The 64,614-nt window shown below is 41.3% G+C and overlaps 1 protein-coding gene across 3 annotated transcripts; it reads right to left on the bottom strand.

Moving 5' to 3' along the window:
* Positions 1–12,866: 12,866 nt before the first annotated feature.
* On the bottom strand, positions 12,867–55,532 carry pax7a (paired box 7a). Of its 3 annotated transcripts, none has more exons than XM_054616091.1 (9): positions 55,445–55,532; positions 53,810–54,045; positions 52,949–53,093; positions 52,434–52,562; positions 34,030–34,229; positions 26,436–26,601; positions 25,824–26,017; positions 14,153–14,396; positions 12,867–12,982 (listed from the first exon to the last, which is right to left on the bottom strand). In XM_054616091.1, exons 1-9 carry the CDS (start codon positions 55,530–55,532, stop codon positions 12,867–12,869), a joined length of 1,518 nt encoding a protein of 505 aa, XP_054472066.1. The 3 variants fall into 3 exon arrangements, with proteins under 3 accessions (XP_054472066.1, XP_054472067.1, XP_054472068.1); XM_054616092.1 differs by having other exon boundaries at positions 52,964–53,093; positions 55,445–55,529; XM_054616093.1 differs by having other exon boundaries at positions 34,030–34,217; positions 52,964–53,093; positions 55,445–55,529.
* Between the last annotated feature and the right edge of the window lie 9,082 nt (positions 55,533–64,614).

Here is a 64,614-nt window from a genome sequence, read left to right as displayed (position 1 = left end):
ATGAGTTTATTTCATCAATTCCAGAAATGCTGCAGAGAGAGAGAGGGAAGGAGAGAGGGAGAGAGAGAGAGGAGGGAGAGAGAGAGAGAGATGGTCTATTTCTACATACAATAGCCGGTGTCCATCATCCTCTGAGTGTGTGTGTGTGTGTGTGTGTGTGTGTGGTGTGTGTGTGTGTGTGTGTGTGTGTGCGTGTGCACTTATATCCCCTCTGCATACATAGATGTGTGGAAGTAAGTTTGATGTGGATCCTCTCTGCCCTCTGAGTAGCACAGTGACGGCTGTCCATCTGCTCCAGGGTCTCAGGTGTGTGTTATCTCTCGCTGTGCCCCTGGGAACTTTCAACAGATATGCCAGTCAGCCCGGGCTGAACTGCTCTTGTAAATTACTCACTAAACAGCCCTGCCCTGGATTCTGCATTCGGGGGAAAATCAATTATTTGACCCCCCCTTACATTTCACAGTCCATTTTCAGCATGCTGGGGCCAATTACACCCAGCAGAAAGACTACTCTTTATGTCATTCCCACGATGACCTCCATCTTGCAGCTCCACACGGAGCACTGTTAATGCACCAACTACAAGCACTTGTGCCACGAAGGAGCGTGCTAATGCACTGGTTACCCACACTTTAGCCACACCAAGCACACAAATACAGCAGCTGAGAGGCAGTACCACAGTCGCACACAGCCAGCTGTAGTGTCTCTCGACTGGGAGGTGATCATCCCGTGTCCAGCGCACTGAGCGAACGCCACTGACGGTTTGACAGCCCTAATGAAAGCTGATTACCAGGAGGCATCTATTAATTTGTCCTTAATCATGACAAAGAGAGTCTGTGGCTAACAGCTGTGAAATGGCAGCCGCCGCGCGGAAATGAGGCTCAGGGAAAGGCCGGGGACAAGGGGTTAGGCCCTGCGCTGTCATTAACTGCCTGCCATTGTGTGTGCTCGCTCAGAGCTTAGCTACAGGTAACTCAATAAGATAACACGCACTGCGCTCTGCCCTGGTCTTTGTGAAAAGCTACTGCTGTGAATCCTGGGCGGCTGGGCGAAGAATAGGAGGATATTGGTTTGCATGCTCCGAGCAGGAGTTCTTATGATCCAGGTGAGAAGCTGACAGTAACAGGTTTAAGCTCTGTTCCTTCATCTGCTGGAGGGGCGCCGAGGGAAAAGTCAATCACTGAACAGGTTGCTGAATAAGGAACTGAGCTGGCTTTTCAAACGGACACACTGCTGCAAATGTATGCCCAATCAAGCCCTGAATTGAGATTTTTAGAAAACATGGAGGCGTGAATGACAAATCTATGTTTTGTTTGAAATGGACTGAAAACAAATATTGTCCAACAAACACATATTCCATGCAGGTAGGGCACATAATAATGAAATCATCATATTGGAATATTTCCAGCTGTGTCAAATCCTGGGTGTAGCTGCTTCAGCGGACTGCTGGAGTGATGTTCAGAAGAGGAGGCCCCCCATATAAGTCCAAATGATCTGCCTGCTAGAGTGGCTAATGTGCTTTATACGACCCTGAGGTCACTTATAGGTTCCACTTAGGAAGCACTGGGAGGGGGGGGATAATTATAGTAGCTGTCATAAGGTCTCTGATCTAACAACACTGGAATGTCAACGCATACAATGATTCAACATGAGACTAATGATTTCTAAATTTGTCTTTAGTTAGCACAATAACAAACACGTGTTTTTGAGTGTAAAACAGCTGATAAAAGGAGAGTATTTTACTGGCTGGTTTATCTCCAGAGGGCCATTGAAAGGCGTGAGCTACAAGTAAAAACTCCCCGTTCATGACACCTGTTAGTTGTGAAAGCTTCTGAAACTTTTTTGGCTGATATTACCTGACTGGGAATGATTCTGCACATTGACACTTTCTCATGAGAAAGTGTGTCCAGTCCAGAAAAGGTCCAACAGAAATACGTCTTTCATGTCGGATCCAAAGACCTATTGGGATTATACCCACCACCAGTAGGATGTAAATTAATCTTAGTTGTGGCAAAATCACAGTTTGATCCCGGTTAAAGGGCCTTATTTAAAATCATTTCCATCTATTGTATGTCTTTGACCCCTTTGGACACTCAGCTTGACCAAATGTCCATGCATCACTAATGTTAAATTATCTGAATAACTCATTTAATTAGCGTACTACAACACTGGCAGATTTGTGCAGTGATGCTAAATCTGTTCTGCTTCGGAAGATGTTGGGTATCAAATCGTTGCTGTTCTTGATTATTGTTGCCTTTCTAATAACGTGAGCTGTGCCTTATGAAATTCCCACAGGTGTGTTTCTACTTCTTTTCAACCTGAATGGTAGTGAGCGCCGTTTGGTAGAACCAGTGAGGATTGTGTGAAGTTAGGATTTTTTTTTTTATGTATATCTCGACAGATATTGCTGCTTCTGGAAACCTGCAAACCGTATTGAATCTCTTACGGGGTTTGACATTTAATTTTAGATAAAGAGAAATTATGTAGAGGTAATATAATAATGTAATAATTATTAGCTAATCATTAAAAAAATGAATTGATCAACCAGCAAATGCACTTGCATTCAGAATATTATTATTAAATTGTATTGTTTTTTATAAGGTTATGGCTCCAGTCTGATTAACATGTATTCAGATAGGGGAAAGACCGCAGGGCTCGGATGTAACATGACAAACAAGGCAGAACATTTCGTTTGGCTTCGTATGAATTAATCAGTGGAAATGGGCAGACATGTTGAGCAAACAGTCATTTAAGACTCTGCTGAGACACTGATGGGACCCGTGATTCAATTAGATACTGAGCTCTTAAAGATGCAACAAGTCTTTTAGCTCAGGAGGGAACAACCACAGACAACCTCATGAGGGATTGGCTACATTATGATAAGAATTGATAAGGGCTCCAAAATAATCTAATAATATTGGGAAAGATTATGTATTCAGATCATACTTTATTTTCTATGCAAATTCACATTGTTGTTAACAGTAGAATTGCACCAATGTGCTACTTTGTTTATCATTTAGAGGACACAGGATGAGGAAACCCTGTAAGACCACTTGGTCCACATTTTTTCACTTAATCGTTACATGAGTACATTTTACATTTCACATCTGTTCAGCAGATTTTGTAGCTCATTTGCATTACATCAGAAACTGGCACTGAACCTGTATAACCATGTAAAGGAAATGCTATCACTCTGTCACACCATATTGTTTAAATAACATGGTTGATAGCATAGTACATCCTTCCAGCTACAATATTGTAATTTGTGGTTAATGACAAAAAATGATGACGGAATTTTATTATTAACTTTTCAGTGTGCACAAATTATGTTCAGCATCAAATATTGATCTCAGATTAAAGCTTATATTCTATATGTTTAATGTGTGTGTAAGCACCTGACTTAGAGAGGCTCCTAAAATGATGGACTCAGCAGCATTTTCTGTGAATATGCAACTCTTGAAATTAATTTTGGATTAAAACAAAATTAAATAATTTACCTAGTTATTTTGCTTAAACATGATATATAGTACGGTAGTTTATTCCCCTTATTTGCTTGTATTTGCTATCTATGAACTTACAGGGTAATCAATTAATGTATCCCATTATATGTGCGGCAAACATATAAAAAAATATTCTTGTAAATAAAATACAATTGTGAATAAATAATAAAACATCCATTATGTTTTACTATCAAAGAAAAACTGCACATCTGATTTAAATACCATCTTAAAGACACATTGTTGGCATTTCTTTAAACAGCAGTACTATTGATTTGTTCAGACATTAAGTTCTGTTACTGTGGGTGCTTGAAGCTTCTTTATCCCAATTTCCTCTTATCAATCCTGTCATCTAACTTTATTAATCAGACAATTAAAAAAGCATTCTTGCTGCTATAGTGTTTGCATAAAGCATGTGTCTAAAAATACGTGATCAAGTGACACATTTTAGGGTAAGTTAGCAATTGTTTGTTATCACACACTTTGGATATTTTAATGTATTGAGGAGTCAAGATGATGGACTGTATCAGGGTGCATTTTTTCTGTATTTTTGTTTGCCGTTTGCTGCGTATTGGCGGTTTAGGTTCGGGGCAGCAGGGAGTTAAGAGGCACCGCAAGCCTCACGCTGAGTCCCCCGGTGCTGCCCCCTCTCATCTACGAGAGGAGCCTCTTCCCCCCTGCTAAGTTTGCAAAGTCCAATTTTCAGCTAATATGGAGGTCGCAACAGCAGGCGCAGAGGGCGTAGTAGGACATAATGGCTATGGGATTGTAAATATTGGTTTTAGAGAGACACAATTGGAGGGCAAGCGGAGAGAAATTTCCATAGAGTATGTGCTAGCGCCATTGGAGGCCTCGGCGCGGCAGAATAGATTTTCCATTCTAGTGTGTCACATTAGATTTTCGGAGGTGCTCAGTGGCAGGTACATGTCATTAGTAACACTTTAGCACAGTAATGAACCTTTTTATTTATCCGGTGCCTCTCTCATGAATGAATAAGGAGCTGCTCCCCAACTGTGCCCAGCCGTGAGGAGCAGACAGAGGAGGCAGAGAGAGAGAGAGAGAGAGAGAGAGAGAGAGAGAGGGAGGGAGAGCCGGGAGCACTACGAAGTAGAAAAAGGGGAACGTGGAGCCCTGGGGAATGCTGAGGAGGGTTAAATGATCATTATTGTGACACTCGCATGCACACACACATATGCATCAGTGAACAAAAGAGCATACACACACACACACACACACACACACACACACACACACACACACACACACACACACACACACACACACACACACACACACACACACACACACACTCATGCACACTCCCCACCTCTGCTCCCTGGGGTCCTGATCTGACACTCTATTTACACACACATTTACACAGTCTACTCCCTCCTTTATAAAGCTGACAGGTACTTAAGCGGTACATTACTCTGAGGAGCTCAAGCCTCACGGCGGTGTAACCAAACTGTCCATTCACTGCTAGCCTTGTCTCAGTGTTCATTCAATAATGGCCTCGGAGAAATGCACCAGTAACGAGCGGTTGCAACTGGGCAGGTCTGATGCTAAGCGTCAGGATTCATGGGTGGTAAAGAAAAAAACTGTCAGGGTTCAGTAGCTTGTAGATAAACTGAGAGCCACATTAGATCTCAGCTCTCCAGACCTGCATGTGCTAGTGGAGCTGCTTGACCTTCTTCTGTTTATTTTATTAGAAATCAATAGCACAAGTGTGTTTATCAGAGTTTTAACATCGCTGAAAGCCAATCAGTGCATATCTGTCTGAGGTCAGTGACTTTAACCATTGTTACACAGGTGACAAACCTCAATCTTAGCACCTCCTACGTGGCTCCTCTCAGATCCTGTCCTGGTGCAGTGAAGCGGTTAGAGTGGCAATGGCTGGTGTGGTCAGGCCCCCATGTCACCCCCAGCATCCTCAGTGTTCATTTCCCTTTCATCTTGAGTGTGAAATCGCTGCCGGTGCAGCACTGACCTCAGCATTAAGAGGTCAACTATTGAAATCTGATGTGCGCCTCTCTGGCTGAGGGACTTCAACAGATGGAGGGAAAGAGAGGGAAGGTAAGAAATGGAAGGGAAAATGAGGCGCTTAAAAAAAGATTTGCTTTAACATGTTGTCCATCTTGGCACTCTGTCTCAAAAAGTTTCTTTGCTCAAAATAAGTTTAAGAATCTGTCTTTTAGAAATCTGAACCTTACAATTAAAATCAACATTTGGACATACAATGTTTGTGTTCTTCTTAAAACACTCATGTTAATACGTGAGTAGTTTGTATAGTTAATATGTAACATCCCGATTTATTTGCTAGAAACATTTTCTTTTACTTTCATGTTTCTCGTCACCGTTTAGGGCACCAGTAAACCAGTAAACTCCAAAAACTCAAACTTTGCAGCTTTTGGCAGCTTTCTTCAAAATACATGCCAGAACTTCCTGTCTCCATGTGTTTCAAACATAAGGTTCTGCATTTAAAGTCAATTCGACACCTCATCTCAGTATGAATCCCCTGCGAAAGCATATGTGATATGAAGCGTCAGAGAAGGTTGAGGTCTTGTCTCATATTTCCCATCGGCTACACTTTCATCCCTCTCTCTGCAGCAGACCACCCCTAGCAGCCCTGCCCAAATAAGGTGTTCTGCCTTCAAACCCTCCTCTCTGAAGAATCTGAAGAGTTCAGAATCCGCCAAAACTTTGGATCTCAAACACAAACATCTTTTATTCAAAGGGTGTCTGTAATCACAAATAAATAGCATTTCTAGCGATGAGCACAAGGCACAAGAGAGAGAGAGAGAGAGAGCCCATCTCAGGAGCAGATAACTAGTAGATATGATTCCTTAGATAAGGAGCAGTAATTTGGCTTTTAGAGATAGCTCCGGGGACCGCTGTGCAGAGCTGCGCTGATTTACTGTGTGTATGGGAGGTTGTTTTTTTCCACATTTTTATCTCTCCTGTTGAAGAGCTTTTCATCTCTGATGATTTTCCCTCTTTTTTATGTATTTCCCCCAGAAGGTGAGATCACAAACCCACAGAAGGCAGAGTGGCATGTTTTAAAGCGATGGACAAAATACAAATATTTGAAAATGTATTTCATGGTAATTATGTCAGGTTTCATGGCCTTGGCACAGTACTGAGGCACAGCCTGGATGCCTTAATTTGTGTAGAAACTGTAATCATTTGTTCATTTCAAGGTGAAAATTGCATTTTTTAATTTAAATTGTATCCTGCGTGATAGGCTATTATCTAGAAAAATTGTCACTGTGTATGGCGGTCTATGCCCTGCCGTCACGCCTGTTTAGAGCCCACCTCTCCTGAGAAAGGGCTTATATATGAATCTCCTGTCTGAATGCACCCAGCTTGCTCTTCACTTAGGGCCGCCACTGCACTCATTTCCATTTTGTTATTAATATTAATTAGTTTGAGAGCACAGCTCAGATTTTAAATGTAAATCAAGCCTGGCTTCACAGTGATTTTTATCTCGCTCAGATTTCTTAGATTTACAACTTTACTTGGACTTTTTTCTTCGCCTTTTTTTTTTTTAAAGCTGCTTTAAAGGAGGTGTACATTGATGTGTGTGTGTGTATTTGTAAATGTATGTTAACACTTGTATTTGCAATAGTGGGCACATATGTGAAGTTATATCTCATAGATTAAATGTAAACTGATGAAATGCTATATAGGTGAAATATTTTATAATTGGGACACTGTTTCTCGTAAATCAGACGACTTCAAGCTTTGACAATACCTCATTTGAGCTCCTGCTTTTTACTTATACATGACAGATTGTCTATCTGTAATACCTGGGAGGGGTAACCATGAAATTCAAAATACCTCAAATGTTCTGAAAATAAGATTTTCTCCCTATGCAAAGCACACAGTTGGGTAGAAGATATATGCACACCACGCTGTGCATCTGTGTCTGTGTCAGTGGGATCCTTGAGGTGACGAGCACAAAGCTGAGGCTCAGGTACACGGCGTATGCTGGCATAATTACAGGATTTGGAGGATTATTATACTGTAAGTGCTTTCATGGCGACAGCTGGGAGCTTTTTACTCCCCGTGACACATAATCTCAAAGAATAAAACCAAGACCCCCAGAGCATCTCTTAATCATTTCTTAGCATACCTGCACACGGCTCTGAACTCTCTTTCTGAAGACAGATTTGTAAAATTATAATATAATTATCATATCTGGTATAAATCATTCTAAAGTCATGTATTCAAACATATTTTACTTTAAAATGGAGACATTTTTTGGGCTGTTTTTTCTTCCCTGGATGCCCTTGCTGGTGGTTTGTACCTTCTTCCTCTTCTTCAGGGCTTTTCCTGAGTCTTCAGCAGCAGGTTATTTATCACAGCATGTGCAGGTTCAGGGGCCTGGTCCTAAATTAGATCTGAATCAGAGCCTTTTCTCCATGGCTCAGTTTGAAAGTGAGTATGACCCGGCTGAGGCTGTGACTTCTCTATCGCTGCCTCCTGAGCGATAGGGCCTCCTGGTCGCTACGGCGAAGGCTCAGGAGTTTCATTTCCATCCCTGTGATCTAAACAAACCCATTACCGCCAGCCATTTATGCACAGGGGCAGTACGCAGGCCCGGGTCTGAGGACACAGCCCACGGCTAAGCTACCGTGGCACAGAACCACCTTCAATGGCCGTATGTCCATATAGAGAGGCGAGAGGAGGAACGGAGAGCTCGGGCCTCTGCACTTTATCTAAACCACTCCAGAGAGGCGAGTGGAATCGGCTCTTGTGGGCTCTGTTTATCCTCTGCTCCTGTAGTCAATCAATTAGGGGATCAAAGGAGGAGATGAGGGAAGTGTCACAAAGCTCTCCCACACACCACCGCCTGAGCTGCCACCTCGTCCAGTCTGAGTGACAGCAGACCGGATGGAGACAAAACTCCAGGGCCGGCACCTCAGGAGACAAGCTGGAGCAAAGGGGACAACCATAGCACATGCCAAGGTCTAATCTGGACAACCAGAACACAAACTTTTAGAGAAATATATCAAGGAGGACACACAGCAGGCAGAGAGACACCTAGCAATGCATATTAAATATGTTAGAGGAGTGGACTCATACAGAAAAATATAAATTTAGTTATTGACCATACTCCTGACATGCTGCTCAAGAGCCCAAAAACATTTTTGTTTTTTAAAAATGTGTATTTTGTATTAGACACTGGGGAGAATTTCAACTTGCATCAAATTTAACAGAGCCTCAAAGATATAGTGTGGTGATAACAGTGCAGTTCGAAGCTGATTTGAATCTGTAAATCTAAAGCGAATGCTAAATATCCTGCGTCTATTTATACTACTGAGACATTTAAATCAATTTTTTTTTTAACAAAGTATGAAATATGAATGATAGTTCATATCCCCTCATGATGACTGACTTTATTTAGCATCACATCTATCTCCTAATACAATTTGATGTTAATGATGTTAATACTTGTGATTAGTGATGCCTTTCATTAGTTTAATTTAATTGCAAATGAACAGTAAAGTATTGGTTCTTATTTTTGCATTATAGAAAATGTAAATACATCTTTCGCCACAAAACTTGCTGTATTTACTAATTTACACAAAATGATATACATGCTGCAGTGGCAGCGGATATATACATAATGATTGAAGTGTTTAAAATCAGTCTGGACTGGATGGCGTGTTTGACATACCTCCAGCAGTGCTGATGGTAAAAACTGAATGGGCACAACTGCTCTGACGTGTAATATGAATCACTGCTTATACTTTCACACCACACTCGTTAGTTCCTCTGCATTCACACCATACCGCAGAGATTTGCAGACAACATTCCTGGGTCAGCGGCGGGAGACGAGAGCGCTGCTGGTCAGTGGGCACAATGAAAGACTTCCTACAGCTGCAACCAGACACGCTTTGAGTCTGGGTCTCTGAGTCTGGGTCTCTGAGTCTGGGTCTCTGAGTCTGGAACGTCTGAGCTCTCATCACTCCCTAATCACATCAGCAGCACTGGAACAATCTACTGGTGGCCCGCTGGCTCCACTGATGTACTTGAACATGGAGGACACACACATATGCACATGCAATATGTATATGTATGTATACAAACAGTTTGTGCATAAGGCTCATAAACTTCACACAAAGGCTGCAACCAAATGTGATATATCATTACATTTTTAATGTGACAAATGTCAGAAAATACTAGAAAATAACCATCAGAGCTCGAGGTGATATCCTAACATCTAAAACCTTAAAGATATTAAATTCACCGTGATATAAAGCTGCAAATTCTCACATTTGAGAAACTGGAAGATGAGAATTTCATCCAAAAATTTTTAAATGACTATAATTATAGATATTGTTGTAAATTAATTTCATGGAATAGATCAATTGACAAATCACACTACTTTACTCCCAGTAAAAAAAGTCTGTTCAACCAATTGCTTGGCCTCCAGTGTTTCTTTCTTGAGAGCTGCTCGTATAAAACAGCCTCACAGTCGTCAACGTACTTCCTTGGGTCCTCAGAAATACACCTGCCATGTGTGAACTCGATCGGATGAATGGTTGTCAAGAAAATCAAAGGACATACATAGAAACAGACAGAGACTTGTTCCATTTTATTTTGAATGGAAAACAATCAACACGCTCAATAAAAAAAAGAGACAAATAGCAGAATCATTTTTGGATCTTTAATTGATAACAGTTACGCCAGTGTTACAGTAAACACACCAACAGGCTGAAGGTAGTAAATACCAGTACAAGTTTCCCACTACTCTAATACTTCATACAGCAGAATAAATTATACCATGATAATATACACACATGCGAAACAGAAGAAGGAGTAAAGCAAAGCACAGATGTCAGAAAGCAACTAAACAGGTTAAGGGTCAAACAGAGGGGAGGGGGGGATAAGGAGTTGTATGCTTTAAATATCCAAATGTTTATTGACGCAAGTGTTAGAAATGGGTTTGATACACTAAAGACGATTCTAAAATTCTTCCTTTTTAAAATATACACATGAGTGAGGCGTCTAAGCGTAGCAGTTGGAGCTGCTGCGATTCAGTGCGGAGTCAGCGTTACTTTGACTTCTTCTCCTGAAGTCTCATTGGTCCACAGATCCAACGTGACTTGATTCAGTTTCCCAGAGCAGAGAGGACGTGTTCACCAGCTCCATCACCATCCTGAACCGTTGGTTTAAGTCCCACACCAAAGTTTCAGGGTTCGGGTGTGTTTGGTCCCTGGTCCACTCAAGTCTGGTCTGCACTAATAATCAGTCTGTGAAAAACCCTCAAAATGCTCCGACACATGTTTCATCCAGCCATCTTTCAAATATACAGCGGTCCTGTGGTCCAGGTAGTCTATCTGTGTCACCAAGCTTTTCATTTTCCATTGAGCTCAGTTGGATCCTCTATTAAACACTTTTTAATTGGAACGTTGTTTTTTTTTAATGGAATTTATATTTTACTAATTTATACAAATTTATTCTTACCTGGGCCCAAAAACAAGAACAAAACTTTTGGTCAAAACAGGTAAAAACAATCAAATACAATCAAAACAAAACCAACAGAAAAACAAGCCAGTTAAGGAAACTCAAATCAAACATTTACTTCCACAGATCCCTTGCTTACCTACCACTCAACGTAGTTTTGTTTTAGTATAAAACATACTCTTTATAAACAAACAATACACAATCTGCTCCAGCTACTGTACAGTTTTTCAGTTTTTAAAAGGCGACTGGGGACCAAATCCTGTCTCGAGATAAAGAGTGAACTATTCATCATCGTCACACTGATGCCAAAGAAAACATCACGTACATCTCAAGGGAACGTCTGGTCCTGGATTGTGTCAAAAGTCAACTATGAGTGCTACACAAATGTCTCATATCCACTATTCTTAAATTTTTTTCTTTTTCTTTTTTTTACATTTCAGTGAGAACGTCAAAGCGCAGGATTAAGGGGGGGGGCCTCTGGTCCAAACAAAAGAGGGGGGCCAATCAGCGGTGTTACCTGTGGCCTTTCACAACTGACTGGATTATATGATTTTCCGGAGTGCATGTGAATGGCACAGCTTGTGTACTTTTTAATCTCATAACAGAGAGCGTTGGAATGCTTGTAGTATATTTGTGGATTGTTGAAGGAGGAATGTTTTTAAAGGAATGCTTGTTTAGTCTGAGAGCGGAAAACCAACTGAAAGTGCATTTACAAAATGAGCTAATTATTCTATAAAAACAGAAATACTGGCTAGTAATGAGAAGGGTCACTGAGAATTAGCGTTGACATTATTTTGTGTGATTTAATCTGCTGTTAAAGTCACAGAGGGTTCCCTGGCAGATTGGATTTGGGAGGAGCGGAGGGGGGGTGGGGGAATTGAGTTAGCCCTCCTTGGCAAGGTCCATATTTCTAAACAAAATACATTAATTTCCCCAATCCTGTTTTTGCAAACAATGCCCCCCTCCCCATGGACCGCGGCTAAGGATGGGATGGAGGTTAGAAGGGGAAAGCTGTTGGCCGCCAAAACGCTGCTTTAATTCCCTGCAGAATCCATCCAGCCAGACTTCCCACCGAGTGGCCAAGTTCTTTAGGAATGTCAAGATGAATATGAAAGTGGGAAGGTCAAATCGCTCACGAACATTAGAGCTCGGGGAACAGGCAGAGGAACAGCAGCTTGGAAAACAATCATCCCCTCTTTGTGTGACTGTGCCGACACGCGAAAAACATGCACACGCAACAGACACTCACTCCCAAATCGTCTCAGTCACCCACACTGTGTTTTACGCACCAACATCTAACAGAGAAAAGAGATACGAATGGAATCAAAGAACAACATAAATCACATTAACCATAATCATATAACAGCAACAATAATCTTAACAATATCAAAATGGAACAAGAATAAGAGTCGTTCAAATGATATTGGCTTTGTTAACTACTATGAACAGCAAGGTCAAAGTACATGTTGTTGATGGCTCTAAATGTGTGCTGGACTGCAGTCATGGCAAACAGGAACCCGTCGCCAAGGCGGCCGACCGTCCTCTGGTGTCCTCGGGTCCCGTCTGGCCTTCTGAGCAAAAAACTAAACAGGGTTTGGGGCTGGGGGAGGAGTACAAGGAGCAGGCAGAGACACCCAGAGATCGAGAAGAGAGGGTGCAGAGCCGCCTGGTGGTTGACAATGGCGTGAAAAGTTTAGTTCAATTCCCCAAAGTGTCTTGTCGCACCAGCAGGCGTCACTTTTCTCTGATGCACAGCGAGGCAAAGTGTCTGTGCGCTGATGTCATGACCGGGCTGCAGAGCGAGCAGCGGAGAAGTTGGAGTCCAGATTTGATGGAGAATGGAGGAGGCTGGTTGAGGAGGGAAGGAGAGTGGTGCAGGATGCGTCCCAGGGGTGGGCTTTAGTAGGCCTGTCCCGTCTCCACCTGCAGCAGTCCCAGCACGGCCGAGTGGTCTCCAAGTTTCATCCTCCTCTGGGTGGACAAGCTCACGTTCTTGGCCAGGTAGTCCACAGCAGCTGCACAGACAAAAAACAAACAGAAAAACCTTGTGTCAGACAGGTGGTGGATTCCTGAGACATACATCCTATTCACACTCATTTCAATCCTCTGATTAAGGCTGAAATAAGTTGTGGCAGAAGCGAGTGAGTCAAAGAAAAAACAATTCACAGAGTGAGAGTGAAAGATAAAAAGCCCCTCCCGTGTCCCTTGTCTGAGGTTGGCACGCTGCTGGCACGGAGCATGTGCATCCTGGTAGAGTCTCCGTGCTGTCACTCAGACGGGTCCCCGTGTGTGTTCTGTGTGTCAGTCTTCATTACACTTGGCATCTCTGATTTCATGCCCTCCACACTCCACATGGCCGATCATTTTCATCCTCAGACAGCAGCTCTCTCCTCTCTCCTCCATTCATTACCCATCTACTGTGCTCAATCACCGTCTTAATTAACCTCACATCAGCTCGCATCCGCGCTGCCATCAGTTTCGTGCTTGCTGACAAAACCCTGGTACGCACACACAACACGTGACGCATTGGTACGCGCACACGTGCACTCGCGAGCAACAACACGAACAATAAAAAAAAAAAAGATGCACAATGCAGCGGATCACCACTAGAAGCTGCATATAAATACAAACAAATGTCGGATAGCTGGCGCTGGCTGGCTTGTTTGGGAAGTGTGCTTCATTTTACCTCTTATGAATGGCTGTGACAGCATCAGTCAATTATGCTAATCTAATAAAGCAAACTCTTTCCTGCCCTGAGGGTGTGTGTGCATGTGTGTGTGTGTGATGGAGAAGAGAGAAGGAGGGAGAGAGGTGGGCAAGAGGACACTGTGGCCCCTGAGGGTGTGCTGTTCTTTGAAGTAGCCCTCTCCTCTTTCCCATCCAAGTGGAGTGGGGTGTGACTAAGGCAGCTCTCTAGGATGGTGGTGGTGGTGTTGGTGGTGGGTTGAGTGGGGGGGTCTTTATCAAGAGCACGTGTCTGCCTCCACCAACCGAGGTGCAAAGGTCAGGAGGCTCTCCTTCCTGGGAGTTGGGCATCACTTCACAGGCTTTGTTGAATTTAGCCAACTCAAGAGGAGGACATAAAGGAACGACTCTCGTTTGGACAGATAAAAAAGACAAAAGCGCAACAACTCAAGCTAAACACAAACATACAGTATATGAATGTTAATGCAGGGTTTACTCACTCTGGCCGTACTGGCTGTACTGGTAACCTGCAGTGACGGGGTCCACGCTGTAGCTGGTGGCGCTGTAGGTGGGGGGGCAGTATGACTGAGAGGAAGCCAGACTGTCCTTGATGGTGTCAGAGCGCTGGCTGCAGCTGGCAGAGATGGGGTTGGAGCTCTCCAGGCTGCCGTGCAGGGGGGAAATGGAAAAGTCGTGCTGGGGCTGGGAGGATACGGCGCTGGGGTTACTCAGGATACTCATCACCTGGAGGGGAAGGGGGAACGGAGGATGTTAGAAATTTGGAAAATTGAGGATCAAAGCATTGACAGAGTTGAGGGAAAGTACTTTTTTTCTGCAAATATAGTGCCATCCTAGCACTTCACGGTAAAGATGCCAATAGAAATACACCATTTCAACTTTGAAATGGGGAAAGGGAGAAACTTCCCCTTTTTTTTTTTTTTTTTTTTTTTTTTACAGAGCAGGGGGAAGGATACAAGGAGAGTGATGAGGTTAAAAAAAGGAGAAAGGGAACAAGAGAGACTGTTTCCATTAGCTGGCAGTGCCAGTAAGTGTTCTGCTGTGGGACAGAAGGGTCCCAGGGTGATAATAGACCCACCATCCGTGCCAGACAGCCTCTGTCCCGGAGCCTGAGGCCTGAGCCCGAGCCTACAGCACAACAAGCACCAAGGGAGTCCCTAATCCCTCGCCCCTAGCCTACCCATCTCATGAATAGTAATGGAGTTGGAACTGGTAAATGATCCCCTCAGATCCCCACACAAAGTAGCCTCCACAAACCGTACTGAGGGGCCCGCTGATACTGCAGGTTGAGGCTCGCCTGAATATCACAGTGTGTATATTATTCATAGTGCATAAAAGCTTCCAATTCAATATTCTAGATTAATGTAATAGCATGTGACAGTCGTCAGAAGAAGGTCTCAAAATATGTTAAAATGAAAGAGATTACCTCTAGTGCTCCCTCAGTCTGAAGCACAGCGGCCAAGAACACTGTGAAGAATTTAGTTTTCTTATGCTGTGAGTTTCTTTAAGTGAAAAAGGAAAGTAGAGTGTGTGTGTATGTGTGTGTGTGTGTGTGGAAGGGGGTGGTAAAAAATGGGAATTGTCCCACACATGCTTCCCTCCTATAGCGGGGAAGCCTTCCCCTTCAACATCAGGTTCATGTTGAGTTTTGCTATGCTGCACTGGCCTTTGGCCCCCTGGCTGCTAAACCAATTAGCCCATCATGGAGGTGGTTACACAGGGGTGATACACAGGCAGACATATGTTTGCATGCATGCACACATACGCTGCAAACATAAGAGGCAATGTAGGAGAAAGACAAATGTCCATAAAGTCCACAAATGATGAACTAAGCCAGGAATATCCCGCAGGGGGAAAATTAAAGATGTTCTGCAATTAATCATATCATTCGAAAAAAGGCCTCCCAGGAAATAAGAAGCACTTGACAGCACATCAGAAACATAAAGACTGGTTAGTCATTTCCACATCTAAATTCTATCAGTATGGAAACCCCCACCCTTCATCCCCTCCACATCTGTGGTCCGCGGACAAAGCATGTGACATGTATCCATAAGGGAGATTCATGGCTCTCTTCATGCTGGACACATGTGATGTTTCCTCCCATATGGAGCCGAGCTGCACACTCTGAGGAGGAGCAGAGGAGTATGTGTCCTGATGGGTTGTGATGGCTGAGAGCGAAGCGGGGAGAGCTTGTTAAGTGTCCTGAGAGAGACAGCTGGAGGGCATGAGTCCATTTTAGTCATTGGTTAATTGGAGCTTGATTACATCGCTTCCTCGTGAAATAGAATAGCCAACAATTTGGCCGACTATTATTCATGCTCATAAAAGTTCTTCAAAAGAAAATGACTTCTTATCACTGACATTGTAGCAGCTTTGCTATTTTAGTGACTAAGGATGAGGTCGACCACTTTAGAGTCTAACAAGTGTTGTCATCTGTGAGGACGTCCCTATCCTTCAGTCGTCCTTCCCCCAAAGAGGGTTCTGTCTTAATGATTTGAGTTTTGTTAGAGGGGAGAAGGTAAGCTAAGGTTCTCATTAGATGTGTGTCAGTTACATTTTGTGTTCACACCACTGTAACAAAAATAAATGATGTTCCAACATTGTCCTCTCAATCTGATGAAGGTACTGATAGAGTTGAACTAAGCATCATGCTTAAATGTGTTGTTGTGGCATTTTTTACCCACATCTACAGTATTTTATGTTTTTCGTAGTTTAATTTTAATGACTTGGCTTTGCTACTTTGATGTCCCCATAAAGTTCTCTTATTTCATATTTAGGGGTTAAATGTTACTTAGTCAAATAACTTGTAAAACCATTTGCAGCCAGATACTTGAACATTTTTCTGTTAATACATGTGATGTAAAACAAGACTTTATAGATATTAAATGCTGGCACAAAGTGTAGTATTCCTGCTGACAATCTCATAGCCAGTGAATTTTCTCACAGAGAGGAACAAAAAGCTTCTGTATGATTTTTTAAAATATATATAACATGCACACAGCTTGATAGATAGAAACGTGGTTACTGTCAATGCAATATTTGATGGCGTTTCACTGAATGGGGTCTGTTGCACCAGGATGTCACTCATGTGTTAAATTACACCTCTCAGGTGCATTAAACTAGACTTTTAGAGCTAAGAATTTTTTTTTTAACAACCACATTATTTTTCTTACATAGTCTTTACACTCTTGTAGAGAAGACTTTCTCACTGCGTCTCTCCCTCCCTCCCTCCCTCCCTCCCTCCCTCTCCTCTCCTCTCCCCCCCACCTCCCTCTCTTTTTCTAGCATACAGCGTCCTCAGCAGCCCAGAGTTCGTTTGTTGTTTGACGTTGTGTGAGTGCTGGTTTGGGAGATAATGTGAGCCAGGACCTAGTTTAAAGGACAATGCTCCAGGGCCTTCCCTGCCTCTCTCACCCCCCTCCCCTCACCCCTCTCCTTTTTCCGCTCCCTCTCTACAGATAGATTACTTTATAAATAATAATAAAAAAGTAATTAATTCTCACAACTTCTGAGCCCTCCAGCCTGTGGTGAAGTGAATGGGGGAGTGTAAATTGATACAATGTGCATCCTTTCAGATAAATAAATAGCGCACTTGAAACACAAAAAGAGGCCCTTTCATACCTCCCTAATTTCTTCAACAGTCAAATTACATTTTTTTTTGTCTGCGTGAATGTTTGACGAGATGTTCTTTGTTGGATTTCTTTCCAGAATAAAACAATATGACAGAGACAGAGCTGAGGGAAACAGTGAGTGTTACAAGAAAAAAAGTGTAAACAAACAGAAGGAGAAAAAGTCTGCAAAGAAATAGAGTGAAGATGTGCTGCAACACCCCTATTTTTTTAATTGAAAGTTGTTGCATTTTGACAATTCCGTTCTAATATCTTTAAGAATATTTAAATAGGCAGCATTTATGTTTTTTTTATACTTGGCAGTATAAACTCGTTTAAGCACCTGACGACAATGAGTGGGCACATGAACTCTTCTGTTGGACTAAAACAACAAAAATTCAAATGTGAGAAAGGAAACGGAGCAGTGAAAATATGATAGCCTATAGAAAGAGGGCGAGAGGGGCAGAAGAGGGGAGAGAAAGTGATATAGAGTGAGTGAGAGGAGAGTGGAGGCTTTGGGAAGTACAAAGACTCCTGTAGGACTGCGCTGGCCTGAGGGCTAGCCTGCCTGGAGAGCTGATAGGAGCCCCTTCTGTTCCATTCCCGGCGCCAGCGCCAACACACCCCACTCCACAAATACTCTTAATCTGCGCAAGACTGGATTAGTTCCTCTGTCACCGATAGCACCCTGTTCTGCCCGAATCGAAATGCCCCCAAGATGTACCTTTAAGTTAGGCAGAGGTCACCGGGGCAGACGGGGAGAAATGAGCACTCCAAATGTCTGTAAGTTATCTGGGTGCTGCAGAATAGCATCTTGCACCTTAGCAGATCTGCCTGGCTGATACTCGCTTCAGCGGAGAGTGATTAAAGACAGTGATGACACTGAATTTCAGATCAATATTTGAAGGCCAGTCCTGAGGGTGTGATTACAGGATGTTTAATTCAGACACCCAGGAGTCACAAAGATCCAGTGTCTGACTTTGAGAACTGCCAAAATATTGAACATAAACTCCTCAAAATATATATTTTTTATATTTTATACATATACATATACATATGAATACATATACATATATATGTATGTATACAATATTTTATTTATTTATTTATATATGACCTCTGCTTAACTTTTTCTATTTATATGTACATACACATACATATTGTAAAAAATTCTAGATTTTTTCTTTAATAACATTGCTAAATAAACTTACATTTTCATTGGATCAAATCCTTATTGAAAAAAAATCTGAATCAAACATCTAATAACCTGAAACAAAACAAAGCTGAAAGAATAAATGACAAATGAAAATATCAGGGACCCCAAAGTCAGTGGACTCCTGCTCCCCACAAAGTCCCACCCTTCCCCCATCCCTCACATGAGAGGGCCGGCCCAGCGGGCAGTAAGGCCCCTCATCTGAGCAGACAAAATGACTATTTAAAAATAACAGTGATTGCATAAATTGAATTAAAGCGTTTTGGTCACGGAGGAGGTGACGCGAGGGGTGGCGTGGGGCCGCAGCAGACAGCCGGGACGGTGGCAGGCAGCAGATGACGGGCTCTGGCCTGCATGCCACTGCGTTAATTGGCCGCGGCACATTAATAAAAACTGAAAAGTGTCTTCCACTAGCGCCACAGGATGAAGAGACAGAATGAGAGGTAGAATGGGAGGAAGGGTGCTGGAGGGAGAGAAATGAGCCTTTGAAGAATGTGGTCTGTATGGGGGAGGGGCGGGGTGCTAATTGTGTTCAATTAATTGGCTGATTGGCACTGACAGAATCTGGGCACTGACAAGTCAGGCACAGATGAGGACGATTAGTTGGGCACTGGAACAAGCTGTCACTCCTCACAACATGCTAGCCGTCCTGCGCTTGTGTCCCTTCTCCCTGTGAAGCTGTTCATGAATACAAAGGAAGCTAAAACAAGTGGAAAAAGAATCTTTATTTTAAGGGTTGTCCATGCCTTTTTTCTCTATCTCTTTGAAAATTTTCATTAAGCTACATACTCTCCAGCCCACTAGTGATAGTGTTCAAGAAAGCACAGCTGCTCGAGCTGAAGGAAGCCCCCCCTCCCTCTTAAACATCCCACAGTTTAAGCTATAAACTTGGCCTCCGCGCTAACCAGAGGTTAATATGCCGTCTATTGGACTGCAATTGGAGAACGTGTGGGGAGCAATCCTCTATTCTCTGCTAGTGATATGCTTGAGTAACTATGGGATGGATTCAGCCACTGGGAACAAGAGAGGCCCCTTCAAAGCGCGCACACACACACACACACACACACACACACACACACACACACACACACACACACACACACACACACACACACACACACACACACACACACACACACACACACACACACAGACTTCAACTCTCCGCACCTTGCACCAACGCCTCTTCTAAATTAAACGGCAGATTTTCTGATTCCAGGAGAGTGGTTTCAGTGAGGCAGGGCCTGTGTGTGCGCGTGTGTGTATGTGTGTGTGTGTGTGTGCGTGAGGGAGCAGCTCCAGAAGGAAAGCGAGGCGGATCGAGGGAGAGAAGGAGAAAAAGGGGGGAGGAAGCGGAGGAGGTGGAGGGTGGGGGTTGTTTGCTAAAAACAGCAGGGGCCAGGTCTGGTGAAAAATGTCAGGTCAAATTGTTCTTGACAGTGTTAATATCTGCACCTCATAGCCATAATTACATGTAAATAAATAGTGAAATAGCTCTCAGCTGGAGACTGAGAGGGGAGAGCTGCTGCGTGAGACAACCAGCTGAGGACCGATCCACCTCCCATATTCTCATCTTATTGTGAGGAGGAAGAGAGGAGGAGAGAGAAAGAGACACGGGCAACGAACCATGCTGGCAATAGATACTTGTATTTCAAGCCTTTTATTTTAAAAGGCTAAGCAAACTGTGAGTGTTAGATCAACTTTGCTAAGGGGTCACAAGCAACGCAAAGTCCACAGAGGACCAGGGACATGCAGGAGGAGACAGTGGGGGGAGGAAGGACAGAATGAGAAAACGTGAGAGAACGAAAAAGTCAGAGAGAGTATTAATCACAGCTATGCACCTGTCAGAGTGGCATCTGGAACTAAGAGGAACCACATGCAGATAGACAACAACCCCAGACCTCCGGCTAGCAGGACAGGTTCACAGCGAACCAGCCCTCCTTCTTCCCCGGCCGTCCCATAACCCCCCTGCACCCTGACTCTTGACCCCAGCGATATGGTCACTCCTGCGTTTGCCCCACAGACACTTCACCTGCCCAGCAGCCTGCTGTCACAGCTCTTTATTATAAATGATATTATTATTATTATTTCACTACACTTCAAAATTGTGTATGTATGAGACTAGGAATCGTCGCAGATGAGCATGTGACACAGTGCATGTCCGTGTGTAATAGGTATTTTAGATAGGATCGATGTCTGTGCCTATGCTTTAATAAAAGGCCGTATCACTCTCCACCTTATAGGCATTTCAACTGCGTAGGACACACAGCATGTGAATCAGTCGCAGTCATTTTCCTCCTTAAATCCCCATCTTCTAGGATTTACTGAAATTCATATTGGCTGCCTCTGCAAGATAAATGTAAATCACATTCCCTTATATTGACTATTTATCAGGATGCAGCAGCTCATTTTCAGCAGGAAATATCTCTCACCCGCACACAAACACCCTTGCATTTAAATAGCATTTTTATTGTCCGCCATAGCCTTTCATCTGGGCGTAGGGAGAAGAGCTGCCTCTCCAGGGGAGAGAGTTGGAGCAAAAGAGGAAGGTGGGGAGAGAGAGAGAGAAAGAGAGAGAGAGAGAAAGAGCAAAGCACTATTGGCAAGGCATCATGGGATGACAAAAAGCCAAATGGAGGGAAGGAAGGTTGGTAGGTGAAAAATAGATTATGAATACATAAAGCTCCAACCAAAAATATTTTGGAATGGAAAAGAAAATGGCTTCACTTGGTACTCGGGAGACGGTAGAGATGTGGTGAGCAACAAATGGCTCAGGTATACAGATGGCTGCTAGGCTGCAGTGATGTCAGCGGCTAGCAAATGGTATGACCACGATGTGCTGCATGAGCAGCGCTCTTTGGTTCTGTGTCATGAAGCTTTGAGTTTAGAACGAGAACCCCATTCTAATATTTCTGTCATACTTCACAAAAACTACAGTCCGTGCAGATATAAATCTCTTCAAGCTTCAGAAACAAACCGATATACAGAAGACGAAGCGGCAATGCGACATGACGACGACCACGGCGTGTGCAAATGTGCATTTCTGGTGTCACAGACACAGAATCTTTCCTCTGAGTTCAAAAGTGTTGCAAAACAACAGCAAACACTAATAATCTGTGCAGAAACAGTATAGCCAGTGGATATGATTTACAGTCCCTGGATTTTCTTGGCAGCTGCCAACAGCAGGTCTCTTTTTTCTGAAAGCCTCTTACATCTTTTTTTATACTTGCCAAATTGAAACAGTATTTGTTTTAATGGGAGTTCTAATTAACCAGTATGTATTCCCCCTCTTGCTCTGCGAGTGGCTGAGCTATGAATGCAGGCTATGTGCTCATCCCCTTTGATTTGTTGTCAGTGGAGCCTGCCAGCTGACACAGTGCCCGGTGAGAGGCTTAATGCCCAAGTTTTAATAATGTGGGGGACTACATGAATCTCCCCCTCTCATTGGTATTCAGGTGCAGAATGTCTTGTTAGAAGTCAGGGAGGAAGGCGGAATGAAGCCAGAGCTCCAGATTGTTCCGTATATTTTCCCCTCTCGATTTTTTTTTTTTTTTTTTTTTGGCAACGGCAGAGCTTGCTTCTTAAAAATAATTCATCCCGTTTTTTAAAAGAAGCGTCTGCGCTAGCTAATGGAAGAGCAGCAGCACAGTTTGGAGTCTCCCCTGGCTTATCTCTCTCAGACAGTTGTGGGGAGTCGCTGGTGAGCATGGTGTCAGCGTGCGTGGTACGGTGCAGCGCCGCGCGGGCAGGCAGGCCTGGGGACACAGATCAAAGGGAGGCAGGGGTGAGAGCCGCTCTGCCTCTGATCCCGTGTACGTGTGTGTGTGTGTGTGTATGTGTGTATGTGTGTGGAGGCCCGGCCCACTCACACAGCCCAAAGGCCCTCCTCAGATACACACATACATCCTTGTCATTCCAAAACACACAACACTTTCATAAAACTGCTAAACAGAAAAAAAAAACTTCCTCACAAAACTTTGCAAACTTCCTTCATTAAAACAGAAATAAAATCTCCATCCATCACACCTTTGACTTCACACTCTCCTGATCACTTCTCCCTATCATTTTAAAAGAATCATACAACATCACTGCAACACATGCAATAGTGCATTTCTCGATTTTTACCTTGTAATAGAAATTCTTTAAGCTCTTATTATTCCCTGATGTCCCTACTTTTAGAAATTTCTCTGAGGAGGGAAACCCAAGCTCTGCCACTGAGCTCCTCTTGCATCGCTTCAGCTCTCCAGCCAGTGCAGTTGTTTTCTTTCCTCTCCCAGCAGGTGTCCCTGTCATGCAATAATGAGGAATTCAGCACAAACGTCTCCACACATATAAAACGCCCATGAACACTGCTTCAAAGAAGCATTTGTGAAGTATCTAAAAGGCTCTTAAGAGTTTCATATTACCAGGGTTTGTCCAAAGTATACAATATTCTTAATAGATGACTGTGTGTTGGCTGTCAAAGCATGCCCTCTTCAATTATGGGAAGACTGCACGTCCTGTTGTTTTCTACTTAACATATGCAAAATTCTAATTTGAAGCATCATGCTGGCCATTTGAGGCCGAGACAAAGGCCTATTGAAATGGAATTTAAAAAATAAAAAATACTACACAGTAAAAAGCAGATGTGAGCTTAAATATTTAGGTAACAACAGATAAAAATACTGGAATGCCTGTCCTCTGTGCCCTTGCCTTTCCTTTTTGCAAACACCTGCTGTGCCGCTAAACGAAACAAGACCAACAACAAAACACACTTCTGGTTTCATACCTTTTGCCCAGCCATGCACAGCTTCACTCTCACCCCTAATATATTGCCTCCTTCAAACCAGCCAAACACGTTGTATATATCCCACAATGACAGCAACCAGTTTGAGTGCAGACGGCTTTTCCACCGCCCGTAATGGGAAAATGTGTGCTGTCGGGATAGGTTATGGGATTGGGATGGACGCGAGCTCCTGTCGGGACTGCTGAACGTTGCAGGATTCCATTACAGACTTGGCACCGCGCCACCGCAGCCCATTTACTGGGAATCAGAGAATTTTTGTCAATCTTTACAGCAACCGCTAGGCCATCAATGCCAGACACTTGAAGAAATAGCTTGCACATACCAATGCACAAGCATATCTCATGCAAACAGATGCTGTCTGTAACTTACAATATCAAATTCTCAATTCCATCTCGATAGAGAGTTTCTTTGTGTTGCTTTTTTCCATTAGAGGAAAGGGAAAACAGGAAAACTTGCTGTAAGTTATGGAAAAATAAACTGTGAGGTGTCGTACATGCGTTGATAATTTTCCAAAGCTGAAACTGATTTTTCGTTGATTGAAATTTGTAGAAATCCAAAGATTAAACAAGGTCTGACTTCGACAAGGTAAACTTTGTGTTGGTATTGTGAGTTTTTTTCTGTGCTGTGAGTTTTATGTGGATAGCTATATGTTTGTGAAGAGAAGAGAGAGAGAGAGAGAGAGAGAGAGAGAGAGAGAGAGAGAGAGAGAGAGAGAGAGAGAGAGAGAGAGAGATGGGGGCTGCCCAGCCCAGCAGGACGCTGCACCACAGAGTGAACTCTGATTCTGCTGTCAGTGGGAACATTCATCTCCATGCTGAGAGACTGATAGGAATGCCACACAGCATACTGCACGCATTCAATACATTTCAATTCTGTGCCATGCAAACATCCCATCAAAACCTCTACAACACATGCGTTTAAAAAAAAAAAAAAAAAAAAAATCCACAATTTAAGTTTTAAATAAATAACTGAATTAAAAAACAGGTAAATTGCATTTCAGGTGTTTAAAAAAAAGGCTTTAATCAAACACACTTGATAGAGTAATTGAATAGTGAAAATCCTTGCTGTACAGTTGCCCAAAGGCTCCTGTCCTAATCCTCACTATGACAGGAAATGTTTAATATCCCAACACATTCTTGAATGCCTGTGAAGAGAGGGAGAGAAAGCGACACTGCACCCCATGCCAGTATTAGAGAGAGCCATTAATGAAAAAAAAAAAATCGACTCCATGTTCCTGGTGTTTTTCTGCAGGTTTGCAGTGAGAGCATTAGCAGTTAAAGCCCCTGTGCCACGATTAACAATCAAACACGCTGTGAGCCTCCATGTTATCCTCCGTTGCTCCAGCAGGAGAGAAAATCTCTTTTTTGTCACAAAATCCCTAATTCTTTCTTCTCTGAAGAAAGAGGGTAATACCAAGAATGTTTCCAATCTGCTTTGAGAAATATTTGAAGAAGAAAAAAAAAAACTCCCAATAAAACACGTGTGAACGACGGGGTAATTGTGGACAAATGCAGCATTGAAATTCATTTTCAACTCTTTACACACCATTTCAATCTTATTTTCTGCCTGTTAACCACATCTTGTTGGTGAGGGTGGGCAAGACTGGCCAGTATTGATGGGTAATTGTGTATAATTCACTCCGTACACACGATTTGCATCAATACAAATCATTTTCCATTCTGTGCTACTTAAAGCTTAACCCTTACCATAGAGCCGCATTTGAACGCTCATTAATGGAGGTGTCCAAAGAGGTTAACATGTTAAATCCAGCGCTTTTCAGAGGAGGAAGCAAACAAACCTTCACATACTCTGTCACACATTAAGATGGCACAGAGGAGAATGTGCAGAGAATATATTTTAGGGATTTAAACTGCAATTAGGAAACCCAGAAACCTAAGCAGCCTGGGTAATGTTCTTCTTTATCATAACAGGAGTGCACAAGAGCATGTAAAGTGTCCAGCAGGAAAAACCTAGTAAAAACCTCACAAGAAGAGAGCACATCGTGTTTGACACTCTGAACATAGAGCTTCCATGGAAATCATGCAGTAAAGAGATGAAGAAAATCTTTACATAGCACTGGAGTCTTCCAGCTGCAGACAATTACGTGAAGAAGATTATGGGTCTACATTTATAAGCTTTAGCTAATTATTTCATCTGCATGTGTTCTCACTGCGCTGCGCAAGGATTTAGACGTCCCAGGAAAGTCGAAATCGCTGTTTGGAGCAGCTTGAGTACTTGCGGTGCTATCAAGATGAATTTTAATTTGTTGATGTTAATCCAATTGTTTTACAAATGTAGCAATTTGGAGTAGCTAAAATAAATCCAGGGCTTTGGAAGGCGAACATAAAAGCCCACACTGGCAGTTATTTTGCTGAACATGCTGTTTCTGAATTTTAATTTCAGTCAAATACAATTAAATATTGTGAACAGCGAGAGGAGGAGGAGGAGGAGGAGGGTGGTAGACGGATGAATGGGAATCCCACCTATTTTGTGGGAACATTTTATAAACTGGTAACCTTTGTCGGGGTGAGACTTGTTGGACTGACCTGTGGGGAGAGCCCGTTGCCGACAGCGTTCATGTGGTTGCTGGATGCTGAGGGGCTCATGAAGGTGTCGGAGTAGCTGGAGAAGCCGTGTCGATTGGATGACAGACCGTAAGCAGAGCTGCCGTCAGCAGTCAGGCCTCCCTGGTGCATGGAGGACGGAGGCAGGGGCTGGGGTCTATGCAATGTACTGCCCTCTGAAACCAAGAACATAAACGGGTAAGAGAGAATCGAGGGGAAACACACACTTAAACTGAAGCTAAGAAAAAAACAAAAAACAGCAGCCTCAAAGTTTATGCTCACCAAGTCATGAGTCATACATTAAGTGTCCTTCTTCAAATTGATTACCAAAGAGAAATGTCTGTTTATGCAAAGACTATTATGTGAAGGTTCTTTGACAAAGATGTGATTGTAAACATAACTACTTAATGCACGGATGTTATAAGCTGCACATGATAGTATATAATTCATTATGTTATTGACATGAACATAAAATATAGATGGCATACTACTTACTAATAAATAGGACTAATGTAATCTTTACACAAAATAAGATTAAACTCAAAGTACAGAACATACTGTATCTTTCCGGTCTGGGATATGTTGTGCTCTTACCCTGCGATAGCGTGGTGCCGGGGTAGCTGGACTCTTGGAGCTGGTATGTGGGTAAACTTGGCATCCCTGTGGGTGGGAATCCTCCAGGAAGCAGGTGGTTGAAGGCCGCTAGCTGATTGGCCCCGGCCTGTTTACGCCACCGAGCTCGCCTGTTGCTAAACCACACCTGAGGAGAAGAAAACACACACATCATTTCAAATGATTGTTTTTTTTACTCATTTTTAGCTTTGAATGTTGAGCTCCTGCAGGTTACAAGTTGTTTTTGTTTCATTTTCCATTCACTCAAACTCCATTTATGTTTGTGCTGTGAGCATTTGACTGCGGTAGACTCTCAGTAGAGTCTGCTGGCTCCTGCCACCTGTGATTAATCTGCCAGTTAGCGTGAGTGGTGGTGGTGCTGGTGGTAGTTGAGAGAGTCCCTGTGGGAGCTGCCATTGAGGCCCAGTGGTCTGTCCCTGTTGTTCTTAAGTGGCTGAAGCTGTGATCTGTGTAAACAGGCTGCCCTAAGCCCTCTTCAGAGGGGAGAAGTCATTTAAAGGTCAGAGGTAGGCCACTAGCCTCCAAATCAAACACCTCAAGTATGTTCGTGAAGCTAGTGGATGCTTTCAAAGAGGCCATTTCTTCTCTGGAGACGCAGAGAAACAATAACTGGCATACTGATGCTGCTGTGCTGTTTTAATGTGGTTGTTTTTAAATCTTTAAAAGTCAGTTTAAAGAGAGAAAAAGAAGTTTTAAACTTTGGAGTCAACACACAGAGTTCTTAGGCTGCAAATAGCAAAAAAGCTCACAAAACGAGAAGGACCAAAGCGCAGACACACAATGTCAATTCCCTGAATGAAAAGGGGGGAAAATAGGACTCTTTTGAACCGCAAAGATTTACACATTTTAAAAAGGCTTCTGCTTCAACAAAACATGAATATAATCAGGCCCTTTTGAAAAGAGCCAGCAACCTGTTCCATTTAACCAAGACAAGGCCTGGGCTTCACTGTGTGCTAAGGGTTGAAGGACATTGATCTATGCCTCGCACAGGCAATTCATCAGAGTTTAATACACTGTCAGCGCAGTTCATCTACTGTTGTGTTTCAAACGTCCCGGGCCATTGTGAGAGCACATGAAAGAGGGGGACAAAAGCCCCTCCATACGCCACGGAGAACAGTGGACACAAAGAGGGGGCGTCCCTTTTAAACAGGTCTTAAAGAGGGACACTTTCAAGGGGACTTACACAGCGACATACTCACTGCTTTTTGGGGGACTGCCTCTTTTTGTACACACAAACATACATATAAACTCGTATAGGCCTACAAGGGATCTCAGCCCAACGGAGATCTTAATTTGAATGTGGTTCTTTTCTCACACAGTCGCTGCTTCTACAAAGACAGGGAGGTTTTTTTTGTGCCTAAACCTCGGTTTAGTATAAATGTTCACTAGTAAGAAAAAGGGATGCAGCGATGACTGTGTAGGACGAACCTCCAACACGCAACTGGAAAACTAACAGGAAATCTTTATCTCAGGCCTGATTGCGTCCAAAGACACTGTTTGAATCCCTCAATCAGTTTCTTCCAAAACAAATGTGGTGAGTGGCTCCACTGAAATCTCTGCTATTGGGATGTAGTGGAGCGTGGTCCAAGGTCTGAACTAAGCCCCTACTGGGCCAGACAAACAGCTGCCTGGCCCAGAGGAGGGGGGGCACGGTGGGGCACACCCCTTTCTTCCACACACTCCCCATCACCCCACCCCGCAGTGCCACTTCACCTCCGACCTCATCCACTCACCCTACCCCTCTTTTATGTTCATTTTAACTTCCTTCCCCCGTTGTCATCCAAGCTTAGGAAGGAGGTGTTCCATCACGGCAGTCACAAAACACTCGCTCTTTGCTTTTGCCACTTTCCTTTTGTCAGTGTTGCATTTTTTATTATTTCTCCAACTCTACTCTCTACTATTGTTTTCAGTGTATACGTGGAATTATGTGCAGCCCCTTCGTTGCAATGTTAGACATTTCCCTTGAAAAACTATTTCTCTAACATATATGATGTCATGGTTCTTAATACTGTAGTTTGAATTTAAATGTATAAAAATAAAATTGTAAATAAAGAGTTGCAATTGTTTTTCTAACACATAAAGATTGTGGTTTTAGTTACACTCTGTCTTGTACTTTGAGTCGCTGTTGTTTTTTCAATATGAAACAAAGAGCCTGATCTTGTGCTGTGAGTGGCTAAACATAACCATAAAGAAGTTGAAGCATGCTTCAGTTGCTTCAAACAGATACTGAGTGGAAGATAAATTAAATAAGTTGTCAGCAAACATTTGGCTCACACAGTATATTGTGACATTTTCTTATCATGTTGATAAAAGATGTGATTCAGCCTGCATTACGTTTCTTTCAAAATGCGTTTGCTTTTTTTAAATTAGTAGACTATAAACATTACTTCAAGAGGACATGGTTGTCCGATCACAATCTCTTCAGCTGCCAGAAATAACTCAGATGGAGGAAAGTCAATGAAGGGTTCCCTTGTAATTTATTGTTATTTACAGTGTTTTTAGGCTATGAACAGGCTTGCATTAACGTTGACAATACATTTACCTAAACTTCTAAACAGGCTGAAGCTCTATTTAGTTCGTGAGCACAAAAGCTGGGTTCATTTTCTCCTTTTTAACATATGGGCCCCACTGGCCGAGAGGATGGTTGTCGAGCTCTCAGCACAGACCGGGATAAACATGTACACAAGTGGCGATTCACAGTGTCCATACGCTATCACACACATGCATACATTACGCACACACATTCGCTCGCACATAGACTAACCCACAGCCTGAAGCTGAGGATTTGAGGCTGCGCTCTGGAACCTGATCACAAAGTCACCTTGGACCGCAGATTCTCCTCTGCTCTCCCCAATCCGGTTTAATTCTCTGCAGTACAGAGAGCCGCGGCGCTCCTCCATGTCTCCGCTATCTACCTACAAGTGTGCCGCGGAATTCATGTGGCTCACTTCTGTCTCCTTTTTCACGGACTAAGAGGTTTCCGTGCATCCAGTGCACTTGGATAAGTCTGCACTGCATCTCTGAATGGTTAGAATGGGGGAAGTTTTGGGAGGCTGGGAGGATGGAGGAGAAGTAACCCATTTTACATGAGTCAAGCTTAGCCCTGCTTGTGAGACAAAAGAGGGAGGCTTGGAGGAAGACATAGTTGGAGGAGTGTGAAGGTTGTTGTGGAGCACAACGAGAAGAGGGTCTGGTTGCAAACCTCAAACAACAAAAATGCAGTTTTAAGTCCCTAGTTTTGTGGCTTTCATTGCTTCATGTGCCTTTAATCTCTCATTCACTCTCAGCCAACAGAATTGAAGCGATAAAGTGGCATTTTGGATTTTCTTATCGCAGATCAACGATAATATGCAATCACAAACACTGTAAACGTGTGACCCTGCACTGCAGTAAACATCTCTCTCTCCCTCTCTGTTGTTGATTCTCTTAAATAGGATCACTCATATTTCTGAATTCCCCCGTTCAGACAATCCTCCATGAATTATTTTGTCAAAGACGAGCACTGAATGTGTGATGCCTTTCAGGAGCCAATTTGCAACATTCGGTAGATGAATACCGAGAGCCGAGATAATGACAAAACAAAATGTGCTGCTGACTTCATATCCACAAAAACACAGAGGGGTGATGCAACCAGCCTCAACATACAAATCCTCTTCTGTCTCATACCACGCAATACCCCCCCCCTCCTCCTCCTCCTCTCTGCTTCCCTTCTTCTTTCCCCTCTCTCTCTCTCTCTCTCTCTCTCTCTCTCTCTCTCTCTCTGATTCCCTCCCTGCTTGCCTTCCAGACTGGCACTATGCTAATTAAAGTTGCTAGGAGTGTGAATTTGAGAGGAGAGTGGGATTAGCTTGATAAGTATCAGGAGTACAGAAGCACTGTACCAAAGTCATTTAAATTCTAATAATAAGAAACTGTTAGAACATTCACACTGATGCATTGCAACAATTTCTGCCCTACAATCTACACAAATCCTATTTATTCCTTTATGAAACATAAACCCGTACTGGCGGGAATACAGTTGCCTGTTGGGTTTGGTTGTCACCACTCAGCTCCATTGTCATTTTCTCTCTTGCCGCTGGTACTCGACTGGTATTATAACAATCAATCAAGACACTGTGCATGTAGTACCTCCTGATACCTCCCGACAGGATTATATTCACACTAGCTGTTATGAAAACTTGAGTTGGAATTTGCCTGTACTGGTCTGTCACATAAAGCTATGAAGACCAGTACACAGTTGTTTCCCAGTGCTCATTCCATTGCATCAACAGGCCAGCACAAGCCATAGATAAAGAAAGAAACTTTTTACCAAATTGATTTGCACGCTTTGTAAAACGCAATGCTTATACCTTATTAGATTCCACTAAGTATAATAGCTACATGCAGAATGTTTATTGGTAATGAAAGAGGATCTATGTGACAGATTTGGTAAAGCGAGCCGGAGGCGGCATGCTGAGATGATGAGCCTCAGACCGAGTCTCAGGAGTCGCTCTCTTAAAAACTTCAGTCTGAATAGAGGAGAATGTAATTTGCTTCATCTGAGAGTGCTGATTTACAGCGGCCTGCAGCCTACTGCCCCCGTCCCCTCCGCAGAGGAAACAGACACAAATGATGCCCTCTTCTCTAATAGCTGGTAGAATGAGCTCTTCCGCCTGCTCCGGTTAAAACTGAGGGGTTATCAGATGGAAAGTGGCAGCGCAGACTGCATCAGCGGAGCACATACCGAAGGTGGACTTGGCAGTATCCCCTCTCTCTCTCTCACTGAGACAGCCTGGAACTAATTGCTGAGAGATACGGATCATATCCCACAATTTGTCAGTTGGGGTGATAAAAACCATTGCAGTGCTCATGGTGGTGATGGAGCGCTGGTAGCTCTGCTGAAAGGGGCGGCGTGGCTGATAAAAATGGATGGTGAAAGGGTCTTACAGTGGCAGGCGAGGGCAGACACAAGGGAGTTAGCTCTGTTTATGAGTTTAGGTTGTGGGTCAGTGCTAAGCCAAACACTCATCACTTTCACAATAATCTAGCAGGTTAATATGGAGCACAGCTTTGAGTTTAGGTGCCAGTGCAGCCATGTTTTGCCTCACAAGTACAGTTTAAATCCGAATCCAACCTGAAAAAAACTGCTCTGCACATTATCACCATGTTTAATGACAAATGGGTAACAGTGAACCATGACCGCAGACACAGATTCAAGTTAAAATATGAGACTGTGGGAGCACTGACACCCCCCTGCCTATCCTTTCTCTCTGAGCCCCAAACACCAGTTTGTCTGCGAACAACATCTGGAAGATGCGTCACTGCAGCTGTGCAGGAGAAGCTTTGCTCTCAGGCCAAAGGGTCTCATCTCTCCTGCCCTATGATGGGCCTTTTGGGCACTTATGTAAAAGTCCAGCTGGTGGACATTTTCAGAACGCAGCACCAACATGCACACACTATTTAATTCACATTTAAACAAAATTCTTCCAGATCTAGTTAAACTTTATTATCTAATTCTCCGTGAAAAAGGTGAAAACAGTGATTCCTTTGAGATGCATTTGGGAAAATGCTACGAGAAAAACTACGAGACTTTTTGTTGTAGTTAAATCTAATTCACCAAACCTCACGGAACTGCAGTGCAACTATAGGCATTATTTATTTTGGCTACCAGAGAGTTTCTTCGTAACCTTCTCAGAAAATTAAGTTTGAGTTGACCTTTTGAGACTTTGAAAGCCTTTAAAAAATTAGATTATGAGGAAAACAGCATTAACAAATTATAGCCATGACTCAAATTCCTCAGGTTTTCACATGACATCATTTAAGTCTAATATCTAACAGCAAACACACAGCAGTCACTCCGCCTTCTTTCTTTCTCTCGCTTTCATGTTGAGATATTTTAGTCAGGCTCCAGAAATACACAGGTGCTAATACAAGAATGGATTTTGTTTTCAAACCTGAGGTGTTACTGTCTTCCATGATGACTTTAAATGACATTAGATTGATGCATTTGTACATTGCTTTTATTATGAGCTTTAAAAGTTTGGCAGAAAATTCAGTTTTGACAATTATGAATGAATGTATTAAATCAAAGAAGGAATGTTGGAACTGAATCTACAACATGCTAAATTGAATTGACTTTCTGGATATTTATTATCAGATTGTATAGAGTAGATTTTCAATGGAAATTATTGATGCTTTCACTTCTTCAACCTCTCCTCCACATTTGCTCTAATACTCTAAAAGAAAATCTAATATATTGCCTTATAACAGCCATGAGATAAATTTCTCCTCCCTTGAGTGAGGCATTAAACACTTAGACATTTAGGACATCCTTGCGTGTTGGGGGGTTTTAAGATGGACAAAGACATGTGTGGAATGAGTTACCCCAACTGCATGTTGGTAGTGTGATGAACAGTTAGCATGCGGTGAGTTTGGGGGGTTCAGAGGGAGTGTGAACGACTGTGGTAAGAGGAGAGGGTGCCCCAGACCTTTTTTTTTTACTAGCGGCTGATTGATTAATGTTGTTGTCGGGGCATTGGGTCCCTGGAGAGGATGAGGAACCCTATGTGATATGTGGAGGGTTTTACAAGCAGCGGCAAGCTTGAAAGTGAAGGGATGAGATCCTGGCCAAAGGCCGAAATGAGAAATCCATCAGGAATGCATTCCCTTTCCCTCCTCTTCTCTTTTTTTTCTCCCTCTCTCTGTCTTTGGAAGAACAGCTGCTGCTATAACTCTACTGTACATATCTTCCTTCAATCTTACATGCAACTGCAGGGCACCCAGGCTGTCAGACCGGTTCCTGTGTAGGAGGTGTGAAGATTGGGAGCATTTATCTAAAACATCTTGAACATGAAGGCTAATGATAAGTAGCAAACTCCCTTACATGCACCGCACTATAGGGTAAGAAGGGCAACATCTTCCAGACCAATGAGTAATCCATTGCTGAAAGAAGGGCAATATTATTACGTTTTCAGAGCAACAGACATGATGCTTTTGGCCGTACGTTTAGGAGAATTATTGTATTTGCTGTTCAGGCAGCACAGATCTCTGTGAGGCCTGCACAAGGTGAAATATAGTTTGAGCTACTTTTTCCTCACAAGTCTTTGAGCGACTGCAGCAATCTGATGTTGGCAGGTGGAGTTTTTAAAGTTAGCATATGTGTTTAAATCACTGGAGCACCCAAAATACGAAAATTACGTCTAGGCATGCAGATATATTTGGTTTTATTTGGCCAGGTTTTGAGATTTCTGCCTCCGCCCCAATACAATGATGATTAATGGAATTTTGTCTCAGGTAAGTCGTTAGCACTCTAACTTATTTGTTATTTAGGATGATCAACATATGGCCCAGTTTTCAATCGGACTTTCTATCAAAGAAAGGTCCCGATAAAAAGGGGTTTACAGATTGTTCTTTGGTTATCTAGAGTTAAAGGGACATTCATAATGTTGCTGTCAATTTTTTGACATGCAAATTCATGCAATTGCATTGGGGGAAAGTAGAAATTAAACTCAACCCTTCTGCAAAGCTAGGTACATGTATATGTTGTGATAATTTGGGTGAAATCTGTCACTGGTACCTGTACTCTGGCCTCTGTGAGTTTTGTCCTCTGGGCCAGTTCCTCTCTGGTGTAGATATCTGGGTAATGTGTCCTTTCAAAAGCCTTCTCCAGCTCCTCCAGCTGCTCAGCGGTGAAGGTGGTGCGACTGCGTCTCTGCTTCCTCTTCAGGGGCAAGTCGGGCTCCGAATCTACATCTGAACCTTCGTCTGTGCGGTTACCTGAGTTGAAAAGAGGAAAGAGAGAGGACCGTCTGTGTGATCATGTAATGAAATCAAGTTAAGGACTTTTTTTCATGTGAATCAAGTGAGGGGTGTTTGTAGAAAATAGCATCAAATCTGAGCTGCAACTGATCAAGAAGGGACTCTAACAGCATTATCTGCATTTTGGAGTCTCTTTTGTTGCTCCGGAGAGCGAGACTGGCAACACAGAGGATTCAAGTGACAGCTACTCCTCTCTGAATATACAACTGGGAGAATATTATCTTAATCTGTGGATATTTATTTAATATAGAAGGGGGCCCTGATACACAATCCTGCCTCTGTGAGGGGCCCCAGAGGCTGTGAAGGCAGAGGGCTGAGGGGTAGTGGGGGTGTCGGTGGGTAGAGGGGTTAATCTGCACAGGCCACCTTGCTGCTCCTCACCCTGCTTTTCTCTCTCATTGGCCCAGGGCACACTGCTCATACACAGCTCAGCCAAAGTGTATAAAATAGAACACAATATCACACCAAAAGCATTCAGCCCCATGTGTTTCCATCTGCTGTCATTAAATGAATTAGAACACATTTTACATTACTTTTTAGGCATTCAACTAAGCTGAATTTTTGCTCGAGGAATATAGATACAGCACAAAGCTGTACAATCCGGGCCGACAGGGAAATTTTTGACAGCAAATACGCATTACCATTGCACATTACCATTATAACTGAATTTAGAAAATTGCATCATTTTCACCTCCTCTGCACGTCTATTCAAACTACATGGCCCTTTTCATTTCATGTCATAAAATTCATATTTTCATAATTTCCTCATTGAGACATTGACAAGGCGGCGTGATGTGCCAGTGTTGCTCCAGGCCTAGTTGGATTGCATCATGCACAGTCCAGAAAGTGTGGGAGAGGGAAAATAAAGGGAGATATTGAAAAAGAGGGTGTATGAAGAGATTTCTGCCTATGACAGAGGCCCTTCACTATTCAGCTCGAATGAAAACTATAATGCTCACCTGAATGTCTTGCCCGAGTGAGCTCCTACCGCCTAACTGGTTGTTTTACAGCTTCGATCTCTGTTTATAGCTCACTCCAGTCAGATCTTTCAACACAAGTGGACAAAGGAATACTCAAAACCTAGCCTGCAAATAACAACTGTGAGAACAAAAGAGCAACAGAGCTGGCGGAGTCTCAAGGCCAGCTCCAGAGTTTAATTAAACAAGGAATTATGGGATTATATGGAGACTATCATTACAGGCCACTCTATGAGTCGTCTACGAACATTTTTGTCCCCCTGAGCTCATGCTCAATGATTCTCTGCGGATTACATGTGGCTGCAGGACATGAGGCCGCATTCATTAAATCAATTCTTCAGTCTTATCCTTTTTAATAAAGATTGATTCTTGAAGCACAGGCTCACTCTGCTGCAGAACACCCTTGAACATACAAAGTTGAATATGTACATACACCACATATCCCTTTGTTGGTTTTCATGAGGATGCGTATATCCATTTGCCCGGTAACTTGCCATGACGACACTTGAGACCAGCCCAGCAGTCTGCAGATCACTTTCCAAAGTCACCTCTGTGTCCTACGGGGAGACGTGGGGGCCGTCGTAGACACATACTCAAGGGGCTCTGAGGAAGACACTAAAGTCTTCTTCTCCTCAAATTATTTTCTTTTCCTCGCCTTTGTTTGAGGGCGCTTTCACAGACTTTATTTTGCAAGTAAACTGCTGTGGCAATCTGTGTCACATTTAGCATGCTATCAGGCTAATGACTGATAAACCTCGACAGACAATAGCTTGTACTGCTGCTCTCCATTAAGCCCCATGAGCCAACACATCTGCTCTTGTACATGAACCAGAAGCACAAGGTCAACAGCCCTGCCGGTAATGAGCAAGGGAAAATGGAAAATGGCACACGCTGCATTGGTCCGACTGGGATTGGGGTTGGGTGTAAAACTCATCTATATGCCGAGTACATTTGGCGAATAGACGACAGAAAAATACATTAAAACACATGGCTGTGTCCATGTTGATGTAAGAAAGACCCTGAGAGTGATTTCTGGTTTACAAACAGTGGTGTTACGGTAGTCCACCCAAAGAGAAGATGACTTACAAACTGGCTCGAATATATATCAGTATAGGCTCAAGCAGGTATCAAGACAGAAAACAACCATTTATCAGTCTTTTTTAACCAACAAAAGCACTTAAAATCTTAATATCATGTCCTCACAGATGTGCCAACAATCACAGACAAATAGGACTCAGTGAATAAAATCCCTGCAGGGCTGTCGAGGTCAATTCCTTAATGGTCTCCTCGGCACAAAAAGGTACATTCTGATTAGACCTTCCTATAATACGACGGTGGTAATTCCATTCACAGGTTCATGGGATATTGATAAACCACTCATGCCTTGTCTCATTACTTATCATCCAATTAGAATCTAATTATGTGCCATCCAGTGGGCATGATTACCGCCGTGTACTCTCCTCCAGGGGCCCTCTGAGGTTTTTCCCCCAATATTGATTTAAAATTGTACCTATTATAAATAGGAATTAATCAGGTTTACACATTGCTTTCACTAGGTAAGTGCTTGATTAAGATTAGAAATAACACTGGGTACGGTTCGAGTAAAAGCTACCTTAACCCAAATTGTAATGAATGTAATGACATGTGGTAGCGATGGTTTGATACTAGTAGGAAATGGTTTAAAAGATTAAATTGAAGACGATCAATCCCGTAACTATTATAGGACTGTTCTGCATATAATTGTCAAAACGTTAAAATGGTGTTGTATATCATGTGCACCATTAAAGTCCTGTTATGATCGAGGCAATGTTGTACTGGAAAATAAATAATGGTTGCACAATGGATTTAAAACTAACAATCAATGTATTTACGATAAGATTCTCAATAAAAAAATTCAGAGCAGAGGGATTGCCTCCCCACGGCTTTCAACATGCAGCTGAGCTGACAGCTAGTAGCTACCAGTGCTAACAGTGCAATCAAAGTCAACAGTGCTGGTGGAGCTAACTGTATCTGAGAGAGGATTGGCGTTACATTTCCGTGACGATTGACGACGTTATTAGCAGTAACTGCTGTATGAGCGCAGTGCAGAGCGGCAGCCATTAATTAGCCATTGGGGCACAACAGAGAGACTCACGTGCACTAAAAGGCACCAGGCAAAGCACAAAAAAATTCAGATTACAACACAGACACGAAGAGGAAGAGTGATTTCAATCTCTGCTTAGTTATTCCACAATATATTTACATAGCAAGTTGAGTGCTGCTATATTAATGCTCTGAAATTACGAACTGAGAACCGTTAACTGTTTTAATTAATGTGGTTCCACACTAGAAATGATCTCTAAAGACAACCACTCAATTTTTCTGCCCTGGTGTGACTTTGCTCTAATAATGCCTTAACTCTGACCAGACCTTTGGAAGGACTTGTGCTGCTAGTTAATAGTTTTAAAGTCACTATGAGGTTTAAAGCCTGCTCTCTCCCCTGATGCTCCTCTGCTGACCCCACAGACAGACTACCAGCAGATGGGATCCTCATCATCACCCTGCTTCTTCAAAACCCCTCCCCTCCTCTTATCGACCCCCTCCCACCTCCTTCTCTTCTTCTCCCTCCAAGCCCTCGGACTCCTCGAGTCCTCCACCTTTACCCCCGAGACACTGAGGTAATGCTGATTAAACACACAGCTGTCCTCTCAATAGTGGCAATTAGCCAAGTGATTTGTAAGGTTACAGATTTATGATACATAACAAGGGAAATAAACTTCATGTCTACCAGGTTGTTGAAAAATGTTGACTAAAAAGGTGCATCTGATTCCTAAAGCAAAAAAAAACGGTCTTGAATAAATGTGAACCTTCACAAAAATCTATGAAATTATTTTTTTGAATTGGGTCAGAATGAATTACATCAAGAAAAGTGTTAAAAAGGTAAATAAGCTTTATTCTGAAAATGGGTAAACTAAAAACTAAAACTATAAAATGGGTTAATATCAACAGGCTACTTCGACCCAGATGTGGAGACCTTTAATAACAGGAAAAAACAGCATGAAAACAAACAAAGTTACAAAAATTAAACACAGCAACAACACTGACATACTTTTTGCAAATGTAGACAATGAAATAAAATAAATGACTCTAGAAATAATCAGAAATTGTAGGTGTCTCTATTAGAAACATAATAAAGAACAGGTATTTGAAAGTCTTATGTTTTTATCCCTCATCTCTGACTCACCTGTTAGCAGTATTAGCCTAAAGTTAAGTAGTGCTCATCCTAGTCAGACTGTCTCTGATATCATAACCCATGGCCTCAATATCAGCCATACCTTTGCAAACTATCCAAGACAGAGGGACAAAAACAGACAGGGCTTTGGCAGTGCAGCATTAGCTCATAATGGCTCATTTTGAAAAGCATATTAGTTCCAGCATAATTACAATCAGGCCTCGCGCTCTGTGTTTTGCAGGCATTCACAGGACCAGCCTCTGAGCACCGAGTCACACCAGTTGACTGTGACTGACAGCAGATTTAGTTTAAAATGCTGTTTTTCCTCCCTCTTTTTTTCCCACAGGACAAAAATAACACCGCGTCTATTCTCCCTATTTATGTTGACTTGTTTATTTTGTGCCTACCTTTTGTCGTAGTTGATACTGCAATTATACTTTTTGTCAGTCAGAGGGGGTGAATATCAAAAGGCCTAATTATGCAAACAGGCCTGTGATAAGAGGCATCTGCCTGAGATGGGATCTGCTATCTCTGACATGCATCTGTCTCTGTGCTGTCTTCGCTGCTCCAGGCCTGCATATAAACAGCCCTGCCTGTCCCCAGGACTGCATGCAATTCAACCACCAACACTGGAGTGGAGGGATGTTTCGGGGGCGGGGGGGATCACGCAGCAACATCAAATAACTAACAACTTCCCAATTTGCATTTTTCCGAGAATGGCGCGGCATCTCTGCTTAATGCACTTGCCTGTTCATCCCAAAGGGCTTGCCAAGTTAAAGGAGGCATGTGATTCAAGGCATTTACCGAAGGATGTATCTGAGATAGGAACCTTATGTGAATACAAGATAGACGACAGCGATAACCAGAATGGTTTAAAGACAAATTCTCTTTGAATAATCTCCTCCTGTAGTTATATGCTTGCAAGTGAAAAACAAAAACAAAACTCTAAAAGTGAGCGTAGCCTCTGTATAATCGGAATTTATTCATATATATATTAGATTAAAATATTCAGATCCACATACCGAAAAATTTGTAAAAAGACTGCATACCTTACAAAATCAAGTTAACTGTTTACTTGGTTTGGTAACATGCCAAAATGCACCATCAATTTCCTCTGGTTGTCAGTGACCTTCTCTGAGCTGTAATTTGACATTTAACTGAAATTGAATCTAGATGAGATGTGTAACTTTACATGAGGATATTAAAAATCCACCGTCTATCGGAAATAAAATCATTCTCAGCTCACCTTTATGGACAGATGTCATTGGATTCAGCTTTGTCTCATGCCTATCATGTCAATTACCAGTTTATATCTGGTGGCTGAGGGCCACGGTCACCCAAAATCTATTTCAAGTGTTAAGATAGGACAAGTGAGAAAGAAAAGCAGAAGAGAGCAAAAGCTCTAAACTTGAGTGCAACTCCAAGTCTGTAGAAGAAGAAGTTTAAAACTGACTAAAAAACTACCTGATGAAAAAAAAAAAGGCCGCCTTGTTTTTGCCGCCAAATGCCCAACCTCTCATTGCCAGTGTCAGTTTTAGGCTCTTTTACGTTGACATTCCTCAGGAATTCCACTGTCTCTTACACAGAATCTCATTCTTTAGAAAAAGAGTAGGAGAAAAATGCAAAGGGAGGAAGAAACATGGGAGGCTCTATAATCTTTGGCTCTCACAACAAACAATTAGCCCCCTTTTTCTCTGTTCGAGGTGGGGAGAAAGTGGGAGAGAGGTGGGAGGGTGGGGGAGACGCAAGAGAAAGCAGAGGAGACAGAGAGGGAGAAGCAGCCAGAGCGATGCTCTTTTATGGCTCTTGTCATATGGATGAAGGCGCGGCGCGTCCATGAGAGCGCACGCTCACCTTCAACAACAGGGCGTCCACTGGGCCTCCCGGCCTTTTCAGCCCAGAGAGACAAGCTCCTCGGGGGGCCATTAGAGCATGAATAGGGGCCTGACAGCCCTGTGCAGCTCCGCAGGGCATCCATAAACGCTGACATATTGACTCCCCATGCCTCTGCGCTGCCTGAGTGTGAAAGCGTGAAGGGCTTGAGGGGCGGGATTCTTTTTCTTTAATATACTACCGACTAAAACTAGAATATTAAACAATATGATTGTTTGTTTTTAACTCTAAGATATACTTAAAGGCAAATACTGTTGTTCTCTAGAGGGCTGTTTAGGTGTTTTTTATTTCTAATATATAAATTATTGTTTTGAAAGACCTCTTTTGAAGGAAAAAATGCACTTATAACATTGCAAATATGTTAGTTTTCATTATTCACACAATGCAAAAGCCAACATTTATCGCTTTACTTCCTAACTTATCGAATCATGTCTTACTGTGACATAACAAAGCAGAATTAGAAAGGTTCTTACAGAGCCACATGACCCATAAAGACTTCAGAGGACACAAAACATGAACCTTGTTAGGAAGACTGTTGCCACCTCTCACTTCCCCCTCACTAAGACTGAGCTTTGCACCAGGTTTCCTCTTCTGTCGAGCAAGAGTCTTCACTAATTGAGGTCACAGCGAAAGTAGTGAAATTAAAAGAGAGCACAAGAAAGTAAAAAAGGAGCCCATGGGGGTCTCTGCCAAATGGCACTGGAGCCAGAGCCTCGGTCCCCCAGCAAAAAGCTCTAAAAACCTACGCAGGAAATCAAACAGTAACGTCTCAGGGCTATGAGCCGAGGTCTCCTGCAGGAACAAATCATTTTCTCAACAAAGCCAAAGAGAGATTACTGGGCACAGTATAGGAATGCACAGCGGACATTTTTATGTGCCCAGGGGAAGTTTCCTAATTTTCTGGACAAGGCTGGGCAGCAAATATTGTGGAAAGTTTGTGCGACATTGAGGACACTGGGAGGGAAAGAAGAGTTGTGCAGAATGATGGAAACTTTAATAAAAAAAAACTACTTTAGTTGACTGTTTTTAGAGTTATTAGGCTATTAATATATATTGATTTAAATGTCTGAATATTACTTTATTCCTGTGCAAAATAAAAAAAAAGTATAGCTGGCTTTGAAACCTCAAATACAATGTGAAATTATTGAACATATCTTTAAAAATACTATTATACTCCACAGTGGACTGACATTGGGTGGATTACAAGTGAACAAAGTGTTTCCTTTATATTCAACAATTTAATGAATATTTCTTCTAAAGCGATTTTTTTTTTTATATTGGGCACAGTAAAGCATTACAGTGCTTGGCATTAATTTCTGAGATCCCTCCATATTGAGGGGTTGTAATGTGGCACAGTAGCAAAGCTTTTTATACTGAGACTACATGTTCCCCAAGGAGAGAATGACTGACGATGCAGAAATAAGCCCATTAGTTGAAAATAGCGGACAACATTTGAAGTTGTTATTTTGTCGGCAAGGACAGGAGCTCCACCCCACTGTTTGGACAACCGCTTACACATTTTAACTTGGTGGGATAAAACACATTTCTGATTTGCAACACTTAGGGAACATGTTTATTGTCTTTGTGGTTGTGAAAAAAAAAACATGCACAATTAAAACAAATGAATATTTCAGTGGTGAAGCAGATCAAGAGCATAAAATGTGGAATGTTCTGGCCCTAAGTAGCATAGGCTAATGGCGATTTTTAAACTAGCAGACCATGGTCAATGTTTCTCATTCATCACTGAGGGAGAGCACGGGCGCACTGTGCTAAACGTAATTACTGTTGCACATTATGTGGGCTATTCCTGTATTGTAATAAAATTAGCCAGAAATGCCTTTTGTCTTTTCTAATGCAGCGCCATGGTAACCAGCGGACGGTCATAATGCAACACACTGTCCCCGATCTGTGCCAGCTGTCAGAGTTTGACAACCTTAGGTGGCAAGGCGAATTAGAGGAAACTACATTTCTTTCAATAAATGATGTGGCTCTGACCTGCTCATCCATTGCACAATTTAACATGGACATAATAAAGCTTGAGATGTACTGTATACTCATTTGTGTGATCCCTCAGCGTTATTGTTTGGCAGAGTAACAATGGTTTAATCACCAAGACAAAGATCTATTCCTGCCAAAGGTCCCGCTTATTATTACCATGTTCATCTTAACATTTTTACAAAGATTACCCCAGACAGGCAGGAAATTCAATTACGCTATGTAGTTTATTCTAAATTATTCAAGCTAAAGAGAAAAACCTTAAGAGTGGGATTAAACATAACATTTAAATGCTACATTTAACCAAAATAGATTTTCGTAATGACAGGGCTGCAAAACTAAATAAGAACATATTTTACTGATTTAATAATGATCGTTCATCATATTTAATATTTATAATATACAAAACTATCTTCAGTGTTAGCCTACATATTGCAGAATATTTGGGGGTTAGTTAAAACTTTAACAGGGTTTAAAAAGCATGCTGTCAAATTAAACTCTGAATAAACACTGTTAAATCCAATTGAGCCATAAATACAAGATTGTACTGATTTATCAGCTGGAAGATTATATTTGGATGAAATCAAAGAGGCAACTGTACAACTGCACTTGTGTCCTGACCGACACAGCCTACATAAATATACTGAAGAATAACTGGTGGATCTTTCACAAATGAACATTCCTTTGTCATTGTTTGTCATTATCTGACAGCCGGCAACAACATTTTGTTGTTCGGTAGATAACTTATTAGACAAAATGACGATGATTTATGGAATTACATGGTTAATTAGATACTGCTTGAAGCTGAAATTACTCTGTAAACTGTCTGTCCCCTTTGGCAATTCACCTAGTCGAGACAAAAACAACACGGCATTCTAAAAGTCTGATCGGTCTATGTTTGGGGCTTCTTCTCTGCCGTGAATGCTCAGAATCATTTTATTGCTCGTTGACATTGTTATTGGTGCTTTCTGACAACAGGCACCATTGTCTGTAGAGGTCAGGAGGTCAGTTAATTACATTTGTTTATTGCAGCAAAATGATGGAAACTGCACCAGGAGGTTTGTTTTAATGATTTTACCTGAATTGAACTTGTTTTTTCCTTCTTCTGGGGGGCAGAAGGAAAGACTCTAAGAGCACATCTCAAAGCAATTAAATGAGATTTCTGTCCGATCTTATAGGTTTTTCCATTAAAACCTTTGAAGAATAACCCCCCCCGTCCGTGCCGAGAAGCACTTGTCTCTCCTCGTGGCATGGCCGGAAATCAGGGGTGAGAGATAAATAAATGGCCTTTAAAAAAAACATTGGCCCTCTTGTCAAGACACATATCCACTCGAGAGCAGCGACAGTCCACATGTCAACTCGTTCTCTTCCCATTTCCTCTGCTCTCTTCGCTAAGACACTCCTGTCTAATGTAGTAGAGGGACCGCAATCCCACAGGGCTAAGCAGAGCTCTGTCAAACCCTGAGTGTTGTTTTCCCTCCGGACAGCCCAGTCCTCGTCCACTATCCGAGGTAATACTCACCAATCAGGATTCATTACAACACCAAATCTATGAATGAACTGCCCACTGCAAGCGAAAATCCGAAACTAACACACAACTGCCCGGGAGAAGAAATAGGCCTCCACAGGACCCCCCTGCAGACTAAATTGGATTGCCAATACGGCCTACAGACGTTTGAGAAGTCGAGAAAAACAATGGAGCAGAAAATAAATACTCCAAAGCCACAATGATGACTCCACTTGGTAAACTAACACAGTATTGATCGTCTTCTTCTTCTTTTTTTTTTGTTTGTTTAGAAAAGCCTCATCCCTGCTAATAGCTGTCTGAGAGTGTAATCTCTCCCTTGTCCTCCCCCTCCTCTCCTCCCCCTCCACATACCCTATTATGTGGCTCCTTTCAGCGCGCCTCAAATAGTTTAGGTTCAGTGTCGCACTGGGGTACGGGGCATGGGACTGGGGACCAATTGTTTGCTAATGTTGACACCTGCCAGAGCAGGCTTGGTCTATTTGGGGCCCGCCAAGCTGCAAACTGGATGCTCCCCCTCTTTAGCGAGATTAAGTGTGGGTTGCTGGGGTCACAAATCACTGGACTCCCTCTGATGTTGTGAGGCACAGAGCCAGAGACTGAGAGGACTAAAAGAGAAAGCTGGAGAGGGAGGGACAGAGGAGGGATGAGGGATAAAGAGTGACAGTCTATTGTTTGCTGAAAAGGAGGGGAATAATGTATCTCCTTGAGTGCGCGTAACCAGCGCGCCCCATTCAAAAAAAAAAAACATATCAACAGTGAATCCACGTCGCCAAAGCACACAACCGTTTTCGGCGTGGCTTTTCCGTTTTCTTACGGGCGCATAAATGATCAGGAATTTTTGAAAGTGTTTTGTTTGAAATTCAGCACAGCAACAAGGAAGACCAATTGTCACACTCTGCTCTTGGTCTCTACATAACAGCTTGTGCGATTTCCACACCCAAAATATGATATTAGTGGTAGGAGAAAATAGCATGCAATGTATTAAAACATCTGCTTTTATGATGATTCACAGGACAGACTTTCTTTTGCTTGCATTTCACCAAATATAACGCATATAAAAACAACCTTGGCTCTTCAAGAATAAATAAACATGAAGACATACTCTGTTTCTATAAACTACAATTGCCTCAGAGAAAAGTCAAAGAAAGTGCTTGTTTACCCAAACATATACACATATCTTCTTTAAGTTTTTTAAGCACACATAAAGTGTAAAGCTTAAGGAACCGGCGTGGCCGTGACAGACAGCGCCCGGCTCCTCCTCCTCCTCCCCCTTCCTTTGCAGATGTACATTAATGCAAAAAAAAGGCAGAGATCTGAGCTGCGGCAGAAGCACCCTCTCTCCCTTTAAAACTGCTGCTGTCCAGCCTGATCGTGTCAGTTTGAAGGCCCCTATTCAAAAGTATTCATGCATCTGCCTTTGAGGCACAATAGCAGCTAGTTTATAAACTGTCTGCCCGGGGACCCAAAGGCTTTAGTTCGTATTGTTTTCAGCCCCTTAATAAACTTTTTGGAGGAGTTCATCAACTCGCCTGAATAGCCTATGCAGCAAGTCTCAAGACAGAAAATAACAGAAGGGCCTTTTCTCCTCCCTCTTCTTTCTCTCGTCCTTTTCTAGTGGCTGTTCATCCGACAATGGTGAGAGTAGGCTGTCAGACATCACAGGGCTTTTTTTGTACCAATACAAGAAAAAAAAGTTTTCAATAAAAAGAGAACGCAGCCTCTTAAAATTGTATTTTACGCATTTGCACAGTAGGTGTATATATCTTACTTAAGCAGTTAAAGTTAAAATGTTGTTTCCAAGATTTAAATGTGTACATAAAATAAATATATAGCAGTAATTGAAGATAAAAAATTTATATTTCTTTATCAAGATACTGTTTAAGGTGAAAAAACAAAACAAACTAATGATATCCTCTTCTGTGTCTATAAATTCAAAGATTGCCTGACACCTGTTAGACAGGCAGAAATGATGGGATGCAATAAAATGTAATTTTGTCTGTAAGCCATTAATCCACTGTTATACCTTTAAACTCTGCGGAAAAAAAATTAGCCAAACTTAAAAGTCTTTAATAGATGTCTGCTGTAATTAATTTCATACCCAATTAAAGCAGGCTACAGTCCATGCAGGCCGGCCTGTTTAGCCTGCTGGATGGCCATAATTGAAGTAATAGCGGAAAAGAAGGCCTGCTTAGAAAATAAGACCCCGCAGCGGTCCAATTCAACAACATCACAATCCAACCACGCTGCTCAACCCCCCTCCACCTCCACCATCTGACCCAAAAAGGCCTTATTGGCTGCCCCGGACCAACCACCTACTGTTTCCCACCGATGCACTCGGTGCGTTTTAACACCCTAATTAGATGTGACAAGTTCAACGAGCTGGTTCCAGAGGAGGAAAAGCCGGTCAGGTTATGATTTCCGAGTCAGACTCACAGGGGAATCTCTGGACAGCTGATTCCTGTCAGCCTCATTCATCTTCTTCCAACCAATTAAACATCACTGCTAACAAAGCGGTGGCAATTTAGGGGGATACATTTAACGCCTCAAGTGGAAATGTAAATCCTCGAGGCCATGTCAGCGGGCTGGTGTCACTGACATGAGAAAATTAACAATAAAATGGTAAAATAAAAACAAAAATAATAGTGATCATAATTACAACATAACTACTTAACTGACAAAAAAACTACTTAATTGACAAAATATTTACATGGTAATAAGAGATAAAAGAGTCTGCAGTGTAAAGTATAAAGTGTACAATATCTCATGTTGAAGTTAAAGTTGTTGTTGTTGGAATTTTTTTTATCAAATAATAGGGTAATATATAGAATAATAGGGTAATTTAGGAAAAATAGGTATTTATATATAAAATAATGGGGTTGTACATAGACGCAACATTTCCCAGAATATCAACTGTCAACAATAAAATACTTCCCAAAATATATATCTATCCATATATATATATATATATACAATAACTTTTTCAACAAAATTACTCCTCAAATTACCACAAAATGAATTTACCTCTAGAAACATTAGAAACTCAGATAAACTTATTTTTTTAAATTACATTATCCATTAAATATCCCCCATATTTCTGAGATGACTTATTCCAAGAACAAATCATGTGGAAAAATGTAGTTACACAATTTTAGCTACATAAAAGTACAATGTTTTGTCACTAATACCCCCACCTGTTGACATGAATGTGTGATGCACGTTAGAAGGCTGTGTGTGTGTGTGTGTGTGTGTGTGTGTGTGTGTGTGTGTGTGTGTGTGTGTGTGTGTGTGTGTGTGTGTGTGTGTGTGTGTGTGTGTGTGTGTGTGTGTGTCAGTGAGAGGGAGTGAGAGAGAGTAAAACTTAGGCAAAGAAAAATAAAAGGCAAGATGTTTTGGACTTGAGCCCTGCAGGCAGGATCCTGGAGCCCCATAGTGAAAATTGGTGGAATAAAACACAGACAGAAATGAGAGACGCGCCCTACTGTTGTGACAGGATACCTGGAGGGCAATGCTTCCTCTTTAATTTGTCTCGTATGGTTTGAGACCCCCAACCAGACATTCAATCCTCAGAGTGTTCGTAAGCCCACTGAGTGTAATTCTCGATGGTGAAATTATATGCTATAATTAAATATCGTATCATTAAAAAATGCTCGCTGGCATAGAGGCATCTTATCAACTTGGTCTTCCTCGGCTTCGTCCTTGTTATCACATTAATAGTAACAACATCTAAAATGGGCCTATCAGCATTTGTGGGGGAAATTGCAGGCTAAACAAAGGGCACCTATGGGTTTACAGCTTATATTCTGATATTTTGGAGCAGGAAATGTTAACCTTGAAATGCTACTATCTGCGCTTAACAATGTGTGATCATAACCCCATAAATGAGGGGAGAAATTGAATCCTTTTAAGTTATTAAGCAGGAAAGGATTATAAACTCCTCTTTATAAATGAGCTAGAAATCCCCATGTCTTCCTCTGTACACTTTTAAATTTCCCACAAGAAGCTGGAGAGGAAAGATTGCCCCTTTTCAAGAGCCCCACAAGAGATGGAAAAACCATTTTTGTGCCCAGATAGGGAGTCGTCCCACATGGTAAGCGCCACTTTAATTAATAGACAGCCTTGAGAGGTATCACTGTCAGCCTGGATAATGGTGGCAGAGCCAGTGTTTGTGCTTCTATGAATATTTCTGATGTGATCAAAGTCAAATGCCAGCACAGAATGAATTTAAGCCTACTCCATTTTTTTTTTTATTTAGCCCTAATGCAGCCGACACTTAAAGCTCCTGACACTGAAATGTGTCTGCAGTGTGGTTGTAGGCCTACAAGCTTAAACTGCACTCTTTCAAATTGATGCATTACTCATTACTCATAAGCAATGGGTTCCATGTTATTATGTTGCACGGTTTGCTCATGTTACCTTGCTGGAACCAATAGCCTAATTTGTTACACTGGTAGTAGCTCCTCACCAGAAAATATAGTAATATGTCATTAACGACAAATTATGCCACCATTTTATTAATAAAAAAAGAAATTTGCTGAGTAAATGAATGCCATTTCGTCCTGGTCGAATTGATGTTGATATTTTTTGTGTTAAAGCTGCTCAAGACTTAACAAAATGAATGGATGGAGAGAAAAAAAGAACAGTTCTATTCAGGTAAGAGTGTCAGCAAAAACTAAGATTTAAGCCCATTACTGAAGCTAACATGGAACATTTGTTACACTAATGTAGGCCTACTGACTGAGATACTGCAGTTACAACCAAATAACTAACTTCAATTTAAGATAGCTAATGTGCTCACTACCAATGTTCCTATTATTTCAAGTATTATTGAGCAGCATGATGTCTGTCTGTTATCATCAACTACACATCACCTGAGCAACACAGAAAACAAAACAGAAACTTCACCTTTGAATTCAGAGAATGCTAGGACAGCCAATGGCAGAAATCTTGAGAACTAAAATTGTCTCTATAAACAAATATGTATTTTCTACGTGTAAATGTAAAAAAAAAAAATGTTATTATTATTAAAATGAATATGTTTCATGTAAATGGAACAACCAGCATTAAGATTGTTATAATTATTAATATTATTAAAATTAATAATATTATCATCAGTGATGAGTCGCGTATTTCCCCTCTATAAGAAGAAATGTAGGCCTACCGATGTAAATTCCAGTGAAATGTGGCTTGAGTGGCTGCGGGGACAGGGGAGGTTAATCCGAGTTTAATGCAGTGAAGCACCGCGCAGGGTCTGGGCTATGATGGGTATGTTATCTCTGCCCAACATTTGGGTCTCCCTCAATTTCCACCCAGCCAAATAGCTGCGAGAAAGTGCAGATGGAGTCACTCTCAATGCCTGAGGAAAAAACGTTATTAATAGCTAAATAACTTCCCCATACTTTCACTGAATCTCTCTCACACACTGTTCCAGATGGATTTGTTTGAAGTGGTCTCTCGCTTCATTCCCCTGTCCTTCTCATTCAGCACGGCTTTAGACCCGAAATATAGCTACATTATATTACCATACACTTAGAGGCTGCGTGTGCGTGCGCCAAACTGTGTGCGCGTGAGTTAGTGCGTGCGTGCGTGCGTGCGTGGTGGTGACGCGGAGGCGGCAGCTTTTGACACTTTTTAATCACTATAGGCCGTTTTTATCGTTAATAACAGCAAAGAAATATTTATATTGTGTTGTTTTTTTTTTGTTTGTTTTTTTTGTTCTGTAGTTAGTTACAGTCACCTGTGTGTGGAGGATACACCGAGTTGCGTAATTATTGGACGTATTACTTAAATGTAACATTTACAAACTCACTGAAAGCGAAATGGAATTGTTTTTGTCTCCCATAATGATTAAATCAAAGTGTAAATCGTGATTTACGACTCAGCTGCCTTCCAAATACAAATGACATTCAGTATCCCCCTCTCAGCAGCCCTGTGGATCTTTAGTCTGTCTGACTTCCTCACACCTCTCCGCTGCTCTGTCACTTTCCTTCCCTGATGCTCGGAAATAATCCCACCTGACATCTGTTTAATTAGATTGAGGACCTCAGGTAATCCTGCGATTTGCTGAAGTGTCCATCGCCTGTCTGCGCCTCATCTGCCGGTCAGCTTGGTTGCGTTAGTGTGGCAGATGGACGCCGGACAGCTGATTCACCTTATTTTTCCTGGACGGTGTGGCGCAAAAACAAAAACGATGTCCAAATCTGCACAGATGTAGTGCAACCTTTCAAAAATATCTCGCGTGTGATTTAGTTTATGCAAAAAAATGTTCAATTAAAGTGAGAATTAACTCATTTCTGCACAAAAGTAACGGTGGCTTGGACCGAGATCAACCCCCACCGGTGATCAACAGACGATCAACAATTATCATAATAAAAAGGGCCAATATATCAGTGTGACAAGTTATTTTTAGGAGCATATACACTAAGCTTTGGTTGGTTTAACCGCCGCTACATGTTTCTGAGAAATAACAGCTGACTCCAAGCAACAAAATAAAATTTACAATATTGTAAAATGCTTAGCAGTTTGAATACACGTTAAATAAAGCTAGATTAGAGCTGGGATAAATCCGTGATGTAACCCCTGAGAAAATCAAATACACAGGCCTAATAAACAAATAGATAAATAAATAAAGTCTTAAAATCTGGATAAGTAAACGAAAAAAAAAAAATCTCATGAATTTTGTGCCCTGGGCGAGCCACTGTGAGCTCCGCTCAGAGATGAAAGTGAAAAGAAATAAAAGGCTCTATTTAATCTGCTTTAAAACCCCTCTCCACATAAGGGCTGTGCTTCAAACTCGGAGAGTGAGGGGCTGATTGGGGATAAATACATTTCTTACCATGCCTGCGAGCTATTACACCCGGCACGAACACAGCCACCTATTCAGCAACCATCGTTTCCAGTGCTTACTCTAATAAGTATTAACATTATTAAATGCCATCCGGATGCCGGTAGTCTAAACTGCTTTAGCAGAGGGCGCGTCTCTTTTTATAGCAACGTAATTGAGTTCCAATTTAAAACACAAGAAGTATTTAAAAAAAAAAAAAAAAAACAGACGCAGAACATTATGTGGATATTTTGCACTAACAGTAGACAGGCAATAATAACGCAATGAAAAAGTATTTAACACTTTACAAGTCAAACTATCACATAGACTCTCCAGAAATCTTAATAGTTTATAGCCAACAGGGTTTATAAACACTTGAAACATTTGCAACAAAATTGTGACATTTCTCTCGTAACATTACTTCGTGGTGAGACCGTTTTCACGCTATCAACTGATTCTTCTCCAACGGGCCATTATATACAATTACCAAAACTATCTACCAGCGGGGCGTGCTGAATAATTCATCTCCTTTTATGTTTCTCCTTGCCCTTTGTCCAAAGTTTTCTCTATTTTTTTACCCAATTTTTGAATGAGAATGGACGGATCCATACTCTCCTTTTTGCTGCCCTGCTTTCCAGGATCTGCTTTTGTACCTCGGACTCTTCACTGTAGAAACGCGTGAATGGAGGAGGTTTGCTCGTGAAGTTCAACTTCAAGTTTGAAAATGTTTTTGACAGTGTCTCTTTGGGGGAAAATTGGGCTTTTGAGTACTCTTATCTGAACCCCATTCACTTAGATTTGATCATCAAAAAGATCCAACCTTTATGTCGTTTGGAAGCTGTGCATCTTTCACTCCATAACAATAAAACAAACAGTGAAGCACTGAACATAATGTGACAGTAAAATACGACAATAAAATCAGATGTTCATCTTTGAAAATGTCAAACAACTCTACTCTTATTTATTTTTTTTAAATATGAAAAATGTCCCATTTTCTAATTAAAATTCTAATTCCTTCTAATGTCCCCCTTGTGTCATTTCTCACGTCTAATATTATATTTAATCTTTTTTAAATGTATAAAACAGGCTATAAATATATCGTATACCACAGGATATACCAATACATTTAAGGTTATAATAAGCTTGTAAATATTATTGACAAACACTGACAGCAAATACCTGCGTCAAGCTTTATCTTCCCCTCCTCGCAGCATTACTAATAGAGCAAATAATAATATGAACATTGATTTCCACTTTAACTGACAAGTGGTGAAATGTCAGTGAACTGACATCGATTGTGATTGGGTCAACTGTCAGCTGTCGTTTAGAGGTCGTTAAATGACTGAATGAATGAGGAGGAATTCGCTACACAAATTAATTTTCTGCAGTTAAATACCTTCTGCCAAGGCTCTCATAAATAATTGAGTGAAAGAACAACTGCTGGCTCGGAGTTAAAAGCAGGAAATAAATTCTCTGCGTTTAGCTGCAGCTCGGATGTGGGACAATTTCCCAAGAGGACGTAAAGTAGGAAGTCTACTTAAAACATTTGCTCCCTGCTTACAAGGCTGCAATTTACCCTAATAATAATAATAATAATAATAATAATAATAATAATAATAATAATAATAATAATAATGATGATGATAATAATAATAAAAAATACTACTACTAATAATAATGATAATTTGTTGTTTCAGACATATACAAAAGGGCTATATACTTTCTGCTGTTAACTTACATTTATCACCGAGGATGCCATCGATGCTATGCTTTGTTTTCTTTTCTCCATCTTCATCCTTCTTATCACAGTCATCCTCGTCATCTTTTTTGCCAAATCGGGCCCTCAATACGCGGCTGATGGAGCTCACTAATGGCAACAAAAAGGTAAATGGGTGATTAGCTCTAAAACCCATAAAAGAACCATTGTAATCCTATCATACATTTTTTTTTGGTACCATACAAAAAAAGCACAGAAAAAGTTTTACATGAAGAAGCTGCGTTGAAAAAAAGAAATCTATATTAGAAAGGAAAAATGACACTATAAATACAATAATAAAAATTAAATATTGACCACCAAAGGCATAGGGTGATTTTTTTTTTTTTTCTGGGTCACATAGCTGTATGTGTGCTTCCTGCTACACTGAAACATGTTATTATCAGTAACTGGGGCTTAAAACATGTTGGATTCAAAGTGATGTTCAGAAGTGGTGCTGCAGTGTTCGCTCGTAATAAGAAAAAAAAAGTGCAGCTTACCAGATGAAGCCTCACCTGAAGGAACTGTGCTTCTGTCGCACACCCCGTCCTTCAGCAGCTTATCCCGGATCTCCCAGCTGAACATACCGGGGTTTTCTCTCTTGTACTCCTCGATCCGCTTCTCCACGTCAGGAGTTGCCACCTGCTTTAGGTTTGAAGCGGTGTGAAGGGAGGAAATGGGCAAATAGAGGAAGAAATGTCAGTTTTAATTGAGTGGCATTTTGTAAAGATAAAGAAAACTGTGGTCCTAAAATAAAGGCTACTGAAAATATATGACAAAACTTAAAAATATGTAAAAAAATAAATAAAAAAATATGGGAATATAATGCCAGAGACCAATGATTACGTCTGAACGACACAATAAACGACATTAAAAACACCAGTGAAAAACTGTGTGTCCTCTTAATATATATAATAACAACAAAACTGTAATGGAAAATATTCCGAATATTTAGTATTGACAAAATACAATATTGTATAATCCAGCAATACTGAACAATTTACACAACAATTATTATTAAGGGAATTGGCTCCTCAGTGTTTTTAATGTTCTGTTTTTTTAAAAATATTTTTCCAAATTCTTTAAAATATTTAGCAAGAACAAAATGTTAGCTATAAAGTTTGTTATTTCACCATTACTGAAGAAAGAATGTTACAGGTGTGCTGAAATATAATTATATATAAGTAAATATAAGTAATTTATTATGATTATTATTATATTAAGACAAAAAAATCCCAAAGGAGGAGATCTAATTTATATTTTGTTGTCGTGCCTTCTATCATATAGTAATAACACAAGATCACTCAGGTGTCCTGCACCTCGTCCTGCACCTCCACAGACCCGTCCATGGACCCACTCACCCTGGGCTTGCTGCCTCCTATGGCTCCCGGGCGGATGGAGCCGGTCTCTTGGTATCGGCAGAGGATCTTGGAGACACAACCGTGAGAAACTCGCAGCTGTCGCGAGATTACGCAGGGTCGGATGCCGTGGTGGGCCATCTCCACTATCTTGTGTCGGATGTGATTTGGCAGAGGCCTCCCGTTGATGAACACACCGCCAAGCTGGTTCACTCTACCCTGGCCCAGAGGGGTGGATACTGCGCCACAATAAACAATAAAACAAAGTCTCAAAAACAACAACAACAACAACAACAACAACAACACATCCTGTTCATCTAAATGTTCACTTCAATGTCGGCTGTATGAAGCTAAATCAGTTTGAGTTATAGTCAAATAGCGGCGTGTTTGCTGTGTTACTGACTTTTAATGGGACGCAGTTTACGCATATTATCATATTATACATTTTCAAGAGAGCGTCGTGCCAAAATTCATCCAGAGTCGGTTTGGCTGACAGCATGTATCCGAGGCTACTTCAGGATCCAATTTCACATTCAAGAGACACTAAAGAGGTTGACACTTTCCACCTTGATTATTCCTAGTCATGCTGTACAAATATTGATGTGATCCTTTGAGTCATCTCTTTGCTGTGTGTATTATTGCCATTTCCAGCAGCAGGACACTTGAACAAATCCCGCAGCTTGAGTAACTTGCGAGCTACGTGGTTTTTGTACATTTCAGTCCAGAGCACTTGAGCACGATCTGGGCGTAATGGGAAAACTGTTTCCATAAATGCATGCAAATACAAAGTGATCTTTTTCCGCCCATATGTTCAGACGACTTGAGTGTGGGCATCGAAGTTTTCAAAAAAAATTACCAATTAGATTGTTTTTGTGTGTGTGTGTGTGTGTGTGTGTGTGTGTGTGTGTGTGTGTGTGTGTGTGTGTGTGTGTGTGTGTGTGTGTGTGCGTGTGCGTGTCTGTAACAATTGAAGCTGGACTAAAATAAATGATGCTTAAAATATTCCAACAAAAACAAGACAGAAAAAAAAGGCAGCTTATTATGTCATCTCAAGTATTATGAAGATAAATTACTGTCTTCAATTTTAGTACAAAAGATCATTTTAAAAAAACAACATTTTCTGGGCCTATTATTATTAATACAGTTAACCCATCATTTAAAATGAAGGCATCAAAAACATTCAACAAATACACAAATTACAAAATAAAAATCATACTTGATACAAACATTTTGTGTATATTATGTATAATTACAAGTAATTACTGAGAGAAGTTCTGCGTAAACACAAATAAAATAAAATCAGTTACAAATAAAGACTGAACACATAAATTGCTAGAAAATATCACCAGGCTAAATCAAAACACAAGAGGATAAGGTATGTTTAAAGGCTGTGGGTTATTATTTCAAAGCACGAGCTGATGCTTTCCCTCAACTATAATTCACTTTTGATTCAGGTTGTTAACTTTAATCATCACTGACTGGAGGTCGGATTTGTTCACCCACCTTCTTATTTCCCAGCATGTCGCCGGTAACGAAACTGCGCCGCGTGTGACTATCAGAGCGGAGTACTGATGGGTTTTGTGTTTTGTCACACAGCACAAGTTCAGATATCAAACACACGCTGTCACGTCCTCTTACCTTCCAGGGGGAAGCCGGTTCGGGGGTAGTTCTGGCCTGGCGCAGGGCGCATCATCCGAGGCATCGTTCCTGGTAAAGTAGCCATCATTTAGCTACCTAGACAAACAAAACGGACTCCAGTCCAAGTCAAAAAAAAAACGGAATGTCTTCAAAATGATCAATATGATGCTCGGTCTGCTGTCAAATCCCAATCCCAGGCGGAGAAACTGGACGAGCCCTTCTTCCACCGGGGACAAACACAATGATGCTCTCCTCTGGTGCGATGAACGTGACGAAATATATTTAAAAAGATAACAGCTGCTGCAGATAAATGAACAACCTTTTTTTAAGATTGGAAGTCTGCAAAATGTGAACATTTAAAGTTGTGTGTCTGTGTTGGAGAAAAATGCACTGTTATTATTTTCCCCTGGCGTAGTTTGGGTTCAGTATAATGTCTGCTGGCTGGTTGGAAGTAGTTTAAGTGGCCAACTTTCGTGCATGTCGTAGGAGGAGACAGCCGAGCGCTCCCATAGGCTCCCCGGCCCTTCTTTTATGGATGAAAGAGAGTGGGTTTAGCCAGGAGCCCACCGACCAATCAGACCAACACATCCACTTCTAATTCCCTTCTGCCTTTCCTCGTGAGACTCCACACACCGAGACGCAGTTCAAAAATGTTATTATGTCTAAATGTTATTCCAAAGCCTGTCTTTTCAAAAAAAAGGTGTCTGCTGACCTGACATTCAAGCTGTTCGAACCTGTGGAATATTAATGATTTAAAATGGTGATATTTTAATTTTCTCTTTCTTTCTTTCTTTCTTTCTTTCTTTCTTTCTTTCTTTCTTTCTTTCTTTCTTTCTTTGCTTGATATAGAAGAAACTCGAGCAATTGAACAATTATATTGATCATAAAACAATTTCTACAGCATTACATTTAAACTGTAATCATGTCATTTAAACACAAGTGCAATTGATTTATTGATAAAAAAAAATAAAAAATAATTGTGATTAAAATATCATAATAACAACAACTATTATTAATTAGATACATTGACAAATAAACATTCTATTGTTGGTAAAAAAAACAACAACTTGTTAAGTTATTCCTCCATACATGCACCGGTAAATACGCAGAGCTTCATGTGAATAAAAAATAAATCACGGCCCATAAATACTCGAGTCAGGAGTTGATGATGTGTCTGAGCGGACAAAGCAGCAGCCCTGCCCGGCGAAGGTTAGACTATAAGATGCTTTTGGCTTGTTAACCTTTCAATTAAGTAAATGTGCGCAGCATGAAGGTGTAAATCGCTCCTATAGCTGCTGTGGTAATTACTACATTTGGATCGACCCGCCATTGACGGCAACAGGTTGACTTGCCCTCAAGTACGCACGAGAGGTAATTGCTTAAAGGTAATTGTTTAAAAAAAAAAAAAATAATAATAATAATAATAATAATAATACGCCACTATTAAACACGAATAAAAAGAGCACATATGGCAGAAAAAAAGGCGAGGTGCGCGTGTCAACTCGGTGGGCCCACCGTGCATATGAAATTGTGTGACAATTGCCGTGGAAAACACTCCTGGTGGAAGGCAATTTCACAAATAATTTTAGCAACAATTAGGGAGTGTGGAGGGGTGAAATGGCGATTTCACATGCAGATGTGCCGGTGGGAAGGATCTGGTACCCTGCCGAATAGCTATGACCCTCACTCTCCCGCTTTGGTTTGCTTCACATGGGACAGAGGAGCACAAAGAGACCGCCTCAACCTCCTGGGAAGGCGCAAAGAGCACTGGGATTAAGTCAAGCATCAATCATGCGAAATCCAAACAATGGCACATTTCTCTTATGGAAAACACGTTCTTTTACAAATGTTTCACCTCTCTGTTTTTCTCTGAAGCAACAACAGGTATTTCTTTTTTTTTTTTAAATCACACAGACACGCAAATAAAGCTAATAACCCCAGCAAATATCATTGGTTCACCACCATCAGGTCTGGCCTCTGTTACCCTAATCATTATTAGCCTGTTATTCATTTGTTATGCAGCTGCTGATGATTACACCCAAAAGAAAGGAGTTTGCAGTGTGCAGAGAAATGTTGGATCATTTACATGATTATGAAATTAAATATTATGTTTTTCCAGTTTGTAATACTTTGGCAAACATAAAGGCACTTGTAAGACTGAAATATGTAAACAACAGTTAATCTTGCAATCTAATGTTGTTTCTTTTTTTTTAATAGGTATTTTGATCATTTTGGTCCACAGTACTGCACAATGTTACATTACACGAACAAACCTTATAAATGAAAACAAACAAACAACTTTAAATCTGATAAAGACATACAAGCTCACCAAAGGCAGCATTAATTGAATTCCACTTTATCGTACAGTTGTTTGTTGGTCCATGTTCAAATTGTTCTTGATGTAACACCATGTTCAAGGTCATTTTCAATGAGGCCGGATGATGTTGAATCATGATGCCTGTTTAAATTGATTGTAACTTCAGCTTGCTGTAAACAAAATTCTGAAGTGTTTAATAGAACAACTAGTTATTAAAGCCTCCGCTTTTTTGAGCCAGTTTTACTTTCATCAGAATTTCAGGAAGAAAAAAATGCGGCATGAACAGTAGATTTGTAATCTTGCATAAAGCCTGCAGTTGGTTAATATTTTTTGAGTTATTTTAGTATGTTTAGATTGATTGATAATATTGTTGCGGCAGCATGTCCACTAGTGGGCGACTACTGTTCCACTTTTCCAATCAGTTGATTTATTTGGAGAAAAGCCACATTGGGCACCTTTATCTGTATACGGCTCAAGTTTTGTGTTTGTGAGAATGCATTATGTTTTTGTATTATTTGACCACAAGTGGCATCTGAATCTCACTCGTCCTCGTCACACCCTAAACCCTGTTTAGGTTGTTTCTGCAGGGTTTGGCTCAGCGTCTGGCTCATATAAGTAACTCTGTCACTTAAGTTTCCTTGTAGCTGCAGCAGACGGGGAAAAAACCACTTCCTCTCTCTCATGATACTGTCTCCAATCTTATCTTGATCAGCACCGCTCTTCAAACACTTTCCTACATAGCCTCTCATTATTTGTGTTATGGCAATTACCAAAGTTTCTTTTTTGCTTGTAGGTGAATACTCCCCCCCCCTCTCCTATCTACATTTATTTTCTCTATACACAACGTTTAGCTATTCACATTGAGGAGCACAAAGAGAAAACACCTTTGATGAGAGGCATCGCCAATTTAGGCTTTATCTTTGTCTGAGCCGAACAAAGGCGAGAAGCACAAGCATTAAGTGTATATAAACATTATTTTGCACTGTATTTAAATTGTGCTTTTATCTTCAAGTGAGTGAGAGGAGAGTGTTGAATGAAACCAAACAACACTTTTTGTCTTTAGTGAATGCTTTGCATAATATCTTTAGATTATGTGTTGTTTCATTTCTGCAATACAGAAGATGCTATGACTGCAAATTCACATTCTGAAAGACGTCTATCAGAGATTATATTCCTCTGTTCTGCATTGTCTGTGTACTGTTAATAAAATGAATAACCTAGTTTTTTATCTCCAAATATGGGCCCTGTAAATGGGAGAGTATAGACTGTGAAAACTGTTTAACATCCTATTTTTAAAAAACACAATTTAGTTCTTAAATAAACCAAAAACACAGTAAACATTCTGGCAAAAACTCCGTCTTATGATCCCTGCTGGCATGAGGTATGAAAAAATAAAAGAAATTCATGAATTCAATTCAATAGTTTCCTGAAGCATTTCCATTTTGTGGGCATATTAATGCTTAAGGCATAAGTTCTGTTTTTAAAAATAGTTTTACATCTGTCCTCAACACACGAATCATGCGCTACTTTTTCCTCCCTTACGATGGCGGGCCTTGACTGTGTCGACCTTCAAGGAGGAAGTTTCTGAGTGAATGAAGGGCCAAAAAATATCCAACAATCGTTTTTTCCATCATCTATCGTCCATTCAGTTTACCTCCACTGCTTAAGCCTCTGGAGAGATTTTCTTGCTGCTTCAACAGTGACAAGATCTGCACTTCCACCACAGCCTTGTTAACTTGTTGAGACTTTTTCACATCTGCTCAGAATTATCTGAATGTGTAATCATTTCCTTATGGGAATTATTTTATCACGATAGAGAGAGAGAGAGAGAGAGAGTATGAAATGTGCTCTTAAGGAGGAGACCGCTTACTTTGTGTTGTAACTTTAACTAAAGAAAGCTGATTTGAGATAATCATCTCATTATGTGTGGCACAGGGAGGAGAGCTGAACAGGCGTGTAGGGTCTGACAAGGTGTTGTTTGGTTAATAAGGAGAGCAAGGAGCATTCCTCACACTCATTTGGAACAAGTTAGCCTACGTGTGAACCTTGCTTGAACTCCCACTGTTCAGTCTCCTCCTAGCTGGCTTCATACAGAACATATATAGGAAACATAAAATAAAGTCAGCAAGGCGAGGCAGCTAGTTTGGAAAATGTAATCATTTTTCCAGACAACCCCATTTCTTACAACCATAAATACTCAACAACAACAACGATCCAGCATTGCAGACCCTTTTTGAATCCGGACGAGCTGAGGACCGAACGGGTAGTAACCGAAAAAAGATCTGTTACATAAAATGTGTTAGTTTTTATTCTTTTCATTTTACTTTTTCTGACACCTTTTTACCTCTTCAGGCCTCAAAAGTCCTTAAAATGAAACAACCAGAGGAGAGAATATCACTCGTTTTGTTGGTCATAAGTAGAAAAGGTTGAATTTAAAGTCAAAAGCCTGGGATCTTCTTCTGTGGAGCAGAAGACATCCCACGAAGACCTTACTCTTTCCTACATCACTGCATACTCTATTCAAACACAACGTGTGGTAAGGGAGCGGGAAAACAACATATGTTATGTTGACATCTGAGTCTGGTGTCTGAGTTATGACTCACAGAGACATCTATAACTCAACCAGTGATCAAACGCAGCCAAAGGCCACTTAGAGAGGGCAGCCTTCTCTGGATTTCCAAGGAGATCAGAGGTATCGGAGCGAGGGCGAACGGGACATGGAAAATACCAAGTAGTGGCGCAACTGTGGTAAAAATGAAAAGGTAAAAAAAAATCACTCATATCAGACGAAGCTGGGGGAAAAAAAAGAGACAGAGTGAATATTGCCTCCTTGTTGCAACACCATCAACAGGCCGATCGGCTTTGCGGAGAGAAAAAACTGTGCAAACAAGCGAGGTGTGTGGGTGACATCACACAAACAGGCAGACTCAGCTGGAAGGGTGCAGGTGGGTGCAGGAGGTGGCAGCAGCAGGCTTGGGGGGGGGGGGGGGTGACATCCTGTCACTGCTCATTATAGTGTGAATTCAGTGTACCCTCAATAGCACCTTCACTTGGCACAAGCAGAACAAAGTGGTGATGCGACACTGGAGATAGATGTCTGGACGAAAGAATGAAGACAATGGAGACGGTGGACAATTCACTGCACAAAGACAGAGAATCTCAAGTCTTATGAACGAGAGCCATCGCATTATTTGGAGCCAGGAAGTAACAGGGAACAAATCAGTACAGAATAGAAGGCACATGACAAAGCCATGATGATGGCTGTTGTCTCCTCAGCGTCTCAGGAGGTGCAACAGCGCTCCTTTATCCTCCTTAAACAATGCGTTAAGAGACCTGTTGTCTGTTTATCCCGAGGCTCTTATCACCACACAGCAGAGCTCACCTGTCCTCTTCTGTTCAACACAACGGAAAACCAATAAAGCACCTCTTTCTGTTTCGCTGTCACGAGATATCACACTTTCACTTCAACAGCAGTTTGTTAAAACGTTTGTGTATGTGAGGACGGCGTTGGTCGTGAGAGTTTAACACGGTGCCTGCTACTCGGAGTTGTGTGTAAACAAGGTACCATGTCAAAGCCAACTGCTGATCTCATGTCTTTGATGATTCGCCTCAGACCGGCTCAAACGCATTCCGATAATGCTACATTTTAAATGGTGTATAAGTTGTCATGGCCGCCTACGATGTCCCTGAGATAAGACACCTTTTGGTTTAGCGTCAGTTTCCTGAGAGAGGGGCATCATTACGGCTACACGAAGAGTAATCTCTGCATTGCTACTGGGTGTTCAATAAACAGGTTACACTTACACCTAAATGTGAAAGATCACAGATGAACAGATTTCCCTGAAGCATGCATGAACATGACTGAGACTAAATCAGCGGTTATTTTGGAAGAATTTATCCCCGCTGATATTTGTCCCTTTGCTCAAAATCCCTTCAAAGGTTCGACTATACAACCACGAGGCTTTCTCTATTAATTGGTATGTTTCTTTTATTGGTCCAAGGGAAAAAAAATCTTCTATTAAGTTTGTCAAACCTGTTGAACTCCTCTGTGTTCTGTCCAGTAAACTGAACATAAGGAAAATTAAGTACGGCTGTTTTACGATTCCGGCTGCACTAACAGGAAACAGATCATTTACAATGTAAAAATATACAGATGCTTAAACTCCTTTTATTGCTGTTACAACACTGGACACTGAGAGTACACTGAAACCTTTGGAGAGTTTGCCGGTAAAGGAATACTGTGGGTTGCTGGCATCATTTCATTACAGTGACCAGTGTTACAATCCATTTTACACGACCAAGAATGCTCTGTGTGCGTGTTGTACTTGTGTGAGTGTGTGTCTGTGTGTGTGGGTGTGTGTCTGTGTGTGTGGCATGTGATAGGACCAACATTCTTGGGTATCACGCTCTGATGTGCATGCCAAATCCACTTGTCCTCTCGCACACAACCTACCAGTGTGGCTCTGCCGTTTCAGCTCAGCCAGCTGAGGTCTGAGGAGAGCAGCAGCACAGGAAGCAGGTCACGAACCCTTAAAGCTTTCTGAATTTGACCAAATATTACCTTTAACGGGCTAAAGTTACCCCGTATACAAACTCTTACGGTTTGTTTTCATAGAAAGATATTTTATTGCTTCTTATATGTGTGATATTATATCATTTTATTATGTTTTGTAACATTTGCATGTCTTTTTATATTTACTATTTATTTTCTTTCTTTTATGCAGCCTACCAGCAAAAGATTTTCACGCGATTACACTCGTATAATCGGAGTGACGTTAACATCTGGAATCTGGAATCTCAACGGATGTTAATTGTTTCATAATGTCAATTATTAATCTAGTGGCTTCTCAAAAAAATCTATTTTCAAAATGTATTATCATTCCCCAAATAGGGTTTTGTTTTTTTAAACCCAGATAGTATTATATATAACTAAATGATTATTGCAAACTGATGAAGGAATAGCTGAGATGTGAGTGCATTTAACTCTCTGGTGCTGAACGTAGAAATTAAGTAAGTAAAGAGAGGAAAGGAGAAATCAGTGTGCAATGTGCAACTATTAAACGGACAATTGTTCGGGCTTTCATAATATCATTTTCTAAAATGGGGACTTAACATTTTAAACAGACTGACTTGTTTGTTCTACAAGCACAAACATGGTCACAAACGTTTGCTTTTTAACAGGCCAAATAGATTTTTCTTTACAAATTCTCCTTTTTCCAGTGCTGAAGAAGATATAAAGTCATTAAAACATATTAGAAAGTGCAGTTTACAACCCAATTTCAATGAGTTGATCACAACCATCCTGTGAACTTCCTGTTTCTGAAATGTCATCCTGGCATTTGAAACTAACATGACATCCTATTAGACCGTGTTTAAGCCCTACAAGAGTCGGTTAGTTTCTCAAAGCTAAAGCTGTTGAAGAGGTTGAGTTGTACAAGTTGGAAATAATGGAAAACAACATTTTACTATGTGATGGTCCAGGTTGAGATACAACATACATAGATTTTTCTATGTAGTTTAAAAAATGGAACCAGAGAACCATTTGGCCAACAGTTTGCTTGGTAAATTAATGTAGTTTCTACATAATTAGTGACAGATAAAAGCTTTTCAAAGTAACAGTATTAGTTATTTCGAATCAGAGTATCTAACACTTTTGTCTAATGAAATAGGTTGTGTATCACCCACAACATTACGTACTTTGTTGAACGAGGCAAGCAACCACATGCCTCTCAATTCCAAAGAACACAGAGCATTTCTGCTTTAATCAGCTGCAATAGTAGAGAAATCTTCGACATCAAAAAGTCACAGAAAAAGAAAAAGTCTCTTTGTTAATGAAGATAAAAGTAATGCCTCCATTTTGCATGCTAGCACAATTAGTCTCACCACCACCCTCTGAAAGATCCTACCAGAGAAGGAAGATCACTTGACCCCCTATCTGTGACCAAATCCTGTCTTTCCATTAGGTGCTCTCTGCAACCATAACGTCTATCTCTGCTCACGCTGGACACAGATGCTTAAAAAAGCACGGGGCATCACAAAGAGCTCACAGACGAGAAGTCACACGGCTCCTGTGATTGAAAAGATCCATTATTATGACAAACCGAGCTGAAGAATCTTATGCGTATGCTATTCCTTTCAAAAACTACACGTAAAACGACAAACTTTGATTTTCATTCAGTGTTAATGAGCAGTTTGGCCAGCTGTTTTACTGATAATCTACCTTATTAAATGTATTATTTGGCGCAGAAATGGTGGTCAGGAGTAAGTAGCATAAAATGGTTTAAAGCGTTCAGTTGGGGTGATTCAGCGGTTAACACAGGGACTTAAGTCTGATCCCTGTTGGTTTTTACGTGGCATTTCAATGTTCCACAGACAAGATATGAAAATTCACTTTTGCTTTGACTTTCACCCCTTGCCCAGGTCAGAGAAATTTCACATAGCCTCTCGTATTGTGATCTGGCTCCTGATCAATTCTGGACCATCTAGTGTTTGCATGCACTCTCAGTATCAAACGTACTGGATAGTCAACATTGCTCAAACTGTACAAATAAATGTCATCACATTATTTGTGTTGGGATGTCCTGTCCAATGAATTTTCTAAGGCCAATATCTTCTATCACGATATACAGTAGGTAATGTCCTCTCCTGATAACGATATCACAATATAGTATGTTTTCTGGCAATTCAATAAATAGTCTAGATGAAATTCCTACATGATAAAGCCTTTTTTTGTATACTCCTGTTTAAATTAGATATTTGACAATGAAAAGTACTGACAACGACTAAGAACTTTGGTGCAAAGCGAACATAACAGTTTGAAGATAAGTTATAGGAAAACATCAACAACTATACA

The sequence above is a fragment of the Anoplopoma fimbria genome, chromosome 17, assembly GCF_027596085.1.
Source record: "Anoplopoma fimbria isolate UVic2021 breed Golden Eagle Sablefish chromosome 17, Afim_UVic_2022, whole genome shotgun sequence".
NCBI lineage: Eukaryota > Metazoa > Chordata > Actinopteri > Perciformes > Anoplopomatidae > Anoplopoma > Anoplopoma fimbria.
The sequence above is the reverse complement of the archived record's forward strand: the minus strand, read 5'-3'. Positions and strand labels throughout refer to the sequence as shown.

Excerpts from the sequence above, each read along its gene's own strand:
- pax7a (XM_054616091.1), bottom strand. The coding sequence starts at position 55,532 with ATGATGGCTACTTTACCAGGAACGATGCCTCGGATGATGCGCCCTGCG. Across the intron at positions 54,046-55,444 it reads AACCGGCTTCCCCCTGGAAG|TATCCACCCCTCTGGGCCAG; the intron begins GTAAGAGGACGT and ends ATTGTGGCGCAG. Across the intron at positions 53,094-53,809 it reads TAGGAGGCAGCAAGCCCAGG|CAGGTGGCAACTCCTGACGT; the intron begins GTGAGTGGGTCC and ends TCAAACCTAAAG.